The sequence below is a fragment of the Labrus bergylta genome, chromosome 18 (assembly GCF_963930695.1).
Source record: "Labrus bergylta chromosome 18, fLabBer1.1, whole genome shotgun sequence".
In the NCBI taxonomy this organism is placed as follows: Eukaryota; Metazoa; Chordata; class Actinopteri; order Labriformes; family Labridae; genus Labrus; species Labrus bergylta.
The window spans coordinates 26,247,127-26,308,074 of NC_089212.1; the positions used below are offsets into that span (position 1 = coordinate 26,247,127).

Below are 60,948 nucleotides of genomic sequence, written 5' to 3' on the forward strand. Positions count from 1 at the left end.
GTTATCATCATGTCTGCAGGTGATCTGGACCTCAGTGTTCTCCTTCACTATCTGTGGAGGAGACTGCTCAAATGAGACAGCACACACCTGACATGTGGAGGAAACAGATTTAGAAACGGTTATAATTCAAAATAAAAAATGGTTTAGGATTGTTTAAAATCACATCACTAATGATCACGGCTAAAATGTTGCATCTTACGATGAAAACTGATGAGGTGAAAACTTAATGTCACTGACTGATGTAGGGTCAGACACTGTGTGTGTGTGTGTGTGTGTGTGTGTGTGTGTGTGTGTGTGTGTGTGTGTGTGTGTGTGTGTGTGTGTGTATACAATGAGCTGTGCCTCCACCTGTTGGTTGAATCCTTTTTTTCAGGACCCTGCTGTATTTCATTTAGCTTTATATTTATACTTTTGTTTTTTGTTTCCATGGTGTAATTTGCAAGCATTGAAATGATTAAACCTTCTTAAAATGGTAAGCTGTAGAGAGGGTATCTGCATGCCATCAGTTACAGCTAGTCAGTGGCAGAAAGCACTTACTGGTGTCAGGAATAAGAAGGGAGTGAGCAGTTAGCAGTTTTAATTCTGCTGAAAGTGTCGTCTTTTCAGTCATGACAACTTATGTGTGCAATTAAGGCAGTGCATGCAGTTATTTCACTGTTACCAGTTTATACAATATTCTTGTATGTGTATTTAGAGGTGAAGACACCCTCAAAAACACAGGTGGTGACAAAGCTAATGGAAAGTTGGTTGTTGTTTTGCATTGAGAAAAAATCTTTCCACTAATTTGGCTGGAATGGAAAGCTCAAGGAACGTGTTTAACACCAGGCATGCCTTTAAATCTCATTTAAAACTGTTACAATCTTAAAGGTTTTTAAGTGGACCCAAAAGCAAGACCGGAAAACAGGGTGGTGGGTAAGGGATATTTATTGAAGTGAGGCTGGTAAAGGCTGGTGAGGCTTGAATGAGAGGCTGGGTGGTGAGGCGCTGGAGCTCGATGGTTGGAGGTACTGGGGAAAAAAGAAGACAAGGGATAATTAATGACAGGTATCCAAAGCACAAAAAAGTCTACTGATACTGAGAAGCCGATCTACCACGATGTAGGCAGAAATAATCAGGCAGCTTGGGAGAGTTGAACCAGGGTATAAATGCTGCAGCCGGTGATTACAGATGACGAACAGGTGAGTGATTGCAGAGAGCTCCAGCAGCCAATAAGCCACACCCAGCCTCTGAAAGAAAAAAAACACAAGCACCAAACAAGGAAAAATACACAGAAATGTCCAATCACCACAAAAACAAAGGGTTATATTTCTGTAATTTTCTTGACTGAAATGTGTGAGAATTTTAGAGATGATGACAAATCCTGAAAGTGTAACAAACGCAGAAGTACTGCTGCTGATACGAAACCTCCTCCTGTTATATCAGATCTGGATTAGAAAAAAAGGCCGACATTGGTTAGTATGTCGTGGTACAGCTGTAAGGGGCTGTGGAGTGCAGCGCTGAGATGAAATAAAAACAGTATCAGCAGGTTTTTGTATTGAGGAGCAAAGTTATGAAGCACTGCGGTGCACACAGAAATACACCGCACTACTGCTCAGCTCCACTGCTTCTATTGTTAATGTGCAGTTCTGGCGTTCCAGTGCGCTCCCTTCAATCTTCACATGAACTCCATCTTCAGGATAGCCGTCTTTAACATTCAAGTATCCGAGGAACTGCATCTGTCTGTTCTTTAACTGTTTGTACCAGAGCATTCGGTTGTAGTCCTTGATTTCATGTTTACAGTTGATTTGGGGTTTTTCTCCCGGTTTGCTGAACATGTGCGTCGGCGTCTGCTCGACTATTTGGCTGAGGGACGAACCTGTGGGAAAAGCAACAGCGCACAGTCATGCTCAGTAAAAGGCTGCAGCTGTATGGATGAACAGAAATGAAGAACAACAAATGTGTAAACAGACTTTTCATTAGATTACCTGAGAAGAGAAAAACACTGAAGGTGAAACAGAAGAAAGTAATCATGATGCTGCTCTTCAGTTCACTCTGGTTATTGCTTCTCTGTTTTAGTCACAGAAAACCTCAGACTGTAATGTTGACTATCTCCGCCTCCTCTAAAGAACACTCCCCGTCATTATGAAAGGAAGCCACAGACCTTCTCTCATTCTCATTACTTCTTACAGCTCGTCCTAACAGCATGCCACACCGGCCAGCACGCTCTTTACTCCTGGAGCGTGCTTAGAGCCTGAAAGCAACGCAGCGCGCCGTTTTAGCTCTGACGTCTGCCCCACGATATCCAACACTATCCAACGCTCGCATGCTGTCTGTTAGTCAGCTTTTTTAAAAAGCAATACAGTACAGATTAACTGTTCAAACTTTGTACATAGTGTGCACCAAACGCTAGGCTACTGGCGCCCCATCCTAAATTAAATAGTTTGCTTGTTGTCACCTAGTCTTAAAAAATGCGTTTACCAATATGAAAGTAGCTGAAATGCAGCTGATGTTTTTGAGTTTTGATTAAAGTTTCAAGCTCTGAGAGGAAAATTAAATTAAAAAAGAATCAGGTGGTCATATTTGAGGTCCAGTTTGATTCTTCTTCTCTGTCCTGTGTTAAAGGTCACATATCCTCCTCCTCCTTTTCTTCAGTTTAAATAAGTCTCAGAGCTCCTCAAAACATGTGTGTGAAGTTTCTTGTTCTGAATCCACTCTGATCCTGTATTTGATCATGCCTAGTGCTGGGTGATATGGCCTAAATTTGATATCATGATATTTTTTTGCCTAATGTCGATATTCGATATGACTCGATATTTATCGCATTAAAGTTTATAAATGTAGCCTATAAAACTGAAACTCCACTGTCTAAAAATATATATATATATTTCAGTGATATATATATCACTGGCCCGACCATTGTAACCACTGGCCCAGGAACATTACTTTTGATTCGAAAAATAACAGTCACCAATTTACTCTTGAACCATTCTGATGCAAAAGTCAATTACAACTTTTATCAAATAAATTGAGCTCTAATTATAAAGATATTGTGTATTTTTCTTATATTTATGTGCTCATGTTTATTCACCATGCTGCTAACTGTAAGGGTCTACTTAATCTGATATTAATATGAGGCTGTGATAGATCTGGAGTCTCTCCTTCTTTCTTCTCTGTGAGAAACTCGTCATCCTTAGATCTTTACTTTAGGAGCTCTCTTAAGGGCTAAGATGCTTTGTGAATAACTTTACCAGGATCTAGTCTTTAACTTTAATGTGTTCCAGCTCCTCCAGCTGTCTGTCACTGTGGCTCAAACTTTTCTCCCTTCTGTTTTCGTCATGACCTGCTGTCACTCTCAACTTTTCTGGTGATTTTTTAAATTTGAAGATGTAAGATAGGCTTTTGTCGGGATCTGATGGTTTTAAAACCGTTTTACCAAACGTGTGTTTTAGTAAAGAAAACCTGCGCTAAAATCTGTGTGTGAGTGTAAAACTCCAGTGTAGTGAGTGCGCCTGCGGGAGTGACAGCAGTGAAGCCGCCAGCTGAACGTCCAATCAGCTGGACTCTGTCAATCATTCATCCGGGCCAGAGGGCCATTTATCATGTCGAGCCCTGCGTTATGTGCCCTTTTTTGGAAGTGTTGGGGTTGTATCAAGTCAACTTTGGTTATATTCTTTAATAATTATATTTAATTATTAATAATATAAATAACAATATCATCAGTATTGGGGCACCACCCTGAAACCAGGGAAATATAACCAAAATATCACTCAAATCAGTCTAAAATTAGTTACTTAATTACTAATATCATTAATAATTAATAACTATATTTAATAAATTGTGCGTGTGTGTGTGTGTGTGTGTGTGTAGATGAGAGAGAGAGAGAGAGAAAACAAGATGGTGGAGAGAGACAATGCACCATGTGGCTTCTTCACATGGTGACAAAATGGTGGACAACAAAGGAAGCCGTGTGGCTACCTTTTGAAATAGTTTGAGCTCTCTGAGATGAGTTCAGTAACTGTTACTTAAACACCAGAAAGCCAGTGGCCGGACTTTGATTCAACGGCGGGTACACTGGTCTTTCTGATTGTGAAAGCCGTTGACTGAAGGTAAACTAGCATAGCATTACACACATAGGTGAACACAGCAGTTCATTACAATAAAACAAATGCAGCAGCTTACAACAGATAACAAGCAGAATGTGACGTCTCGTCAACAATGATGCATAATCATCAGTGGTTATAAAAGAAACATAACTATTTCTGAAACTATTTCTGCCCAGACCAAAGCTCTTACTTGGGGTAACTCCTGGTGATCGTTGCAAAGTTGGTTAGATAGTGACTCTGTTGAATGTTAAATCAACAGATTCAGGCAGGGTTCCTTCATGGCAGATGGAGGAGGAGGGTAACGGGATTCAGATCTTCGACCAGAGTACTGCTCTAGGGTCTTCAGGTTGCAGGAGCCGAGTTCCTATTTAAGCCAAGAGGAGGAAAGGGTTTGTCTCGAATGCTGGAGTCCATCTTGTTGGAGAGGGTATCCTCTGGTGTCGGCAGACAACACTTGAAGAGGAGGAAGCAATGCCTGGTGATTACTTTTAAAGACTGGAGCTGCCTGTGGGTTTACCTCAGGCCTCCTCCAATGAGGATAGAGAATTCAGACGCCCCCCACCCCCCAACGTTTCACACCTATTTGTTAGTTTCTGTTGGGGGGTTGCTGGGCTAAGACCCCTTTGTTTAGTTGCCTCCAAAATAACTCTAGTCAGGCTCGAGACTGTGATACAGGCCTGAGTCCTTTGTCCCACACACATGGCTGAGGCCCAACAGAAGTAATTCGGCCTCGCTCGCATCTTTCTCTTTCTCCTCCGTGTTGGTCGCTTACAAGAGCTAGGCTACTCAGCGGCAGGAGTGGAATATCCGCCGCCCTTTCGTCTCCGCGCAACAAGTGCTTCCGCGAAAATCTCGCAGTGCAACGGAATATCGCGAGAAAATTTAAAACCTTTAAAAAATAAAATCGATGTTCCCTTTTCCATATCAAGGATTAATTAAATATCGATTGAATCGAGCCTCACGATATATCGTCCAGAACTAATCATGTCTATAAACCCCTCTATTTCAGCCCTGCTCAGAACAGGCGGTTTCTGTGTCTGCACCTTTAAATATGTAAATGAGCTGTGTGACCACGCCCCCTCTCTCGAAGGGCTTGGGTGTCTCTGTCTTTCTCGCTCCATGTCCTATTGTTTACAGTGAGAAGGCAGACTCAGAGGGCAGAACAAACACCTAGCTGTGGGAGTGTCACCCACCTGGGGGAGGGCCTACTGCCCTTTGTGATGTCATGAAGGGAAAATCTCCAAACGGCCTGTTTGAGCACACATTTTCTGAAAAGTGGAGCAGGCAAAAGACGGAGAGGATGGACTTGCTGAGATGTAGAAATGTGAAAGAGGAGGTTTTTGTACTGCTGAGCAGTGACATGCAGCACTGTGTAAACTAGCTGCACAGAAATAGACAGCACTGCTGTTCTGATTGACTCGCTCGATTATTAACGCGCAGTTCTTTCCTTTACTCGCGTCCCCTTCCATCTTCACTTTAACGTCTGTCTCTGGATTTGAGCTAGTTAACAACATATATCCCAGGAGCTGCATCTGTTTGTTTGACTTCTTGTACCAGAGGATTTGATTATAGCTTTGAATCTGGTGTGAACATTGTATTCTGGCTGGTTCTCCTGGTTTGCTGTAAATGTCTCTTGGAGTCTGGTGGACTTGGTCACTTGAAGAGGAAACTGTGGAAAAATAAAACCATTAAAGAATTAGTCCTCATGAACAGGAGTGTGACAGATTATCAAGAAAACTGCCATGTCTTTAAATCTATCTGCACACAGACTTTTCATTAGATTACCTGAAACCAGAAACATGTTCAAATGAACGATCAGGTAGAAGATGATCATGCTGCCTTTTCTGTTTGGTAATAATGTTTCTTATATGATACTCTCAGTGACTTTTTCCAGCCTCCTCTTGTCATAAAACCTCCTTTTTAGCAAACTGAACAGGTAGTCATAAGGTGGGCGGAGCCGTAGTTTATCCTCCTCCTCTTAGCATCACGTCAACCACAGACACACAACACCAGCTCAGTAAAAAGGCTGAAAATAAACCACATTATCAGAAAGGAAATCCAGGTGTTCAGTAGAGATGAAGAGGAGGTTTTTGTACTGCTGAGCAGTGACATGCAGCACTGTGGAAACTAGCTGCACAGAAATAGACCGCACTGCTGCTCTGATTGACTCGCTCGATTATTAATGTGCAGTTCTCTCCTTTATTAGCACCACCTTCCATCTTCACTTTAACGTCTGTCTCTGGATTTGAGGTGGTTGAATACATATATCCCAGGAGCTGCATCTGTTTGTTTGACTGCTTGTACCAGAGGATCTGGTTATAGTTATCGATCTTGTGTTTACAGTTGATTTTGGCATCTTTGCCTGGTTTGATGAAAATGTCCCGTGGAGTCTGGTCGACTTTGTCACTGTTCGAGGAGCCTGTGGAAAGACATCGACCAAAATCAAGACACAGTTTATAAGAATGAGTTCAAACTCAAACATCAAGTTAGAACTGAAGGAGCAGCACTTTACAATACAGCACAATATAAATCTATAAAGTGATGTAGACTGAACCTTCAAAGACGTTACCTGAAACCAGAAACATGTTCAAATGAACGATCAGGTAGAAGATGATCATGCTGCCTTTTCTGTTTGGTAATAATGTTTCTTATATGATACTCTCAGTGACTTTTTCCAGCCTCCTCTTGTCATAAAACCTCCTTTTTAGCAAACTGAACAGGTAGTCATAAGGTGGGCGGAGCCGTAGTTTATCCTCCTCCTCTTAGCATCACGTCAACCACAGACACACAACACCAGCTCAGTAAAAAGGCTGAAAATAAACCACATTATCAGAAAGGAAATCCAGGTGTTCAGTAGAGATGAAGAGGAGGTTTTTGTACTGCTGAGCAGTGACATGCAGCATTGTGGAAACTAGCTGCACAGAAATAGACCGCACTGCTGCTCTGATTGACTCGCTTGATTATTAATGTGCAGTTCTCTCCTTTATTAGCACCACCTTCCATCTTCACTTTAACGTCTGTCTCTGGATTTGAGGTGGTTGAATACATATATCCCAGGAGCTGCATCTGTTTGTTTGACTGCTTGTACCAGAGGATCACGTTATAGCTTTCAATCTGGTGTGAACATTGTATTCTGGCTGGTTCTCCTGGTTTGCTGTAAATGTCTCTTGGAGTCTGGTGGACTTGGTCACTTGAAGAGGAAACTGTGGAAAGATCAAACCATTAAAGAATTAGTCCTCATGAACAGGAGTGTGACAGATTATCAAGAAAACTGCCATGTCTTTAAATCTATCTGCACACAGACTTTTCATTAGATTACCTGAAACCAGTATAATGTTCAAGGTTATGCAGCAAACAATGATCATCATTCTGAATGTTCAGTCACTCCTGGTTCTGCCACGGCGCTCTTCAGTTTAGTTCATACCGTAGAAGGCAAGCCTTCGTATCAGCAAACTGAGGGGGGTGGGGTCATCACCTCCTGTTCTCAACATTGAACCCATTCACTGCTGCACACCATCTGAGGAGTACAAGAACACACCTACCTCCAGAACAGACTCACTCAAATCTAAGGCCCCCACGATTACCCCCACTCCCCTCACCTCCCCCTCCCCCCTGTCCCCCGCTGACCTGCACTCACACTGCTCCAGGACTAACCGGGCCTAAGTATGGTTACCTCTTGAACAAGCGTCGTAATACAACACATGCATGGCTTTATGTGATCATGAAGTGTGCTTAGTTTACAAGACTAGGCGGACTCGAGAAAAAAATGGAGAACAACACAGAGAACACAACAGCTACTTTACTGACTTTGAGGCTTGTTTTGAGTCAACTAAATTACAAAATAAAAGAGACCTGGGTGGAGTTCGCGTCCGCACATCCGAGTACAGTGCAGAGAACATGACAGCTACTTTACTACTACTATTACTATTACTACAAGGACGGCTGTGGCTCAGTGGGACGGCTGTGGCTCAGTTGGTAGAGTCATCTTCTTTCAACAGAAAGGTTGAGGGTTTGATCCCCAGCTTGTGTGTGGTGATTTTGTGGGAAAATAGTCTGAAATATACCTGGGTGCAGGGTCCGAAAATCACTTTTTGACTCACCGGCCAAGGTGGCAGGCAGATGATAAAATACACCGGCCAAAATAAAAAATGGTGTTTTTGTGTCCCATACACATACATTACAGTACATTTAATTAAAAAGGCATTATTTTTAATCAATAACAGATTTAAGTTATTTTATCAGATCAGGAAATTGAGAAATTGAAAAAAATATATTTGCTGGCCTTTATTTGATTTATTTTTTTATTATTTGTAGGCAGTAGTTCCCAGACCCTCCATGCAGAACTCTACTAGATTTTAGCACTTCACTTTCTCTTAAGTTCTTACTGAAACAGCTGAATGATTATTGGTTACACGTCTGTCAATCATCTTTAACAAAATGTGGACGTGTGTATTAAAGTCATGCTGCCCAGGTTAAATGATCACTCCTGTAAAACATTGCGGAGAAACAGTGCACCCTTATGGGTGTGAATAAAATCTGCCTCATGTCAGGCCAGCTGTCTGATTGAGTCATCCACAAAGTGGTTTATTGTTTGTCGTTCTGGTGGTGTCTCCTGTGGTGTTGGTTTTTGTTAAAGATGGAGAGTTTGTGCAGCACTGTGCTTCACTGGCAGCACAGAAATACACGGCGCTCTCTGATCCACTCAGCTTCAGGAGAATCAGACTTGACTGATTTTCACCATCACCACTCACATTATACAAGCCTTTGAATTGATCTTCTACAGTTGCAGAAGAGTAACGTACATATCCAAGCAGAGCCATGTCATGTTTCCCTTTAGACTGTTTATACCACTGGATCATTTCAAAGTTATTGTTTGAGTGGTTGCAGGTCAACTGGACTTTTTCTCCAGGGTGTATGACCAGCGCTGCAGGCTTCTGATCAACATGGCTCTTTGAGAGTTCTGAAAGAGACATTTAAAAAGAAGCAGCTTTAGCATTAAAAATAAACCTCAGTGAAAATATTATAGTCCAGTTTTCACAAGTTTGCTCTTATATTACCTGTTAAACAGAACGTCAGAGCTAATATGAGGAGTCTGAACATGATCCTGACACTGATGAAAACTTCAGAAGAAAGATGTCAGTGAACTGGCTGCATGTAAAGGAGGAGCAGCACGGGGAGGAGGAGGGGGAGGGGTCGACACAATGAGCCACCACGTGTCTTTAAAAGGGGATTTGTTCTTGTTTTGTTGTCACAGTTTTGATTCCTTTATTAAAAAATATCTAAAACAGGACTAGAAAACGGCCGTGCCTCCCTGAAGTAATCTTTGTGTCAACATGTTGCCTCCTCAGAGTTGATGGTCTAACAGTAACATTATAATGAGAATGGGTGCGTTTACATGGAAGGTCGTGGGTTTGATCCCCAGCTTCTGTAGCCACATGTCCGATGTGTCCTAGGGCAAGACACACAAAGTTGCTCCCACTGCTTCGTCGTTGGTGTGTGAATGTGTTTGGATGTGATTGGTTACATCTGATGGTTTAACAGCCTCTGCTATGAACTTGAATATCCAGGTTTTGATCAGGTTTTTTTAAGTATACTGTTTTTTGTGTTTGTGCATGTAAACATCAGATCCTGATTTCAGGAACTGTGGATAAGCCCTTAACCGGATTTTAAGAAAGCCGGTTTTCCACCTGGAGAACTCAGAAAGAAACACACTGTGTCATCGTCTAACCCCGGTTTCTGACAGCTACCTACTACCTGCGCAGGCGCGGCCTCAGCCAAGTGACATATCAGCAAAACAAACATGGCGGTGGCAATGAGAGCGTCTCACTTCTGGAGAAGTGAGAGACTTCATTTTTGTCTTTCAGTAATAAAAGAATGAAATATGAATCAAAACGCTGAGTTTAAATTCTGTGGTGAGCAGGCTACAGGACGCAGTTGCTCCCTTGTCCTACGCGGTGGCAGAGACAGGCTGACACCGAGGTGACGAGGACATGTTTCATCTTTCCCAAATCAAGTTCAAAGAATCATTACAGTATCAGAAAGATCGACTGAAAACACGAGCCCGCAGACAGGGGAGCTAAAAAAAACACTATGTATTTATTGGCCTTTGAGAATTGCGCAGCAGTTTTTGGTTTGTTGGGGGGGGGGGGGGGGGGGGGGGTAATGGAACTGATAACTTTTACTATTTTTAAATACCGTGGGATACCTTATAACTGTATTACCACCCGAGCCGACATGTTTCCTGCCACAGCCTACGTGAGAGGAGTGAGATGCAGGTGTATCCCTCTTCTTATCTGTGAGTTCATTAGCTGATGATCACTGAGGGTTTTTGTAGAGAGGAGGAGGAGGTCGAGTTACTGTGTGTACTAGCTGCACAGTAATACATGCCGCTGTCTTCTGCCTGTCTGAGTTTCACTACATGAAGTTGTGATTTCTTCGAGCCATCTCCAGACACATTGAAACGTTCTCGGAATTTATCTTCAACGACTGCATTTGTGTACTGAATATATCCAATGAGGTTAAGGCTGGAGTTGCCTGTGGGCTGCTGGTACCACAGTATGACATTAAATGAACTTATAGTATGGCTGCAGCTGATAGTTGTTGAACCATCAGGACTTCCAAATATCGATGGAGGCTCTTGTTTGACGTCTTTGGCCTGTGACTGACCTGGATTCAGAGAGAAAAACTTTATAAGACAGAAGTGATGACACAGAATAATAATTATCAAACAGATTGAATATAAACCTACAGGAGATGCAGAGAAGCCACAGAATGATCCGGATCATTGTTCCTCCTCTCTGTGTCTGGTTTCAGCGACAGACTGAACTGACCTGAGAGGGGAGGAGTCGGGGGGGGGGGGTAGCAGAGAGAATCACTCCCATGATTCCCCACCAACTTCATCTGTCTGTTATGGTTTTGATTAAGAGCCCCCTGGTGGTAGAATTGACATACTGTGCGTTTAAAACACTAAAACATACTAATGTCACTTTGCCTGATATTTATTAAATATTTGTTTTAAATGTGTTAAAAAGAGATTTTTATCTTTTTAAGTTTATTTTCAGGATGCGGTGATCTACTGTGAGATCTGAAATCACAGTTAATATAGAATACATGTGTCAATTTAAATAGATCATCATTACACCACTAGTGAGCAGTCACATGTGTGAGGCTATACAAAGTTATTTAACCACTGAACATTCACCACCACCAACACATTCACAATAAAATGTTACGTAACCCGAGGCTTTCCTCGGTCAGCTTCGAGCACTCTGCCGCTACGATAAGGACTACAGCCGCCGTACACGGGTGGGCGACATAACTGCTCGGCTACCCAGCGCCTCGGAAACTTTGATTTTAAAGGGCTGCTTAGGCAAACTCAAGAAGATTTAATTTAAAACAAATTGAAACATGATTGGAAACTTAATATGAAATGACTTGAGCTCTGAATTGGATTCTTCACATTTCAAGGACATAAATTCATAATATGATCGATACCCTGTCATTGCACATTTTCTGGGACACTGATGGCTGTGAAAGAACTATTGTGCACCCAGAGCTCCCCCTATAGATAATCAAACACTGATGTCTTTAATACATGTATTCATCAGTGGGGTATTTGTACAGCTGTCAGAGTCACCTGCTTCACTGTGTTGACTCACAGCACAAAAATACACTCCACTGTCTGCAGGCAGCAGCTTCTCCACAGTCAAAGATCCAGTCGAGAAGTTGTCCTTCTTTGCAGGAAACTTGTCCTCACTGAAGTCAGACCAGTACTGAGGAGGGGCAGATGGTCTCGTAAAAACGATTTGTTGCATTGTCTCTCCTGGCAGCTGTCTGTACCAGTACATCTGGAAATAAGTAGCACCTTTAGTGTGCTCACAGGTCATTGTGGCAGACTGACCCTCGTCCCCCCACAGCACAGCGGCCTGTTTCACATCACTCCCGTCGATTACACCTGTGGAGGGGGAAAACAACATGTCAAAATGAAGGTCCTCTGTGTGATCAACAGTAAGTCCTCAGCCTCATAACGTAGAGTACCTGTGATGCAGAGCAGAGCTGCAGAGAGCTTGATCAGAACAGCTGTGATCATTGTTGTGTTCAGAGCTGAATGATCTGAGAGAGAAGAGTCTCTGACAGTCTGTGAGGTGGGAGGTGTGAGCCTAGAGACCAAAGATGGCAGCACCTACAATCAGCTGTCACTCATGGGAGTGTCACTCCATTAGGTGAACAGGTCCAAAGTTATTACTCATTATGAAAGAAAACCCTGATTCTGATGACATTCAATTCAGGAGCCTGCAATCAATCTGAATCCTTTTTCACACTCCTGCTGAATATTTCCAGAAAATAGAGAGTCCGCCCCTGAAATCCTCTGGGTTTCCTGTTCACATACATGCACTTCACAGCAAGAGATTCTCCCTGTCTGGGGCGCTGGTGGGGCAGTGGTTTGTGTGCATGTCCCATGTATGAAAGCTGTAGTCTTCCAAGCGGGCGGCCCAGTTTCAAATCCGACCTGTGGCTCCTTTCCTGCATGTTGTTCCCCTCTCTCTCTCTCCCCCATTTCTGACTCTGTCCACTATCCTATCTCTCAAATAAAGGCCCAAAAATAAAGAAGCATCAGAGAATGATGATATGACGACATTTGTATCTTTATATCAATGCTGCGTTTAATTGGACGTATTCATAGTGTAATGGTAATTTTCCAATTTTTTCCTTTGCTCCAATTATTGCCATTAATACACAGGTAGGGGTGAAGTCTTACGCAGATGTAAACAATGATTTTCCAGCCGTTGAGTTGAGTTTATTGAAGTGACTTGATGGAGATATGAGAACAAAAAACATACCATTTCCAGTGAAGCGTAGCCAGTAGAATGAATGAATTGTAGTTGGTCTGAGTGCTGGTCTGAAACATGAATGCCGGTCTGTTGAGAACTGTCTTTGCTCCCCGTACTTGTGCCTTCCCTTTCCTGTCACCTGTGCTACTATATATACACACCCCTGTGCATTCAGTGTCCCTAGTGGAAAATAATATATTCAGATAAATCTAATTATAAAACATGCCAATGATAAACACAAAATGGCTCCGACACATAGTATCAGAAAACAGTGTGACTGGTTGTTTGACCTGAACGTCAGAGATCACATGTTATATCCTGAATAATATCCGATGCTTTCAAATATGGACGTGACCAGACTTCACACGGACATTTTAGTAGGGGGCTTGCAGGATGAATTCTGGGTAATATCAGGATGAAGTTGGCTGTCGGCGTTCACACATGCAGGTCACTCAGAACATTTCAGGAATGTTTGTGCACGTGTTGAAACACCTTTATCGACACATCATCATGAACAAAATTTACAGTTTCATTTATTTCAACTCACAAAAAAATCCAAAAACAGGAATCAGATAATTTCATAACGAGACTCTCTGACATTAAAATGGAAAAAAAAACAGACTCTGTTGTGTTCATTATGAAGCGCTGCATTTTATATCTTTGATTTAAAAACTTGTGTTAGCAACAAGGTCATGTTTTTTTAGGTGCATTGAGTTACTGACAGAACTCAACTGTGCAGAAAGCATGGAAACACCCCTTTGCATAACATTTATTTTTACACATCCACACCAACATCCCGGGTTCCTCTTCAGCCCAATAACTCAGGAAAGTCTGGAGAACCTTTAGATTTGTTTCATAAAGAACAATCATTTTAAAAGTAGCTTGAAGATTAAAGGTTTGCTAACTTCATACACAGACATGAACACTGAGCAGATTTCCCAGAATCCTCTTGTGAGGCGTCGGCTCTGCTCTCAGTTCTTCTGCTTCGCCCCCTGGAACAAACAGAAAGAACACCACGTCTTTATTATTCAACTCACAGATCCCAAAGCGGTCAGAGGAGAGGATTTAAACTGGAGCTCACCTGAAACTTGAGCAGCAGAAAAGCTACAAACGCTCCGTAGAAACAGCTCTTCACGATGAACACGCTGTACGTCAGTTTGTCGCTCTGCGTGACCTTCAGATATGAAGCATGAAGCATGAATTGTTTGACAAATTGACCCTCGTACCTTGGGGTACTTTTCCCATTTTCAAACCCAATAAGGGTCAGCGGCTGGCCGTCGTTTCTCTGCTGATACCAGAGCATCAGCGGACGTTATCATCATGTCTGCAGGTGATCTGGACCTCAGTGTTCTCCTTCACTATCTGTGGAGGAGACTGCTCAAATGAGACAGCACACACCTGACATGTGGAGGAAACAGATTTAGAAACGGTTATAATTCAAAATAAAAATAGTTTAGGATTGTTTAAAATCAAATAAATGTGTGTGTGTGTGTGTCTGTGTGTGTGTGTGTGTATACAATGAGCTGTGCCTCCACCTGTTGGTTGAATCCTTTTTTTCAGGACCCTGCTGTATTTCATTTAGCTTTATATTTATACTTTTGTTTTTTGTTTCCATGGTGTAATTTGCAAGCATTGAAATGATTAAACCTTCTTAAAATGGTAAGCTGTAGAGAGGGTATCTGCATGCCATCAGTTACAGCTGGTCAGTGGCAGAAAGCACTTACTGGTGTCAGGAATAAGAAGGGAGTGAGCAGTTAGCAGTTTTAATTCTGCTGAAAGTGTCGTCTTTTCAGTCATGACAACTTATGTGTGCAATTAAGGCAGTGCATGTGTTACACCCCTGTACAGCGTACTGTAAGGGGAGAAATAAAGAAGAAAGAAACAAACACGTTGTTGCTGGCTTTCAGTCAATGGTGTAATGAATAATATGCAATAACACATCATATTATCATTGTACAATATTATACACTTGCAGAGTGATATTTCTTTAAACTGTACCATGTAACTGTAATTGTTCAACTGACCGATACAACTTAAATAACACACTCTCAGTAGACGCACTACACGTGTCTCTATTGCGCTCTGTCTGTGTGATTCAAGCTAGCATGCACGCATCACGGCAAACACATTCATGCTTAAACTGCTTCATAAACATACTGAAATTACTTTGTATATTTGTAAAACATATCACTAACTTGTTCCCGGAAACTTACAACACATTTATACTTGGTTTTATTCACTTTTAACCAGTATTCTTACCTGTAAGGGGAGAAATAAAGAAGAAACAAACAAACACGTTGTTGCTGGCTTTCATTCAATGGTGTAATGAATGACGCTCAGACAACACGCTCCCCCTGCTGGCGTAAAACCGGAAGTGTAAAACAATAACAAAAGCTTAAGACCAAACCAATCAATTACCGATATGCTTTTAAACTTAACCTTAGCAGCATGAATAAACATTAAATTATAACTAGCTTTTTAGCATTTTTAAAGGATATACAACGTAGACACTAGTTTTAACATGTATTATTAATTTAACTTAGTGCACAATCTTATATCCATTACACATGCAGTTATTTCACTGTTACCAGTTTATACAATATTCTTGTATGTGTATTTAGAGGTGAAGAGACCCTAAAAAACACAGGTGGTGACAAAGCTAATGGAAAGCTGGTTGTTGTTTTGCTTTGGTCTGCATTGAGAAAAAATCTTTCCACTAATTTGGCTGGAATGGAAAGCTCAAGGAACGTGTTTAACACCAGGCATGCCTTTAAATCTCATTTAAAACTGTTATGATCTTAAAGGTTTTTAAGTGGACCCAAAAGCAAGACCGGAAAACAGGGTGGTGGGTAAGGGGTATTTATTGAAGTGAGGCTGATGAAGGCTGGTGAGGCTTGAATGAGAGGCTGGGTGGTGAGGCGCTGGAGCTCGATGGTTGGAGGCACTGGGGAAAAAAGAAGACAAGGGATAATTAGTGACAGGTATCCAAAGCACAAAAAAGTCTACTGATACTGAGAAGCCGATCTGTCATGGTGTAGGCGGAAAAAATCAGACAGCTTGGGAGAATTGAACCAGGGTATAAATGCTGCAGCCGGTGATTACAGATGACGAACAGGTGAGTGATTGCAGAGAGCTCCAGCAGCCAATAAGCCACACCCAGCCTCTGAAAGAAAAAAAACACAAGCACCAAACAAGGAAAAATACACAGAAATGTCCAATCACCACAAAAACAAAGGGTTATATTTCTGTAATTTTCTTGACTGAAATGTGTGAGAATTTTAGAGATGATGACAAATCCTGAAAGTGTAACAAACGCAGAAGTACTGCTGCTGATACGAAACCTCCTCCTGTTATATCAGATCTGGATTAGAAAAAAAGGCCGACATTGGTTAGTATGTCGTGGTACAGCTGTAAGGGGCTGTGGAGTGCAGCGCTGAGATGAAATAAAAACAGTATCAGCAGGTTTTTGTATTGAGGAGCAAAGTTATGAAGCACTGTGGAGACTAGCAGCACAGAAATACACCGCACTACTGCTCAGCTCCACTGCTTCTATTGTTAACGTGCAGTTCTGGCGTTCCAGTGCGCTCCCTTCAATCTTCACATGAACTCCATCTTCAGGATAGCCGTCTTTAACATTCATGTATCCGAGGAACTGCATCTGTCTGTTCTTTAACTGTTTGTACCAGAGCATTCGGTTGTAGTCCTTGATTTCATGTTTACAGTTGATTTGGGGTTTTTCTCCCGGTTTGCTGAACATGTGCGTCGGCGTCTGCTCGACTATTTGGCTGAGGGACGAACCTGTGGGAAAAGCAACAGTGCACAGTCATGCTCAGTAAAAGGCTGCAGCTGTATGGATGAACAGAAATGAAGAACAACAAATGTGTAAACAGACTTTTCATTAGATTACCTGAGAAGAGAAAAACACTGAAGGTGAAACAGAAGAAAGTAATCATGATGCTGCTCTTCAGTTCACTCTGGTTATTGCTTCTCTGTTTTAGTCACAGAAAACCTCAGACTGTAATGTTGACTATCTCCGCCTCCTCTAAAGAACACGCCCCGTCATTATGAAAGGAAGCCACAGACCTTCTCTCATTCTCATTACTTCTTACAGCTCGTCCTAACAGCATGCCACACCGGCCAGCATGCTCTTTACTCCTGGAGCGTCCTTACAGCCTGAAAGCAACGCAGCGCGCCGTTTTAGCTCTGATGTCTGCCCCGCGATATCCAACACTATCCAACGCTTGCATGCTGTCTGTTAGTCAGCTTTTTTAAAAAGCAATACAGTACAGATTAACTGTTCAAACTTTGTACTCAAGTTTCTTATTCTCCTTTTTTAAACCCTCAATTCATTTCTTTTTTTAAAGGATTTTTTGGGGGCTTTTTATGCCTCTATTTTAGAGATAGGACAGTGGACAGAGAAAAAGCGTGGGGAAAGGAGCCACAGGTTGGATTCGAACCCGCACCGCCTGCTCTCAAGGGCTTAAGCCTCTGTACATAGTGTGCACCAAACGCTAGGCTACCAGCGCCCCATCCTAAATTAAATAGTTTGCTTGATGTCACCTAGTCTTAAAAAATGCATTTACCAATATGAAAGTAGCTGAAATGCAGCTGATGTTTTTGAGTTTTGATTAAAGTTTCAAGCTCTGAGAGGAAAATTAAACTGAAAAGAATCAGGTGGTCATATTTGAGGTCCAGTTTGATTCTTCTTCTCTGTCCTGTGTTAAAGGTCCCATATCCTCCTCTTCCTTTTCTTCAGTTTAAATAAGTCTCAGAGCTCCTCAAAACATGTGTGTGAAGTTTCTTGTTCTGAATCCACTCTGATCCTGTATTTGATCATGCCTAGTGCTGGGCGATATGGCCTAAATTTGATATCATGATATTTTTTTGCCTAATGTCGATATTCGATATGACTCGATATTTATCGTATTAAAGTTTATAAATGTAGTCTATAAAACTGAAACTCCACTGTCTAAAAATATATATATATATTTCAGTGATATATATATCACTGGCCCGACCATTGTAACCACTGGCCCAGGAACATTACTTTTGATTCGAAAAATAACAGTCACCAATTTACTCTTGAACCATTCTGATGCAAAAGTCAATTACAACTTTTATTAAATAAATTGAGCTCTAATTATAAAAATATTGTGTATTTTTCTTATACACAATATTTTTCTTGAATATTTATGTGCTCATGTTTATTCACCATGCTGCTAACTGTAAGAGTCTACTTAATGTGATATTAATATGAGGCTGTGATAGATCTGGAATCTCTCCTTCTTTCTTCTCTGTAAGAAACTCGTCATCCTTAGATCTTTACTTTAGGAGCTCTCTTAAGGGCTAAGATGCTTTGTGAATAACTTCACCAGGATCTTGTCTTTAACTTTAATGTGTTCCAGCTCCTCCAGCTGTCTGTCACTGTGGCTCAAACTTTTCTCCCTTCTGTTTTCGTCATGCCCTGCTGTCACTCTCAACTTTTCTGGTGATTTTTTAAATTTGAATTCTGATGTAAGATAGGCTTTTGTCGGGATCTGATGGTTTTAAAACCGTTTTACCAAACGTGTGTTTTAGTAGAGAAAACCTGCGCTAAAATCTGTGTGTGAGTGTACAACTCCAGTGTAGTGAGTGCGCCTGCGGGAGTGACAGCAGTGAAGCCGCCAGCTGAACGTGCAATCAGCTGGACTCTGTCAATCATTCATCCGGGCCAGAGGGCCATTTATAATGTCGAGCCCTGCGTTATGTGCCCTTTTTTGGAAGTGTTGGGGTTGTATCAAGTCAACTTTGGTTATATTCTTTAATAATTATATTTAATTATTAATAATATAAATAAAATATAATTAAACTATGTTTAATCAGTATTGGGGCACCACCCTGAAACCAGGGAAATATAACCAAACTCAGTCTCAAATTAGTTACTTAATTACTAATATTATTAATAATTAATAACTATATTTAATAAATTGAAGGCGTGAAATCCGTACACAAAGCCCTCACACCCAGCTTATATCACAATGCAAATACACCAGTAACCACAAACAACTGCTCTCTTAAATTATAACAGAATTTATTTAAACAAAGCAACATCAATCCAAAATCAATGAACTTAATCAAACAAATAACTATCATAAACTAATCTAAGCAACAAACATTATCAAGCAAGTCTTGTGAATGAGGTGTGTGTGTGTGTGTGTGTGTGTGTGTGTGTATGTGTGTGTGTGTGTGTGTGTGTGTGTGTGTGTGTGTGTGTGTGTGTGTGTGTGTGTGTGTGTGTGTGTAGATGAGAGAGAGAGAGATAGAAAACAAGATGGTGGAGAGAGACAATGCACCATGTGACTTCTTCATGGTGACAAAATGGTGGACAACAAAGGAAGCCGTGTGGCTGCCTTTTGAAATAGTTTGAGCTCTCTGAGCTGAGTTCAGTAACTGTTACTCAAAAACCAGAAAGCCAGTGGCCGGACTTTGATTCAACGGCGGGTACACTGGTCTTTCTGATTGTGAAAGTCGTTGACTGAAGGTAAACTAGCATAGCATTAAACACATAAGCGAACTCAGCAGTTCATTACAATAAAACAAATGCAGCAGCTTACAACAGATAACAAACAGAATGTGACGTCTCGTCAACAATGATGTATAATTATCAGTGGTTATAAAAGAAACATAACTATTTCTGAAACTATTTCTGCCCAGACCAAAGCTCTTACTTGGGGTAACTCCTGGTAATCGTTGCAAAGTTGGTTAGATCGTCACTCTGTTGAATGTTAAATCAACAGATTCAGGCAGGGTTCCTTCGTGGCAGATGTAGGAGGAGGGTAGCGGGATTCAGATCTTCGACCAGAGCGCTGCTCTATAGTGTCTTCTGATTGCAGGAGCTGAGTTCCTATGTAAGCAGAGGAGGAAAGGGTTTGTCTCGAATGCTGGAGTCCATCTTGTTGGAGAGGGTATCCTCTGGTGTCGGCAGACAACACTTGAAGAGGAGGAAGCAATGCTAGTTTACCTACAAACCAAGATGGCAGCGCGAGCGCATCGCGAGGCCCAGCGTCTCTCTCAGATTTGCAATTTTGCAGTAATTTTATTGTTAATTTTGGGTCTGTTCGTACGGAACAGCCTCGCCTTAACATCCTACACCCGACAGGAACTTTTGGATATTGGAATACACCTCCCTGACGATCTAATCAACAATCTTCGACTCATACCCGAGATCGCCAAAACACCCGAGGCTACGCACTCTACCCGGCCGGGCGGAAGTGCTCGCAGGCGGCGTCGAGACCGTAAACAAAGGCGGGGGAAGCGCGGAGGTATAAGAGCTAAGCTAAAGCTAACACCGCACCGTCTCCCGTTACCCAGCATTTTCCTCGCTAATGTGCGGTCTTTGGTGAACAAAATGGACGAGTTACGACTTCGCATCATCCACAGTAAGAGACTTATGGACTGTAATGTCATGATCTTCACGGAAACATGGCTAAACAACGGAGTACCGGACGATGCTATCAAGCTAGCCGGTCGCCACACACTCCGAGCAGACAGAACAGCAGAGGACTCCGGTAAGACCAGAGGAGGAGGGCTGTGCATCTATATTAACAAAGCTTGGTGTACAGACTCTGTCATTATTGGGAGACACTGCTCAGCTAACCTTGAGTTTCTCATGGTTAAATGTAGACCTTTCTATCAGCCAAGGGAGCTCAGCTCCACTATTGTAACTGCAGCCTACATCCCCCCTGATGCCGATGCAAAAGCTGCTATGAAGGAACTTTACACCGCTATCAGTAAACAACAGACTGCTCACCCGGAGGCTGCATTTATAGTTGCAGGTGATTTTAATCACTCAAACTTAAAGACAGTGCTCCCTAAATTTCACCAGCATGTTTCCTGCAATACAAGAGGAAACAAAACTCTGGACCATGTTTACACAAACATCACAAGAGCCTACACCACGACCCCCCTCCCCCACCTGGGACAGTCAGACCACCTTTCTTTGTTCCTCATCCCCAAGTACTCCCCACTCATCCAACGTGTGAAGCCATCAGTGACAACTATTAAAGTGTGGCCAGCGGGGACAGACTCTGTACTTCAGGACAAGTTCCATCACACAGACTGGAGTATGTTTGCTTCTCAGGCTACCTCGGGCTCTCACACAGACATTGACACCTACACTTCTTCTGTGCTGGATTATATCAATACCACCATCGACAGTGTTACAACATGGAAGCAGATCACCACGTACCCAAATCAGAAGCCATGGATGAACAAGGAGGTGCGTCTCCTGCTGAAGGCCCGCAACACCGCCTTCAGATCAGATGACGCAATGGCCTACAGCGTATCCAGGGCAAACCTGAGGAGGGGCATCATCAAGGCCAAGCACTGCTACAAGCTGTGCGCCCAGACGCATGTGGCAGGGCATCCAGGCCATCAGTGACTATAAACCCAGAAACTCCACCCCGATAACCACAGATGTCTCCTTCCTGAACGAGCTAAATCACTTTTATGCTCGTTTCGATAGAGACAACAGGGAGACGCAGACCACGACCAGACCTCCTGCAGACAACCAGCCCCTCTCACTCACCTCCACAGACGTCCACGCTGCACTGAGCCGGATCAACGCTCGAAAGGCTGCTGGTCCAGACGGCACCCCCGGGCGCGTGCTTAGAGCATGTGCGGAGCAGCTCACTGGGGTTTTTACGGACATCTTCAACCTGTCCCTCGCCCAAGCAGCTGTGCCAGCATGCTTCAAAGCCACCTCCATTGTCCCAGTGCCAAAACACTCCAGCCCGACAGGCCTGAATGACGACCGCCCTGTAGCACTCACACCCATCATAATGAAGTGCTTTGAGTGACTGGTCCTAGCACACCTGAAAAACTGCCTCCCACCCACACTGGACCCATACCAGTTTGCCTACCGCAGCAATAGGAGTACAGAGGATGCAGTTTCCACTGCGCTGCACTCTGTGCTCACACATCTGGACAATAACAACACATACGCACGAATGCTGTTTGTTGATTTTAGCTCAGCATTCAACTCTGTCATCCCCTCCAAGTTAAACACGAAACTCGGAGACCTGGGCTTCAACGCCTCCCTCCGTCACTGGATAATGGACTTTCTGACCAACAGACCCCAGTATGTTAGGTCAGGACATACCTGCTCCACCACCATCACACTCAACACAGGCGTACCACAGGGCTGTGTGCTGAGCCCATTCCTCTACTCCCTCTTCACCCACGACTGCAGACCTGTACATGGATCCAACACCATCATTGCGGACGATACGGCGGTGATTGGCCTCATCAGCAACAACGATGACACAGCCTACAGGGAGGAGGTACAGCATCTGGCCGCCTGGTGTGCTGACAACAACCTGCTTTTCAACACCAGCAAGACGAAGGAGCTCATCGTGGACTTCAGGAGAGAAAGAGGAAGCACGCACAACCCCATTCACATCAACGGGATGGCTGTTGAACGTGTCTCCAGCTTCAAGTTCCTGGGGACCCACATCACAGAGGACCTCTCCTGGTCCACTAACACCTCCAGTCTGGTTAAGAAGGCTCATCAACGCCTCTTTTTCCTGAGGACACTGAAGAGACACCACCTGTCTTCAGCTGTACTGATGAACTTCTACCGCTGTGTGATCGAGAGCATCCTGACCAGCAGTGTCTCAGTCTGGTACGGAAACTGCTCTGTCACAGACCGTAAGGCGCTACAGCGGGTGGTAAAAACCGCCCAGCGCATCACAAGGTGTCCACTTCCTGCCATTGAGGATGTCCAAAGAAAACGCTGTCTGCGGCGAGCTCACGGCATCCTTAAAGACTCCTCCCACCCTGCCCACAGACTGTTTACCCTCCTGCCCTCCGGTAGGCGCTTCAGAAGCCTCCGGACCACAACCAGCAGACTGAGGAACAGCTTTTTCCCCAGAGCTGTCTCTCTACTGAACTCTACCCCCCGAACTCTGAACTCTGTCTCTCTCTCTCTCTCTCCCTCTCTCTCTCCGCCCCCTGCTGACCCCCCCCTTTCCCCTGCATATCACCTCACACCCATCATCCCCCCACCACTCCTCCTGGTCACACACACACATCTCTCATCCACCTGTATTATTGTATTATAGTTTGTTCATATCACCTCAATAAGTTATCGACCTGTACAATATGTCCATATTCTTTATATTATCTGTAAACTAGTATAGCATGCTCACTGCACCTTAATCTGTATATTATAATCCTAAAAATACACTTATATTTATAGCATTTATTTATATTTATAGCATCCCATTAATCCAGCCATCCATATATCCCTAATAATTCACTTTTTTTAGTCTACATCTGTAAATTTTGTAATTACTGTACATAGCACAGACTCTTGCACTTTCTGCTTATTTGCACTTCTGGTGAGATGCCAAACCTCATTTCGTTACTCTATACTTGTATATGTGTAATGACAATAAAGTTGAATCTCATCTCATCTCATCTCAATGCCTGGTGATTACTTTTAAAGACTGGAGCTGCCTGTTGGTTTACCTCAGGCCTCCTCCAATGAGGATAGAGAATTCAGACCCCCCCCCCCCCCCCCCACACACTTTTCACACCTATTTGTTAGTTTCTGTTGGGGGGTTGCTGGGCTAAGACCCCTTTGTTTAGTTGCCTCCAAAATAACTCTAGTCAGGCTCGAGACTGTGATACAGGCCTGAGTCCTTTGTCCCACACACATGGCTGAGGCCCAACAGAAGTAATTCGGCCTCGCTCACATCTTTCTCTTTCTCCTCCGTGTTGGTCGCTTACAAGAGCGAGGCTACTCAGCGGCAGGAGTGGAGTATCCGCCGCCCTTTCGTCTCCGCGAAACGAGTGCTTCCGCGGAAATCTCGCAGTGCAACAAAATCTCGTGGAGCAACAGAATATCGCGAGAAAACTTAAAAACTTTAAAAAATAAAATCGATGTTCCCTTTTCCATATCAAGGATTAATTAAATATCGATCGAATCGAACATCACGATATATTGTCCAGCACTAATCATCTCTATAAACCCCTCTATTTCAGCCCTGCTCAGAACAGGCTGTTTCTGTGTCTGTACCTTTAAATATGTAAATGAGCTGTGTGACCACGCCCCCTCTCTCGAAGGGCTTGGGTGTCTCTGTCTTTCTCGCTCCATGTCCTATTGTTTACAGTGAGAAGGCAGACTCAGAGGGCAGAACGAACACCTAGCTGTGGGAGTGTCACCCACCTGGGGGAGGGCCTACTGCCCTTTGTGATGTCATGAAGGGAAAATCTCCAAACGGCCTGTTTGAGCACACATTTTCTGAAAAGTGGAGCAGGCAAAAGATAGAGATGATGGACTTTTCAAATCCATATAGAAATCTATTTACTATTTTATTTTATTAAATAAATATATATATTACTCGAGCCAATAAGAATCAAGCAGCCACTCTGAGGGACCCTTGATTGGGTCATCAGCTACACTATCACTCACTATAAGGAATGGAATCCAATTAGTGTGATGAGACGATTTAGAAGTACTAATGTAACTTCCTGTTTATAACAGGATGTGGGAGGATGAGTGTAGTTTGTCTGGCTGCTCATGACAAACCTTCCCTTCTTATAATATCTGATCTTTGTGAATGGGTCGACTGAGGGGGGTTAACGGCTGATTCCAGGTGTGAGTGGGGGCTGTGAGCTGTAATGCTGAGATGTAGAAATGTGAAAGAGGAGGTTTTTGTACTGCTGAGCAGTGACATGCAGCACTGTGGAAACTAGCTGCACAGAAATAGACCGCACTGCTGCTCTGATTGACTCGCTCGATTATTAACGTGCAGTTCTCTCCTTTACTCGCGTCCCCTTCCATCTTCACTTTAACGTCTTTCTCTGTATTTGAGGTGGTTGAATACATATATCCCAGGAGCTGCATCTGTTTGTTTGACTGCTTGTACCAGAGGATCCGGTCATAGTTATCGATCTTGTGTTTACAGTTGATTTTGGCATCTTTGCCCGGTTTGATGAAAATGTCCCGTGGAGTCTGGTCGACTTTGTCACTGTTCGAGGAGCCTGTGGAAAGACATCGACCAAAATCAAGACACAGTTTATAAGAATGAGTTCAAACTCAAACATAAAGTTAGAACTGAAGGAGCAGCACTTTACAATACAGCACAATATAAATCAATAAAGTGATGTTGACTGAACCTTCAAAGACGTTACCTGAAACCAGAAACATGTTCAAATGAAAGATCAGGTAGAAGATGATCATGCTGCCTTTTCTGTTTGGTAATAATGTTTCTTTTATGATACTCTCAGTGACTTTTTCCAGCCTCCTCTTGTCATAAAACCTCCTTTCAGCAAACTGAACAGGTAGTCACAAGGTGGGCGGAGCCGTAGTTTATCCTCCTCCTCTTAGCATCATGTCAACCACAGACACACAATACCAGCTCAGTAAAAAGGCTGAAAATAAACCACATTATCAGAAAGGAAATCCAGGTGTTCAGTAGAGATGAAGAGGAGGTTTTTGTACTGCTGAGCAGTGACATGCAGCACTGTGGAAACTAGCTGCACAGAAATAGACCGCACTGCTGCTCTGATTGACTCGCTCGATTATTAACGTGCAGTTCTTTCCTTTACTCGCGTCCCCTTCCATCTTCACTTTAATGTCTGTCTCTGGATATGAGTTGGTTGTTAACATATATCCCAGGAGCTGCATCTGTTTGTTTAACTTCTTGTACCAGAGGATTTGATCATAGCTTTGAATCTGGTGTGAACATTGTATTCTGGCTGGTTCTCCTGGTTTGCTGTAAATGTCTCTTGGAGTCTGGTGGACTTGGTCACTTGAAGAGGAAACTGTGGAAAGATCAAACCATTAAAGAATTAGTCCTCATGAACAGGAGTGTGACAGATTATCAAGAAAACTGCCATGTCTTTAAATCTATCTGCACACAGACTTTTCATTAGATTACCTGAAACCAGTATAATGTTCAAGGTTATGCAGCAAACAATGATCATCATTCTGAAGGTTCAGTCACTCCTGGTTCTGCCACGGCGCTCTTCAGTTTAGTTCATACCGTAGAAGGCAAGCCTTCGTATCAGCAAACTGAGGGGGGTGGGGTCATCACCTCCTGTTCTCAACATTGAACCCATTCACTGCTGCACACCATCTGAGGAGTACAAGAACACACCTACCTCCGGAACAGACTCACTCAAATCTAAGGCCCCCACGATTACCCCCACTCCCCTCACCTCCCCCCTTTCCCCCGCTGACCTGCACTCACACTGCTCCAGGACTAACCGGGTCTAAGCATGGTTACCTCTTGAACAAGCGTCGTAATACAACACATGCATGGCTTTATGTGATCATGAAGTGTGCTTAGTTTACAAGACTAGGCGGACTCGAGAAAAAAATGGAGAACAACACAGAGAACACAACAGCTACTTTACTGACTTTGAGGCTTGTTTTGAGTCATCTTAGTCAGATACTGCGAGAACTAAATTACAAAATAAAAGAGACCTGGGTGGAGTTCGCGTCCGCACATCCGAGTACAGTGCAGAGAACATGACAGCTACTTTACTACTACTATTACTATTACTACAAGGACGGCTGTGGCTCAGTGGGACGGCTGTGGCTCAGTTGGTAGAGTCATCTTCTTTCAACAGAAAGGTTGAGGGTTTGATCCCCAGCTTGTGTGTGGTGATTTTGTGGGAAAATAGTCTGAAATATACCTGGGTGCAGGGTCCGAAAATCACTTTTTGACTCACCGGCCAAGGTGGCAGGCAGATGATAAAATACACCGGCCAATATAAAAAATGGTGTTTTTGTGTCCCATACACATACATTACAGTACATTTAATTAAGAAGGCATTATTTTTAATCAATAACAGATTTAAGGTATTTTATCAGATCAGGAAATTGAGAAATTGAAAAAAAAATATTTGCTGGCCTTTATTTGATTTATTTTTTTATTATTTGTAGGCAGTAGTTCCCAGACCCTCCATGCAGAACTCTACTAGATTTTAGCACTTCACTTTCTCTTAAGTTCTTACTGAAACAGCTGAATGATTATTGGTTACACGTCTGTCAATCATCTTTAACAAAATGTTGACGTGTGTATTAAAGTCATGCTGCCCAGGTTAAATGATCACTCCTGTAAAACATTGCGGAGAAACAGTGCACCCTTATGGGTGTGAATAAAATCTGCCTCATGTCAGGCCAGCTGTCTGATTGAGTCATCCACAAAGTGGTTTATTGTTTGTCGTTCTGGTGGTGTCTCCTGTGGTGTTGGTTTTTGTTAAAGACGGAGAGTTTGTGCAGCACTGTGCTTCACTGGCAGCACAGAAATACACGGCGCTCTCTGATCCACTCAGCTTCAGGAGAATCAGACTTGACTGATTTTTACCATCACCACTCACATTATACAAGCCTTTGAATTGATCTTCTACAGTTGCAGAAGAGTAACGTACATATCCAAGCAGAGCCATGTCATGTTTCCCTTTAGACTGTTTATACCACTGGATCATTTCAAAGTTACTGTTTGAGTGGTTGCAGGTCAACTGGACTTTTTCTCCAGGGTGTATGACCAGCGCTGCAGGCTTCTGATCAACATGGCTCTTTGAGAGTTCTGAAAGAGACATTTAAAAAGAAGCAGCTTTAGCATTAAAAATAAACCTCAGTGAAAATATTATAGTCCAGTTTTCACAAGTTTGCTCTTATATTACCTGTTAAACAGAACGTCAGAGCTAATATGAGGAGTCTGAACATGATCCTGACACTGATGAAAACTTCAGAAGAAAGATGTCAGTGAACTGGCTGCATGTAAAGGAGGAGCAGCACGGGGAGGAGGAGGGGGAGGGGTCGACACAATGAGCCACCACGTGTCTTTAAAAGGGGATTTGTTCTTGTTTTGTTGTCACAGTTTTGATTCCTTTATTAAAAAATATCTAAAACAGGACTAGAAAACGGCCGTGCCTCCCTGAAGTAATCTTTGTGTCAACATGTTGCCTCCTCAGAGTTGATGGTCTAACAGTAACATTATAATGAGAATGGGTGCGTTTACATGGAAGGTCGTGGGTTTGATCCCTAGCTTCTGTAGCCACATGTCCGATGTGTCCTAGGGCAAGACACACAAAGTTGCTCCCACTGCTTCGTCGTTGGTGTGTGAATGTGTTTGGATGTGATTGGTTACATCTGATGGTCAGCAGCCTCTGCTATGAACTTGAATATCCAGGTTTTGATCAGATTTTTTTAAGTATACTGTTTTTTGTGTTTGTGCATGTAAACATCAGATCCTGATTTCAGGAACTGTGGATAAGCCCTTAACCGGATTTTAAGAAAGCCGGTTTTCCACCTGGAGAACTCAGAAAGAAACACACTGTGTCATCGTCTAACCCCGGTTTCTGACAGCTACCTACTACCTGCGCAGGCGCGGCCTCAGCCAAGTGACATATCAGCAAAACAAACATGGCGGTGGCAATGAGAGCGTCTCACTTCTGGAGAAGTGAGAGACTTCATTTTTGTCTTTCAGTAATAAAAGAATGAAATATGAATCAAAACGCTGAGTTTAAATTCTGTGGTGAGCAGGCTACAGGACGCAGTTGCGCCCTTGTCCTACGCGGTGGCAGAGACAGGCTGACACCGAGGTGACGAGGACATGTTTCATCTTTCCCAAATCAAGTTCAAAGAATCATTACAGTATCAGAAAGATCGACTGAAAACACGAGCCCGCAGACAGGGGAGCTAAAAAAAACACTATTTATTTATTGGCCTTTGAGAATTGCGCAGCAGTTTTTGGTTTGTTGGGGGGGGGGGGGGGGGGGGGGGGCTAATGGAACTGATAACTTTTACTATTTTTAAATACCGTGGGATACCTTATAACTGTATTACCACCCGAGCCGACATGTTTCCTGCCACAGCCTACGTGAGAGGAGTGAGATGCAGGTGTATCCCTCTTCTTATCTGTGAGTTCATTAGCTGATGATCACTGAGGGTTTTTGTAGAGAGGAGGAGGAGGTCGAGTTACTGTGTGTACTAGCTGCACAGTAATACATGCCGCTGTCTTCTGCCTGTCTGAGTTTCACTACATGAAGTTGTGATTTCTTCGAGCCATCTCCAGACACATTGAAACGTTCTTGGAATTTATCTTCAACGACTGCATTTGTGTACTGAATATATCCAATGAGGTTAAGGCTGGAGTTGCCTGTGGGCTGCTGGTACCACAGTATGACATTAAATGAACTTATAGTATGGCTGCAGCTGATAGTTGTTGAACCATCAGGACTTCCAAATATCGATGGAGGCTCTTGTTTGACGTCTTTGGCCTGTGACTGACCTGGATTCAGAGAGAAAAACTTTATAAGACAGAAGTGATGACACAGAATAATAATTATCAAACAGATTGAATATAAACCTACAGGAGATGCAGAGAAGCCACAGAATGATCCGGATCATTGTTCCTCCTCTCTGTGTCTGGTTTCAGCGACAGACTGAACTGACCTGAGAGGGGAGGAGTCGGGGGGGGGGGGGGTAGCAGAGGGAATCACTCCCATGATTCCCCACCAACTTCATCTGTCTGTTATTGTTTTGATTAAGAGCCCCCTGGTGGTAGAATTGACATACTGTGCGTTTAAAACACTAAAACATACTAATGTCACTTTGCCTGATATTTATTAAATATTTGTTTTAAATGTGTTAAAAAGAGATTTTTATCTTTTTAAGTTTATTTTCAGGATGCGGTGATCTACTGTGAGATCTGAAATCACAGTTAATATAGAATACATGTGTCAATTTAAATAGATCATCGTTACACCACTAGTGAGCAGTCACATGTGTGAGGCTATACAAAGTTATTTAACCACTGAACATTCACCACCACCAACACATTCACAATAAAATGTTACCTAACCCGAGGCTTTCCTCGGTCAGCTTCGAGCACTCGGCCGCTACGATAAGGACTACAGCCGCCGTACACGGGTGGGCGACATAACTGCTCGGCTACCCAGCGCCTCGGAAACTTTGATTTTAAAGGGCTGCTTAGGCAAACTCAAGAAGATTTAATTTAAAACAAATTGAAACATGATTGGAAACTTAATATGAAATGACTTGAGCTCTGAATTGGATTCTTCACATTTCAAGGACATAATTTCATAATATGATCGATACTCTGTCATTGCACATTTTCTGGGACACTGATGGCTGTGAAAGAACTATTGTGCACCCAGAGCTCCCCCTATAGATAATCAAACACTGATGTCTTTAATACATGTATTCATCAGTGGGGTATTTGTACAGCTGTCAGAGTCACCTGCTTCACTGTGTTGACTCACAGCACAAAAATACACTCCACTGTCTGCAGGCAGCAGCTTCTCCACAGTCAAAGATCCAGTCGAGAAGTTGTCCTTCTTTGCAGGAAACTTGTCCTCACTGAAGTCAGACCAGTACTGAGGAGGGACAGATGGTCTCGTCAAAACGATTTGTTGCATTGTCTCTCCTGGCAGCTGTCTGTACCAGTACATCTGGAAATAAGTAGCACCTTTAGTGTGCTCACAGGTCATTGTGGCAGACTGACCCTCGTCCCCCCACAGCACAGCGGCCTGTTTCACATCACTCCCGTCGATTACACCTGTGGAGGGGGAAAACAACATATCAAAATGAAGGTCCTCTGTGTGATCAACAGTAAGTCCTCAGCCTCATAACGTAGAGTACCTGTGATGCAGAGCAGAGCTGCAGAGAGCTTGATCAGAACAGCTGTGATCATTGTTGTGTTCAGAGCTGAATGATCTGAGAGAGAAGAGTCTCTGACAGTCTGTGAGGTGGGAGGTGTGAGCCTAGAGACCAAAGATGGCAGCACCTACAATCAGCTGTCACTCATGGGAGTGTCACTCCATTAGGTGAACAGGTCCAAAGTTACTACTCATTATGAAAAAAAACCCTGATTCTGATGACATTCAATTCAGGAGCCTGCGATCAATCTGAAGCCTTTTTCACACTCCTGCTGAATATTTCCAGAAAATAGAGAGTCCGCCCCTGAAATCCTCTGGGTTTCCTGTTCACATACATGCACTTCACAGCAAGAGATTCTCCCTGTCTGACGAGGGGTAACGTGAGGAGGCAGGACATGACGTTTGAAAGACGCAAAAATGGTGTACGAAGCGTCAGAGCCTGATGATATGACGACGTTTGTATCTTTATATCAATGCTGCGTTTAATTGGACGTATTCATAGTGTAATGGTAATTTTCCAATTTTTTCCTTTGCTCCAATTATTGCCATTAATACACAGGTAGGGGTGAAGTCTTACGCAGATGCAAACAATGATTTTCCAGCCGTTATTAAAGTTGAGTTTATTGAAGTGACTTGATGGAGATATGAGAACAAAAAACATACCATTTCCAGTGAAGCGTAGCCAGTAGAATGAATGAATTGTAGTTGGTCTGAGTGCTGGTCTGAAACATGAATGCCGGTCGGTTGAGAACTGTCTTTGCTCCCCGTACCTGTGCCTTCCCTTTCCTGTCACCTGTGCTACTATATATATACACCCCTGTGCATTCAGTGTCCCTAGTGGAAAATAATATATTCAGATAAATCTAATTATAAAACATGCCAATGATAAACACAAAATGGCTCCTACACATAGTATCAGAAAACAGTGTGACTGGTTGTTTGACCTGAACGTCAGAGATCACATGTTATATCCTGAATAATATCCGATGCTTTCATATATGGACGTGACCAGACTTCACACGGACATTTTAGTAGGGGGCTTGCAGGATGAAGTTGGCTGTCGGCGTTCACACATGCAGGTCACTCAGAACATTTCAGGAATGTTTGTGCACGTGTTGAAACACCTTTATCGACACATCATCATGAACAAAATTTACAGTTTCATTTATTTCAACTCACAAAAAAATCCAAAAACAGGAATCAGATAATTTCATAACGAGACTCTCTGACATTAAAATGGAAAAAAAAACAGACTCTGTTGTGTTCATTATGAAGCGCTGCATTTTATATCTTTGATTTAAAAACTTGTGTTAGCAACAAGGTCATGTTTTTTTAGGTGCATTGAGTTACTGACAGAACTCAACTGTGCAGAAAGCATGGAAACACCCCTTTGCATAACATTTATTTTATCCACACCAACGTCCCGGGTTCCTCTTCAGCCCAATAACTCAGGAAAGTCTGGAGAACCTTTAGATTTGTTTCATATGTCAACTTTGACTCGAGGATATAATAATGATTAATAATTTGGTGACCTGTGATCTCTCAGAAAATGGTTTGGACATAACAGAAATCAGAAGCTTATTGAGATACGTTTCACACAAAAGGTCTTAGTATAAAATGATTAAATGACGTCAATCTTAACCAGGAAGTTTCACTTTGTTGTGACGTCATTGTTCGTTTCTCAGTTCACCTGCTGTCAGTACTTGTCCTCAGACGAGGTACAAACTGAGTGAGAGGTTGATAAAACCTCAAAGATGGTGGTTCAGATCTTTGTGTGGGCTGCAGGTGTCGATGAGCCTGAACGTGTTGTGAGTCTGCAGACAGAGAAAGGGGAGTTCTTGTACTGACTGCACACAAATCTGCAGCACTGTGTCGACTAGCAGCACAGAAATAAACGCCACTGTCAGTTAAGGAAAGGTTAGAAACAGAGAGGCTCGACTTTTCCCGTCCATCTCCGTCAAAGTTGATCTTTCCTTTCACGTCCGGCTCCAGATTCACATGCTGAACATTGAGAAATCCCAGAAGCTTCAGCACTCTGTGTGCGTCTTGTTTGTACCAGAGAATACGATCATAATTTGTTATATTGTGGGAACATTTGATTTCTCCGGTCACTGATTCGTTGATCCTCTTAAAGATGGAAGGAGGTGTTTGGTTGACATCGTTGGAATGAGAGACACCTGTGGAGTTAAAACACATTTTAGATACTGAAGACGTTTACTGTGCAGCTTTTTACTTCCTTTACTTTGTTTGCATGCTTCCTCACCTTTAACACTCGGATGATGACTGAAGCAAATAATGAACAGTATTAACATCATGTTGTTTCCTCCTCAAGTCTGTTTAGTCTGTGTGAGAGCATCAGAGCACCTCACTGTGACGGAGAGGAACGGGGGGCGTTGTCAGAAACCTTCACAGCTAACTGTCTCAGCAGGAGTCACACTGTTGATGTTTCCTCAGCAGAAGGCGTTCCAGTGTTTGGCTTGTTAAAGTATGTCTCCCTCTGCTGGTGTTAAAACGAAACTGCGGTTGCTTTCAGTGAGCAAAGGATGTGTGACGCTGAATCAGAGTGGGGCTGAACGATGTTGGATCAAAAGTTATATTGCAATATATTTAATTTCTGCTGTCAGTGTTTCCTCCATGTTGATAACTTTTGCCTCTTCTTCCTGCAGGTTCAGTCTTTCCTGAATCGTCTCCGTCCGGCCTGTTGGCATGCTCGTCAGCACGCTCAGCTGACAGCCTCGATTAGCCACTTCAGATCATCTCCATTTTCAATAAATACCTGCCTGCCCTACTACCTGTCTGTGTCTGGGTCCCTTAACACACATGTTACATCATTCAGTCCCGTTAATCTACATCACTCAACACGTGCTTCAGATGAGTCTTCAGGATATTAATGCTCCACATGTATCAGCCACAGTCCAGCTCATTACTGTGGATGTACTACAATGATAGACTGTATATTTAAACGGACAAAGCCTGAGTGAGGTCACCCATCTGTTCCTGCAGGGGGCGCTGGAGTCCCATCGATGGCGGTCTCCATGCTGGAAATGCTGTCTCAGTCTAAAAGTGTATGAACACCTTGTCAAGCAGCAAGTTAAATAAAACGTTATAACTGGAACCTGTGACTCCTGCTTTATTTAACCAGTCACACCAGTGGTGGTTGGATTTTTCCGGAACCCAAGTTTTGAGAGAAGCCTCAGTCAGCTGATCTTTCTTTTAAAACCGACCTTTTATATTTGTTAAGCACCAGTTGTTTTAAGCAAAAATTTTAATCTGGAAAGTGAACTACACATTCTTATTTCCATGGCATAAGTATTCCACAAATTAACTTTTACCGAAATACACCTGTTCTTTGTGTTTGTCCTTTATTTTTTGTGCCTTTGTTAGAGAGACAGGACAGTGGATAGAGACGGAAATCAGAGAGAGAGAGAGAGGATCCACATGCGGGAAGGGAGCCACAGGTTGGATTTGAACCTTGGCCGCCCACTTGGAGGACTACAGCCTCCACACATTGGACACCAGCGCCCCACACACACACTATTGTTTTCTGATATGATGGTTTTAGAAGCGTCAGGAGACGTTTAGAATGACGTCATATAGCGGTCCACTTCCTTGTTTGAGCGGTTGTGTTGACATCTCTCGCAGACCGTTTTCAAGCACACATGAATCCTACCTGAGACCACCTCTTCAAGCAGACTCGGGCACACTACCCGATACAGTCCAAGTACAGATAAATAAGAGTGTGTTGTTGTTTGAATCAGAGGAACCAGTCAGATGAATCAGGACAAACTGTATCAGCTGTGATGTTACCTACCGTGTAAAGAACCCTCACTGAGGCGGAGGGATACACATTGTGAAAAGTCCCACCTATATCTCATGGATCTTGTCCAATCAGGATGCTTTGTGGGAACTAACAGTTGTCTGATCACATTCTTCTTCTCTTATCTGACATTAAAACTGTTTCTGATTTCAGGAAAATCTCGACCGCAGTAAGAATTCCCTCGAGGACTTGCGTCATGAAAGAGCTCTGATTTCAAAGGCAGGTGTCTCGTTGACGTCCTGAGGAGTTCTGCTGTGTATTCAATGAGCTGCTGCTGCTGCTGCTGCTGCTGTTTCTGATGCTAATAATTCTGTGTGTCACGCAGGCCTGTACGGATTTACTGCTGCACAACGAAGCCAAGCAAAGAGGTGTGGGCGTGTCCATCCAGGTGCTCTGAAGAACCCTCTGGAAACAGTCTGAAATGAAAACACTGAATCAAAGAACTGAATCATTCACACTCACCTTCATAAACACATCAGAGTTTTTCATTCTCCTATTCTCATTTAATACAAATGTGGAGCTGCAGTTCCTCAAATCTCCACTAGAGGCTGGGTCCAAAAGTGAGTCAGTCCCTGCTCATCCCATCACAAAAGTTGAATGAATACATTACTGTGCAGCACCTGTGAAACATGGAGGGAGTTCCTCTTTCATACTCTGGGCTCACACTGCCCTCTAGAGGCAGAAATGAGAAACTACAGAGTCAGAGAAGTTCAGAAAGGTTCTCCTGCTGACTCAAACAGTGAAACACATAAAAAACATTAAAACATTTTATTTAAAACTGAAAGTACTTCAGCCGGTGTGAACGCTGCACTCTGTCTCTAACGATCCTCCAGAGAGATTATTTACATGTGTGTGTCTGTATATCATTTAGGATTTAGATTTAAAAAACACAGATATGAATGTGATTTTAAAGAAGCATGACTAAATGTTTGGTTATCACTTCTATCTGAACCACTTCTCGCTCCCGCTTCCATCACTGAAGCTTCAGTGTCCACCACATGACAACCTGTGTGAGCATCGATTCTAGAGAGGAGGGGGGAACAGCTCTTTATCATGTTTAGAATCTGAACTGCAGTACCGGTTTTAAACACTAGGTGTCAGAGTTACAGACTGCTCCTTTGAAGAAGATCAAATGCAAAAATCCCAGAATGAAAAAGAACTTGAATATCGGACTCAGTGTTTCTTAATCTGCTGGTTAATGTAGATGAAGCTTAAAGATCTCTTTATGATCCATAATTCATTTTAAAAAAAGAGTTTGCAGGAGGAGATATAATTATGTAGCTCACAGATGTTAGACCGCACACACACACACACACACACACACACACACGCTTTCCTCTTTATGTGACACCAGCAAGCACAAACATGTTTTTTTTAAAGAGACTGAAGGTAGAAAGTAGAAACTAAAGAGTCTCTTTACTGATCAAATATCTACAGAAACTTAAAATTAATTTAAGCATTCACAGAGAGGATAGATAAAGATATGACGTTAAGTTTTGTGTTATTTATCCATATTTTCTTTATTGATGTAAATATTTAGACCCTCATCACATCAGATGGTGAACAGCTGTGAGGGAGCTTTAGGACTCTTTTCATGGTGTAGCTTCAGTTGACACAGAAATGGAAGTTTAGCAGCTGCTAGGTCAGAGACGTGTGTGTGTGTGTGTGTGTGTGTGTGTGTGTGTGTGTGTGTGTGTGTGTGATAGAGGGACCAGCTCCCATCTCTTTTTTTCAGGGTTTTAAACGATATATTTGTCACTACCCACGAGTCCTTTACGTTGGGATGGATGTTAATAAATGCCTCCACTAGAGGGCGTGATCTCTCTTTTTGGCCTTAGTGCTCTATCGTGCACTTGAGAGGCTGAGCACGTTCACGACTTTGGTGGTCATGATTTTTTTTTAGAAGTTTCTGCTTGGAAGTTAGGCTTCATAAATCCTCTGTATGGCCTGGAAGAGCATCACAACAAAGATGAACACAGACAGAGTTAATGTAAAGATATGTGCTTCTGTACGGATCACTTTGTGCTCCTGTCTTTAAAATAATCTACAAATGAAGTTGTATTTTATTATTGAATGCAGGACTTTCTCTTTTAGTGAGGTTGGTTTTTAACCTGACTGTCCGCTGTGTTTCAGGTTTACCCAGCATTCAGACGGGACGTTGATAATCGGCCCTCTGAGGTCCGATGACTCGGGCGTCTTCACCTGCACGGCATCCAGCCAGCAGCAGCTGGAGCAGAGACAGCTGCAGCTCAAAGTGCAAGGTCAGTTTGAATCCTTCAAATACACTCAAAACATGCAGTGGATGAAACGCTGTTTAGTCAGCGTTGAAGTCCAGGACTCAGAAGAAGGAGAGCTCACCTGTACGAGCGTTAATGTGTCGTCTTGTTCAGCAGCAGTTTGTGTGTCGTCATGGTGATGTGAAGATTTCAGTCCTATCACTGTGGATTTGACAAAAAGAATCATAAAATGTCAAATATAAGTTCTGATGTATAACAGGCTGGTTACAGGGATCTTTAAGTTTATCAGACGCCTGCAGCAGAAACACTCGGGGCGTCTCCTCGTTACTGAGCGGTGCACATTTAAACTCGAAGCACAGCGCTGTAACTTTAATAATAATTTAAAACTCCAGTCACGCTGACGGGATCGTTCAGAGTCTGACGTTAATAAATGAAAAGTTTCCCACACGGTCAGTGGAGGTTCAGACGGTCAAACAGCTCTTCTTTATCAACCCTGAACTCCATCAGAGCTGAGATCAACTTTTTATTTATGATGATCATAGACTTCCAGAGTACAGAGAGGTTAAAGGCTTTATATGTGATGTTTTGATCCAGCAGATGTCGCCCTTGAGCACCAGCATGAAACCAAAACAGCTCGCGCTGCATTGTTGTGTTAGCATGCTAATGCTAGTGATCTTTATTATGCTGGTATCTTCACACTGCATGTAAATTTACCTGAAATGAGCGTGATCTAGAAACACAGTTAAGCAGTGAGTACAGTATGTTATTCTTCTTTTCTCTAGTCCCTCAATTAAACAACTTTTATACACAAGGGGAGGAGTCAGCCGGCTGTCCTGGCGATGTAAACAAAGTGAAGATAGGACTCTGAAAACTCTGAAAACATCACAGACAGTGGGACTCGGGTGTTACACCCATTGTAGACAGTCATGACTCACAGAGTTATTTTCAGAGGAGATACTTGATTTCTACATTTAAGTATGAAAAATCACATATAAAGACTTTAAGGTCAGAAGCTTTGACTTCTTTAAATCTTTAAATGAATGAGCTGAAGGAGAACTGACGGTTAACACTCAGACTCCATCTGAAGGACTCGGACTCTTCTTTGGTAACTTGAGATTTGAGATTTGACTAACACTTAAAGTTTAATGGCTCGACTACAACACTGCTATCAGGACTGTTTCTGTTCACTGCAGATATCTGTTTATACTGTCATGTCTCCCTCTCACCAGCAGAGGTCAGTATTCCTGTTGTTTCAGGATGATTCTCTCTGCAGGACATCGAGGAGCAGTGTGAGTGTTTAAAGTGTGTTTCTCTCTGTTTTGATCCTCCAGCCGACCTGAAGATCACCACCGCTCCAAATAGCATCCAGGTGTCTGAAGGCAGCACAGCTCTGCTGCCCTGCGTGGTGTCAGGAGACAACGTCAACATCGGCTGGTCCAGGTAAAAGATCACGACCCCTTCAAGCATGGATCCTGTTAGACCAGGAGGTGGGTCGGTGCTTTTGGTAACAGAATAATCTGAAAGAAGGAACTTGAGCTTTAACTGTTAGAAGAGTGATCAGTGTTTCCCACAGGATGGCGCTGTAGCTGGGCGGTGGTGTTGGGGGGGATGACACACAACGACCATCCTAAAGTACGGGTGTGATTCATGGATTGAGGCAGCTAATGGCGCCAAAAAAGAGTGCATCATTTGCTCCAGCGCTGATCACGTTCAGGCTCAATCACGTCCTGCTCCCTGCTCTTGTTTTGCCTCTTAATGTCACCGTTAGCTGTGCAGCGCAGTACGGCGTGCGTTTAGTGAATCAGACCCCGAGAGAAAAATATTAAAACAAAGACATAAGCAGCTTCTGTTTTCACACGAGATGCCGTTACAGAGCTCATGGAACATCACAGTTTTACTCTCTCCTGTCTTTCCTGCAGAAACGGCGTCCCGGTGCGTCCGGACGGTCGTAAAATCCTGACGTCGTCTGACGGCAGCCTGATCCTGAACAACGTGAAGCCTTCAGACGAGGGGACGTACACGTGTAACGCTTACACCGGCATCTACTCTGTGAGCGCCACAGCCGAAGTCAGAGTCACTAAAGACACACAAGGTGAGAAAAACACGGCGAGCTTCTTTTAGCGAACGCTTACACCAAAATCCCCGGGGAAGGATTTTAAAATCCCCTTCTCCATGTTCCTCTAACTCTAACATGTGTCTCTAGTCCGTCTACAAACCCCCCTATGATGAGAAAAGTCCATCCTCTCTGTCTTCTGCCTGCTCCACTTTTCAGAAAATGTGTGCTCAAACAGGCCGTTTGGAGATTTTCCCTTCATGACATCACAAAGGGCAGTAGCCCCTCCCCCAGGTGGGTGACGGTCCCACAGCTAGGTGTTTGTTCTGCCCTCTGAGTCTGCCTTCTCACTGTAAACAATAGGACATGGAGCGAGAAAGACCGAGTACACCCAAGCCCTTCCAGAGAGGGGGCGTGGTCAGACACAGCTCATTTACATATTTAAAGGTACAGACACAGAAACAGCCTGTTCTGAGCAGGGCTGAAATAGAGAACGACCAAAGCACAGCACTCCACTCCAGGGTCCGGCTTCTCAGTGGATTTTATTTAAACTGATTTTATGCAAAAACAAAGAAAGTCAATAATCGTCTTTCTTTTCTGTCTCAGGCGGTGATGTTCCTCCAGAGTGCGTCGACCAGCCCGAGCTCGCCAACTGTGAGCTGATCGTTTACACCTGGCTCTGCTCCAACTCGTACTACTCCAGTTTCTGCTGCGCCAGCTGCACCCGGCACTCACAGAGGAACAAAAGGTTCGGCCAACTCGGATAAAGCTGACGACGTTGTTGTTGTTGTTGTTTTTAAAGACTCTGGAGGTGAAGCCGTTTGGAGGACTGCATTCTTAAAAAAAACAAAAACACTTTGAACTCTGAACTACTGCGATCGCCAAAAAGACTGGAGACCCCGGACATCTGACCCGTTTGTGCAGAATCAGGATTCATAAAGGAATGACAAAGGGACCGATGACTGTAGATGAATCTGTGAAGCAGGAGTCTGTTTGTACACTGAATATAAAAACATAGAACCTGACCTGCTGTCAACACCAGCTGACTGTGATGAAACCTCCGAGACGTCCTGACGTCTTTATTTATTGACTCATTAGTTTATCACTGTTGTCCTTAAACTGAGCTTTTTATCTGTCCCGTGTGGGTGTCATTACCCAAAGAGACCACACGAGGGGGTCAGTGTGCCAGCTCTGTGTGTTTGTTATTTCTGATGTTCTTCATCTGATGTTTGTTTGTAAATGTATTCATGGTCGGGGTGGACTGTGGAACCTAATTCCCCTGTAAGTCTAAATATTCATTCTGGAGTTAATTAAACATTTTATAGTCCTGACATAGTGGATGAAGGATTCCCGGCCCGAGTTAGAATCTGACCTGTAGCTCCTTCCTGCATTCCTGTATCATTTAAACTACTGAGCTAACGGCTCGTCTTAAAGCTGCCTGTCCCAAAGAAAAGAAGAGTCATTTCATAGACTGAAGTCAGGAAAGCCCGGGCCCACACACACACACACACACACACACACACACACACACACACACACACACACACACACACACACACACACCTCATGTCAGAATGAGAACATGAGCTGCAGATCTTTGCACCAGATCAGAGAGAATTCAAACTCACGACAGACTGTGACCTTCTTCTGTAGCTTCAGTTGACATGGAAATGGAAGTTTTGCAGCTGTGTGTGTGTGTGTGTGTGTGTGTGTGTGTGTGTGTGTGTGTGTAGCTGCAGGTGTGTGTGGTGAGCACACAGAGAGATGTGCTCTCTGCTCTGTGACCACATCCTCTCCTCTCTGCTCGTCTGCAGCTTTCACGTCTCTGACACAGCACACACTTCCTGTTGTTGTGTGCTACGCTCACACACACACACACACACACACACACATACACACACACACACACACATACACACACACACACACACACACACATACACACACACACACACACACACACACACACACACACACACACACACACACACACACACACACACACACACACACACACACACACACACACACATACACACACACACACACACACACACATACACACACACACACACACACACACACACACACACGTGTACTTCTTACTGAACCAGTTTGAACCAATGGAAATACTTTTTTTTTTAACTCTTCATCAGAATGCAAACTGTCATAAGATTCTTATTTTGTTTGGTCAAAGTTTAAAAATAGAAAAACATCTGAATACTGTGCACCAGATGTTGGAATAAAGACGAGGATGTAAGGTCCAGGTCCAGGTCCAGGTCTAGGCTAAGGTTCAGGTTCAGGTGACTTTATCTGTACTCGTAGATAGATTTGTTAACAGCAAGCAAACTTGACATCCATCATGACACACAGATTAACAAATTGATGTAACAAGGAACAAGACACAAGAGGAGGAGAAATATTTAAAACCAAAACAGAAATTGAAAAGTGCTCGATGTTCCACCTATCAGGACATAAAGGAGAGAGAAATCTCAACTAATGGGGTCGAGAAAAAAACACAAATGAATTAATAATCTCATTAAGAACACATCAAAACATTAAAGACATGAAAAAGACACCGAGGCAGGGACGCCAAGCTCTCCCTCACTGCAGGTCACTGCAGGTCACATGACTCAGTTAGCTTAATGGAAAATGATACAAATAAATCAGCTCCTGAAGTTTCCTGAGCTGACGTGTTTCAGCATCATGTGGGAGAGAAATAACAGATTTCTGAGAAAAGAGGGAGATAAAGCGAGCAGCTAAAAATACCTCCCACTGTGGAAACAAAGATGCTCGGCGTGGGAGGAGGTGTGAGAGCGAGGACAAGAAGACTGAGAAAGTACGACTTATCTGTCCACTTGTTCTGGTTTAGAGCCTGCTGAGTTATAGATCATGTTTGATTAATGTTGATTTTTAGGCCGAGAGGTAGAGTCAGTATCTTTAAAAGTGTCTTTAGTTTGTTACTTCTGGTCAACAGTAGAGCGGCCTGGGAGACGTAGGAGGACATGTCTCTGATCATTTGTGTCTCTGTGTGTGAAGAGGCTGTGAGGAGAGACAGTTTCTCTGTTTGAATAACTTCTGTTAGATGGAAGAATTTGAGTCTGTAGGAGTTTTTCTGTGCGTGTGTCCGACCTGAATAAACTTTAATTTCTGCATCCTGTTTGTGGATCAACTTTAACACTGCAGAGATCCAGAAGAGCAACAGCTCGAGAGAGACGGGAAATGTTGGAGCCAGCTGGGTATAAATCACATAAAACCGTCATTCTCTTTATTTGTTTTGTTTTGAATCTCAATTTTCTAGTTTATCTTTCATAAAAAACACTTGTTAAAAAACAAAAATGTTCTCTCCATTTTAAACTTCTTATTTTTATTGCTCCAAGGCCACCGTACATCCCCCTCTCTGAGAAAAACTCAATCAACTTTTATAAATTATCAAAGTTTCAAGAAAATCTCATAAAGTCACTCACGTGATGTACGATGTGTCCTTGGGCAAGCGATTGACCCCATGTTGCTCCCACTGCTTTATCATCAGCGTGTGAATGTGTATGAATGGATGAGTTAATACTGATGGACTCTTTACTCAGCGGCCTCTACCATCAGTGTGTGAATGTGTATGAATGGATGAGTTAATACTGATGGACTCTCAGCGGCCTCTACCATCAGTGTGTGAATGGATGAGTTAATACTGATGGACTCTTTACTCAGCAGCCTCTACCATCAGTGTGTGAATGTGTAGGTGTGACCTGCAGTGTAAAAGAGCTTTGAGGAGTCCGAAGACGAAAAAAGAAATAAAGAAGCTCGATTATAAACCTTTGTATTTAAATAATGAATCTTAATCTTGATTTTTTTAAACATTTCATCGAGACAAAAAAGAAGCAAGCAGTCAAAGAATTGAAGTAAAGTCTGATAAGTCTTTATTAAAGATGACACATTTGAATATAATTCTCGTACAGAGCAGAAAGAAAAGACGTGAAGTTTTCAGTGACAGAAGGACAGAAAGAAAGAAAGAATAAAACACGACACATCTTTGTAACTCTGAAGTGTGATAAGATGGATCATGTGTGCAGCTCTGGTCTGATCGTAGCTCGTTCTTCACGTCTGTTTTTAAAGGTATCGTTGTGATTTTCTTTGATGACGTTCAGAGTGAAGCGTCTGTGAAGGACGATCTTTAAAAAAAAAGAAAGATATTTTTTGGGTCTTTTTGCTTTTATGAGAAAGAACAGCTGAAGAGAGAGGAGGTCAGAGGTCGGATTCAAACCCACGGCCGCTCGCTGCGACGAGGACACAACCTCCGTACATGGGGCGTGCAACATGACCGCTAGGCTATATGGCGCCCCGAAGAACAATCATTTTAAAAGTAGCTTGAAGATTAAAGGTTTGCTAACTTCATACACAGACATGAACACTGAGCAGATTTCCCAGAATCCTCTTGTGAGGCGTCGGCTCTGCTCTCAGTTCTTCTGCTTCGCCCCCTGGAACAAACAGAAAGAACACCACGTCTTTATTATTCAACTCACAGATCCCAAAGCGGTCAGAGGAGAGGATTTAAACTGGAGCTCACCTGAAACTTGAGCAGCAGAAAAGCTACAAACGCTCCGTAGAAACAGCTCTTCACGATGAACACGCTGTACGTCAGTTTGGCGCTCTGCGTGACCTTCAGATATTTGTCTGAAAGAGTTCAAACATGGAGATGAGATTTAAAGAAGGAAACATTCAGTTTATATGAGTTCTATGATCATCACAGTGTAGTAAGACGTTTACCTCTGGTGATGGTTTTTCTTTCAGCTGTCAGGAGAAAAGAGACGAGAATCAGACGAGGAAACATGTCGCTGTGTTTGTTTTTCTAACAGATGAAGAATCAGATTATTACCTTCTATTCCTTTAACTGAAGCAGAGTAAGGGACCGTTTTGTCCCCGTCAAAGAAGTGGACGGTGCAGGTGAATTCATTGTCAGGATTGTTCCACTCTTCAGCAGAGACCCTCAGCCTGCTGCTCATCATGTAGGTCTTTCCTTCTTCCAGCACGGCCTCGCTGTCCGTCGCCACACCTGAGCTGACCTCGCCCTCTTTGTCGGTCCAGGAGAAGCTGACATGATCCGGGTAGAATCCACTGGCCACACAAACGATGGTCTTACTCTGGTGTCCACACTCCTTTGGAGAAGCTGGGAGAACTCTGACTGTCGGTGGAGTGACCTTAAGTCCTTCTTCTGCAAAACACAGAGGACAGAAATCAGCGAGTTAAAGCTGCAGACGGATCCACAACAAACCTCAAGAGTCACACCTCACTCCAGTGCAGAGGTGTCTCTTACTTAAGTAGACATTTTGGGTATCTATACTTTACTGGAGTAATTCTTTTTCAGCAGACTTTTTACTTCTACTCCTTACATTTTCAAAATAGCCTTGTTACTCCTATTTCATTTCAGCTTGTTTTCACTCCGGCTTGTCATCCTTCAAAAACCTATCCAGATCAATCGCGCCGTCCTGATAGAGTGAATTTGATTGTGGTTGGATGAGAAGTATAAACATATACCATTCCTACACGCTATGGTGCGGCCTAAGCTTTTGTCCTTAATGGCATTTTTTCCCCCTTACATTACTTTAACTTTTATACTTTAAGTAGTTTTGAAACCAGTACTTTTACACTTTGAGTAAAAAGCTTGAGTTGATACTTTAACTTCTACAGAAGTCTTTTTAAACCCTAGTATCTATACTTCTACCTGAGTAATCAATGTCAATACTTTTGACACCTCTGCTCCAGTGTGCGTCTGAAGTCTTCAGAGCCGAGTGAGGACGTGAACATCAGGGTGCAGAAAGACACAGAATCACTCTGAATCAAACATGATGCTCACAGTGAGCAGATCTCACACTCAGAGGGATTTATATATCAACATATTTTTACATGAATATTCAGTTTGTGGCTCTCACCCAGGACTTTTAGTTTGGTTCTGTCTCCAAAAGAAGCAGGAGAAGAGTCTGAACACAGCAGGAAAACTGACTCTGATCCACTAACAGCTGATTTCATGTCTCTTTACACAACAGGAACCAAACTCATGGACTGGTTTCTGTAGTTTAAAAACATTTCTTCTCTCACTTTTTTGGAGTGAGGAATAAAATACTGAGAGTTTAACCTTCTCTTTATCGTCTGTGCAGACGCTCACGAGGGCGAGGCAGAGGAGAGTAAAATAAAGTTGAAGTTCTTTTTGAAAAGAAAAAGATGATTCTTGTTGTTTAGCATTTGGAGAATAAGTTTTAACTTTCAGGAGAACAACTATGATTCTTTATTGTGTAACATTTCAGCTTCATTTCTGACGCTTTGACGCCACACTTCATATCAAGACTTTATTCTCTAACCGTGTGGTTGAAAACGTTTTCCTCCTCTCCCTCTTTTCTTATTCCTCAAGTCAAAATATCTCATCTCCTCTGCCTCTGATTGGAGAAACCTTCCTGATATCATTTAGTTTCTTCTTCCTGGAACGTATTAAAGAAAATATTTATTTTCAACCTTTCATTTGTGACATTTTGACTTCAGACTCAAGAATTGATCCTCCATCTTCCTCCTCTCGCACGCTTGACCACAACAATCCTTCTGAACATCTCCAGCAGGTCAGAGGTCAGAGGTCAGAGTTAAAGGCTGATCCTGATCTCATTATTTAAAAAAAAACTTAAATCAGAAGTTTACGCTACAGGCACCCTGGAGATTCTCTTTAAACACATGCTCTGAATGTGTCTCTCTGCAGCGGTATCATCAACTAATGTGAGATCATAGAAGATGAGATTAAAAATGTACTGATCCAACAAACAGAAAGATTCAACGTTTAGAGAAACATGCTGCATGAATGATCTGACAGTTCCAGAGCAGATTACAGGATGATTGTTGTAAATGTAGTTTTGTTAATTTACAGGAAAATACCGAGCAGAAAGTATAAAGTTCTACATTTGACAGTATGTAAATCTACATGTTCATTTTCTTTGGTAGCTTTTCTGCAAACTATCTCAGCAGGACGTGAGCGCTCCAGGAGATCAAGAAACAAAACATTATAAGACATCTTTAAACCACCCTGACTAAAACATCGTTCTCTTAGAGTTTCAATAAAACATCACGAGGTGTGTGTGATTATTTTTGTCATTTTCTTACCTAAAACGCTGAGTTTAGTTCCAGCTCCAAAGTAAGCAGCATCGAGGTTGTTCACACTGAAACAGAGCTGCAGAGAAACTGCTCGACCTCTGAGCTGCACAAACTTCTTAATTTAAGATCCTTTTAAGAGAATGAGATCAGAACCGACCTTTGACCCTGACCTGGACCAGTTACAGACTTTAGTTTGATGATATATTCTGTTGTTTTTAAGTCGTCTTACCTAAAACGCTGAGTTTAGTTCCAGCTCCAAAGTAAGCAGGTTGGTTGTTGTTCACACTGAAACAGAGCTGCAGAAAAACCTGCTCGACCTCTGAGCTGCACGCCGTCTCTGACATTAAACTTCTGATTTAAGGTTCATCTCAGACTATTAGATCCAGATCCGACCTTTGACCCTGACCTGGACCAGTTACAGACTTTAGTTTGATGATATATTCTGTAGTTTTTGTGATGCTCTTACCTAAAACGCTGAGTTTAGTTCCAGCTCCAAAGTAAGCAGGATCGTAGTTCACACTGAAACAGAGCTGCAGAAAAACCTCCTCGACCTCTGAGCTGCACGCCGTCTCTGACATTAAACTTCTGATTTAAGATCCTTTAGGAGCATGAGATCAGATCCGACCTTTGACCCTGACCTGGAGGAGTTACAGACTTGATGATATATTCTGTCCTGTTTCTAGTCGTCTTACCTAAAACACTGAGTCTGGTTCCCGCTCCAAAGTGAGCCTCTGCCTGGTAGCTCACAGCGTTTCACAGAGCTGATAAGAACTCTGTGAGAGAGGAATAATCCGGGCTCACAGCCAAATGTTTGATTTATGCTCTCAACGTTTACAGCAGAACAAAACGCCATGCTGCTTTTTTGACATGAACACACAGTGAGCAGAAAGTCCTTCACATGTTTGAAAAAGAGAGGACTCTGTTCATGGTCACACACGAGCTCTAACAGTACACTTATTAAAGCATCTTAATGAGGACACCTGGAGAGAACCAGTGAGTTCTGCTCTGTTTGAGGCTTTTCTTACCTAAAACAGAGAGTTTAGTTCCAGCTCCAAAGTAAGCCTCGCTGTAGGAGCACAGAGACTTTCCACCCTCACAAAAACTCTCTCTGCTGCTTCTTTTTTATCTGCTCTACTTAAAATGATCCCAACTGTTTCCCTCTTCACATATAAAGACCTCACAGCCTGCAGCTAGTCAACCTCTACGTCCCTTATCTCCATCTTTGAAACATCTATTCATGTCTTTGTTATTTTGTGAATATTTCATCAACTTATGAGTCACATGTTTGTCTTTAAGAGTCGTTTGAGACGCTGCCTCTACTCTGCTTCTTCACATTTAGTTACCTTTAAAAAATCTTTCCACTACAACAGTCTTCTCTTTTTGCATCCTAACGTCTATCTCAGGAGAAGAGTTCAACAAAACGTCCTTTTACTCACCGAGAACAGTCAGTTTAGTTCCTGCACCGAAGTACGCCTCTGACTGACTGACACAGCGTTCAAGGTGAATGTCAAAAAGCTGCGAGCTGACACTGAACGAGTTTGTTCTGCAGACTTTCATCACAGACTGTTCATGTTAAGAATGAGTTCCTTACCTAAAACAGTGACCCGTGTCCCTCCACCAAAGTGAGCCTCTGAAGAACCAGAGTCACAGTGAAGTCGTCTGTGACTCAAAACAAACCAGACGCTGCTCCCTCCTCTCGTCTAGTTCAAATCTCACAAATGTTTCAATGCAAAGGAAGCAGCTCTCAAAGATCCTCTTCAAAAAACCAAAACACGGCTCTACTTTTACTCGGTTTAACTTCTTTTATGAGCTGAATTCAACAGTCTTACTCACCGAGAACAGTCAGTTTAGTTCCTGCACCGAAGTACGCTTCGTAATTAGCACAGCGCTGAAGCTTCATGTCAAAAAGCTCTGAGCTGAACTGATAATAACCCAAACATATCAGGATCCTGAGAACGTCTCATCACGTTTATCTTTGTACATTTATAAAGATCTGACTCACCTAAAACAGTCAGTTTAGTCCCCGGGCCGAAGTACGCCTCGTTGTTGACACAGTGCTGAATCTTAACGTCAAAAAGCTCCGAGCTGACACTGACCTTTGACCTGGTGTCTCTCTGTAAGTTTGATCTGCAGACTGTGTTTGCAGAAAGCTTCTCTTACCTAAAACATTTGTAACATCTGAATCATCCCAGACTCACCTAAAACAGTCAGTTTAGTCCCCGGGCCGAAGTACGCCTCGTTAGCGTTGTCACAGTGCAGAAACACTGAGCATCAAACTCTTCTTTCTTTCTCTGCCACACTAATCTGTAAGAAGCTTTGTCTCATATTTCCATCTATACTGAGTCTCTGCAGCAACATGAAATCCATCATAAGAGAGTGAAACACTGAAATATTTACCTAAAACTGAGAGTTTGGTTCCTGGGCCAAAGTAAGCAGGTTCAGTGTAGCTCACAGTGTCTCTGTTCAGCTCAATAATTCAGACTCTTCACTACAACATGTTTTGTCTTTGACTTGAAAACAACTTGTTCACTAGTTGAAGTCTGTTTAAGTGAACGTCAGTGATTAAAGCTCCAACTTACCCAGAACTGTGAGTCGTGTTCCCTCTCCAAAGTGAGCTTCAGTTCCAGTGTCACACTGAAAGTCTCCTCCAACAAAAAGTCACAAAAGGTCCCAGAATGTGCACGATGTCGCTCAGAGTGATGATCCAGAGGATGAAGGAGGTTTAAACATGCAGGATGAGCTTCAGAGAGTTCACATGAGTGTTGTTGTTTCTGAAGAGCAGAGAAAGAAAGATCCAGACTGTGAACATGTGAACTTAAAGATGTTAGAAACACCTTTTCCTGCAGGTTTCCTCTATATGAATGCACGCTGTGCTGCTAAAGCCTCCTGTCCTCTTGTCCACCTCCAGATTTCATGTGTTTCTGCTCTCCTGCAGCACGCAGCAGTCTGCTCACTGTGTGTTCATGGGAGGAGGTTTTTGTACGGCGGCTCCATAGGAATGTATCACCGTGGCTCCCTGTCCCCACGGTGAGAAAGCATCATACAAAAACCTCCAGCGTGTTAGTTTCTGTGCTCCTCCGTATCTCAGCCTCCATCTCGGTGAGCCTGGGAGAGCAGCTGTGCAGCTCTGCTGAGAGACGACGAGCTGGCTGCTGCTATTTCTGTGACAGCTAAGAAAAGAAGCTGAGGGAAGGAAGAGAGGAAACTGATGTTTGTTAGATTATCAGTGCTCAGAGGGAGGGACGCCTCTGCTGGTCACACCTCTTCACACAAACTGTCAGGAGACACTTTTACAGAGGATCACTCCCTGACAGATGTGACTGATGAGTGGTTTGTCCTCCACGTCCTCTCTGTCTGACTCTACCTTGATGTGTTGAAGCACAGGATGCACAGGGGTCAGCAGAGAGGAAGTGAATTCTGCAGGTTTGGTCCAAGAGCAGCTTGGGGGTGTCACAATTGCTAAATAAAAACAATCCACTCACTTCTGCATGTGGTTGTCCCAATACCAGATTTTGAAGGTAACAGAGGAGTTGAGATGGGACAGACACCTGGCTCTGATTCCCAATAAGGATCACAGACCGGCTGCCTGGTTTGTGCTGGTACCACAGCATCCTGGAGAATAAGTTGGCATCATATGTGCATGTTGTCGTCAGCTCATCAGTCCCTTCAGTAAGAACCCGAGAGGGGAAACACCCTCCACTTTACCTGTGAAGAAAGTCAGTTAATGTCATTGTTGAGATAAAGTTTGAATTCAATATTTGCATCAATTCATCACAGAGACAGCAGTTAGAGAAAAGTCACATCAACTTTGAATGGTAAGACTGAGCAGCAAAAGTCCAAATGTGTATTAAAGCTGCCACATCCTGGAAACTCAACTTAAACTAAGACCTGTGCAACAGCCATGACTAAATGTAAATTCATAGGGGGCGCCAGAAGCTTAGTGATCAGTGTACGTGCCCTATCGAGGGGCTGTGGTCCTCCAAGTGGGTGGCCTATAGGTTCGAATCCGACCTGTGGCTCATTTCCTGCATGTCATTCACTCTCTCTCCCTGATTTCTGACTATGTGCACTGTCCTATTTAGAAAATATTTGCATAAAAAGTACCAAAATTTTTTATATATATATATATGCATATTTGCATATAAATATATATTTGCAGATCAAATGACTTTTACAGTCTGTACTCAGATTTAGGAGGAGCATTGTCATGTTGTTCATGTCTGACAAACAGATGACACATCAAACATAGACTTTCTTATTATCTCCATCACACCACCACGCCTCCTCTTCAGCTCCTCTGATAATCGCTGATCTTGATGATAATAAAAAATCTGCTTGCCTCTGCTTTCTTTGCAGCACTTTTATTCAAAAACCATAAAAGTTTGGCATTATACTCATTTGAAAAATATTTTAAACACTGTGTAAGAAGAAAGAAATGCTTTCAAACATCATGACTCCATGCCTTTCATATATCAAACTCTTTAATGTTATGAGTAGAAAAACCATAAAAGGTCTTAATGTTTTTTTTCTTCATATCAGTTGAATTGAAAATAATTAAAATGTTTTTTAAGTCATTTAATTAAATTATTTTTGCCTCTTTGTGTTATACTTCTTTAACATTTGTGATGATGTTTTCACTTTCAGTTTGTGTGTGTTTAACTTTAACCTCTTACTGCGGTGATTGGATGAATATCTGCTGCTGAGTCTCTGTGGACTGTGATTGGTCGGCATTGAGTAGAGCGGGCTTTTTACAAGGATGCCCCGCCCACACGGTACACTGACCGGTAGGAGTTCGGAGGTCGAGCCCTGTCAAACGGTTGCTGGGGAGAAAGAAATGTAAAACAGCTTAAAGCTTCTGTGTGCGTCGAAGATACAACAAATGTTGGAGGTGGTTAGTAAACAAGTAATGTTCTTTTAATTTAAGACATTTTTAGCGGGTATTTTAGCATAATAACGCTTAACTGTCGCATTTGGCTAAAAGTCACCAGTTAACGTAACCGCACTCAAACTGTTAGCAAAGAATGCTAATCCTCTTGAGTTTAGTTTTATTTTCCGACTTTTTCCTATTTGATACTTTTTCAAATTGTTCAGTCTTCCAGATTTTGTACCTTCATCCCTCCAAGGTAATAAATTGCCTTCTTTTAATCGTGTTGTGTCCTGGGCTAAGCTATATTTGGCTAAGATATTGGTTGCTAACTGCTAACAGTTATGCGGCTAAGGTTGGACTAGCTAACAGTGAACAATTGTTACTTACTCCTTTATTTTTTTTATAGTTTTAATTAGCTAGTTGGTTAATTGCTTGAATATTTTCTTTTGACATTGGTGGACATTTTGTATGAGGGACAAAAAATGACTAAAGTATAAATAAATGAATATATGTTGGGAGAAATTCATACAATAATGTATAAATAAATAAATAATTAAATAAATGCATCAACAAATATAATAATAATAATATATAAATAAATATATTTATGTATTTCTGTGTCCATGTTGTACAAGGAAAAGTAAATATGTAAATTAAGTGGGCCGTCCTAACATTACTGAAGTAGGATTGGTCAATTTTGAAAAACAGATAGAAGCAAATTTACTTTTCCTCTTACGACCTGGACACAGAAATAACTAGACGTGTAAATGTAAAAATACGGAAATAAATTAATAACTCAATTAATGTGGAAATGTATGCATTGATACATAATTAACTGTAGAAATACGCTAATAAATGAATAAATACATGTAAAAATATATAAATAGCCTTTTTCATTAACAAAGTGTATTTATTATTTATTCATTGATGTATTGTTTTCAGCATTTATATATTTATTGATATATTTATGGATGCATTTATTTAATTATTTATTATTTATACATTATTGTATGCATTTCTCCCAACATTTATTTATTTATTATTGAATTTATTGATCTATACTTTAGTCATTTTTTGTCCCTCATAGTTTTACAGCAACTGAATAGTCTGACACAACTGCTGTGGTAGAGCTAACTGTTTAGGACGGTTAGCTGCATTGTTTTGAAAGTTAACAGTCACTTCAACGGTTGATCCAAACCGTTACATTAATGGTCACTTCAACAGTTAAACAACAGTGAAACATAAACTCTCCCAGTTGATTTTTTAGCTCCAAACAGTCTTCCAGGGACAAATTTTTTGTTGGAGTAAAGTTTGTGTATCTAGTTCAGAAAATATAGCACAAAATGTTCTTCTCCAACTTTTAAATTACCAGATCTCCATAGTGCACCTTTAAATTGGATGCTGTCCTTTTGTATCTATAGTGAACAGTATCCGGTTATGTAAACTACTTTTTGGTTAAAGTCTTTCTATGTGATTTTTCACACTTAAATATAATATAAATCAAGTCTATCCTCTGAAAATAACTCTGTGAGTCATGACTGTCTACAATGGGTGTAACACCCGAGTCCCACTGTCTGTGATGTTTTCAGAGTTTTCAGAGTCCTATCTTCACTTTGTTTACATCGCCGGGACGGCCGGCTGACTCCTCCCCTCGTGTATAAAAGTTGTTTAATTGAGGGACTAGAGAAAAGAAGAATAACATACTGTACTCACTGCTTAACTGTGTTTCTAGATCACGCTCATTTCAGGTAAATTTACATGCAGTGTGAAGATACCAGCATAATAAAGATCGCTAGCATTAGCATGCTAACACAACAATGCAGCGTGAGTTGTTTTGGTTTCATGCTGGTGCTCAAGGGCGACATCTGCTGGATCAAAAAATCGCATATAAAGCCTTTAATATGTGTTTTTTTTAATCCGTGCATGTGTAGTTATGTTTTTGTATGAATAATTTATAACATTACTGAACTAAAAACTACGGAGCCCCTGAAGTACCAAAAAGTAAAAAATGGCATGATATAATGTTGTGTGCACAAAATATATACTTGATTGAACTTGGGCCTCTGATAAGGACAATCCTTGTTTGCAGCCCTGGTACAAAAGTAACTTTACGTAACTATCATTACAAAATTCAGAGCCACACAATGACACGAGATGTATTTAATTAAAGCTTGTTGTTAAGCTGTAATGTAGATGTGTGTGTGCTGATTCTACCAGCTGTCACAGAGCAAACAAACAAAGGAGGGTTTTAGTGAGGGGCTGATATTAAACCACATCACTGTGTTACTGGCAGCACAGAAATACACAGCTGAGTCTGATGGAGTCACACTGGGAATAATCAGAGCTGCTGTTGTCAAATCTTTTCTTGTAATCTCAAACCGATCCTTGAACTTCTTCTCATAGTCGGGTTCACCGATAAGGTAGCTGTCACCGATTAAATTCATCAGGCCGCTTTGTGTTTGCTGGTACCAGAGCATCACGTAGAGGTTGGCATCATTATGGCTGCATCCAATTTCTATCCTGGCTGTGTTGATGACTATTCTGGGATGAGACTGCTGAAACGTCACACCTGTCCCTCGATCTGTGGGAGAAACACATCAGTTTAGTAGCAGTTGACGTCACGATAGCCTCCCTGAAATCATACAAATGAAATTCCTGTTCAGGAGTTAATGACATTACATGAAATCATCAAGATGAGCAGAACTCTGACTGCAGCTGGAGACATTTCTAAATGTGTGCAGTCACAGGAGAAAAACAGCTTCCTTCATAACGAGCTTGTATTAATAGAGGCACCACCTCCAGTGCAAACACTCACATCTCTGGAACAGGAAAGAGACACAGTTTTTAGTGAGGGATGGGCATCAAACCACATCACGGTGTTACAGCACAGAAATACAAGCAGAGTGTGACAGGTTTTTGTGTATAATCAGAGCTCCTCTCGTTGTGTCCTCTCCCCTCAGCATGAATTGTTTGACAAATTGACCCTCGTACCTTGGGGTACTTTTCCCATTTTCAAACCCAATAAGGGTCAGCGGCTGGCCGTCGTTTCTCTGCTGATACCAGAGCATCAGCGGACGTTATCATCATGTCTGCAGGTGATCTGGACCTCAGTGTTCTCCTTCACTATCTGTGGAGGAGACTGCTCAAATGAGACAGCACACACCTGACATGTGGAGGAAACAGATTTAGAAACGGTTATAATTCAAAATAAAAAATAGTTTAGGATTGTTTAAAATCACATCACTAATGATCACGGCTAAAATGTTGCATCTTACCATGAAAACTGATGAGGTGAAAACTTAATGTCACTGACTGATGTAGGGTCAGACACTGTGTGTGTGTGTGTGTGTGTGTGTGTGTGTGTGTGTGTGTGTGTGTGTGTGTGTGTGTGTGTGTGTGTGTGTGTATACAATGAGCTGTGCCTCCACCTGTTGGTTGAATCCTTTTTTTCAGGACCCTGCTGTATTTCATTTAGCTTTATATTTATACTTTTGTTTTTTGTTTCCATGGTGTAATTTGCAAGCATTGAAATGATTAAACCTTCTTAAAATGGTAAGCTGTAGAGAGGGTATCTGCATGCCATCAGTTACAGCTGGTCAGTGGCAGACAGCACTTACTGGTGTCAGGAATAAGAAGGGAGTGAGCAGTTAGCAGTTTTAATTCTGCTGAACGTGTCGTCTTTTCAGTCATGACAACTTATGTGTGCAATTAAGGCAGTGCATGCAGTTATTTCACTGTTACCAGTTTATACAATATTCTTGTATGTGTATTTAGAGGTGAAGAGACCCTCAAAAACACAGGTGGTGACAAAGCTAATGGAAAGTTGGTTGTTGTTTTGCATTGAGAAAAAATCTTTCCACTAATTTGGCTGGAATGGAAAGCTCAAGGAACGTGTTTAACACCAGGCATGCCTTTAAATCTCATTTAAAACTGGTACGATCTTAAAGGTTTTTAAGTGGACCCAAAAGCAAGACCGGAAAACAGGGTGGTGGGTAAGGGGTATTTATTGAAGTGAGGCTGGTGAAGGCTGGTGAGGCTTGAATGAGAGGCTGGGTGGTGAGGCGCTGGAGCTCGATGGTTGGAGGTACTGGGGAAAAAAGAAGACAAGGGATAATTAGTGACAGGTATCCAAAGCACAAAAAAGTTTACTGATACTGAGAAGCCGATCTACCACGGTGTAGGCGGAAATAATCAGGCAGCTTGGGAGAGTTGAACCAGGGTATAAATGCTGCAGCCGGTGATTACAGATGACGAACAGGTGAGTGATTGCAGAGAGCTCCAGCAGCCAATAAGCCACACCCAGCCTCTGAAAGAAAAAAAAACACAAGCACCAAACAAGGAAAAATACACAGAAATGTCCAATCACCACAAAAACAAAGGGTTATATTTCTGTAATTTTCTTGACTGAAATGTGTGAGAATTTTAGAGATGATGACAAATCCTGAAAGTGTAACAAACGCAGAAGTACTGCTGCTGATACGAAACCTCCTCCTGTTATATCAGATCTGGATTAGAAAAAAAGGCCGACATTGGTTAGTATGTCGTGGTACAGCTGTAAGGGGCTGTGGAGTGCAGCGCTGAGATGAAATAAAAACAGTATCAGCAGGTTTTTGTATTGAGGAGCAAAGTTATGAAGCACTGTGGAGACTAGCAGCACAGAAATACACCGCACTACTGCTCAGCTCCACTGCTTCTATTGTTAATGTGCAGTTCTGGCGTTCCAGTGCGCTCCCTTCAATCTTCACATGAACTCCATCTTCAGGATAGCCGTCTTTAACATTCATGTATCCGAGGAACTGCATCTGTCTGTTCTTTAACTGTTTGTACCAGAGCATTCGGTTGTAGTCCTTGATTTCATGTTTACAGTTGATTTGGGGTTTTTCTCCCGGTTTGCTGAACATGTGCGTCGGCGTCTGCTCCACTATTTGGCTGAGGGACGAACCTGTGGGAAAAGCAACAGCGCACAGTCATGCTCAGTAAAAGGCTGCAGCTGTATGGGTGAACAGAAATGAAGAACAACAAATGTGTAAACAGACTTTTCATTAGATTACCTGAGAAGAGAAAAACACTGAAGGTGAAACAGAAGAAAGTAATCATGATGCTGCTCTTCAGTTCACTCTGGTTATTGCTTCTCTGTTTTAGTCACAGAAAACCTCAAACTGTAATGTTGACTATCTCCGCCTCCTCTAAAGAACACGCCCCGTCATTATGAAAGGAAGCCACAGACCTTCTCTCATTCTCATTACTTCTTACAGCTCGTCCTAACAGCATGCCACACCGGCCAGCACGCTCTTTACTCCTGGAGCATCCTTAGAGCCTGAAAGCAACGCAGCGCGTCGTTTTAGCTCTGACGTCTGCCCCGCGATATCCAACACTATCCAACGCTCGCATGCTGTCTGTTAGTCAGCTTTTTAAAAAAGCAATACAGTACAGATTAACTGTTCAAACTTTGTACATAGTGTGCACCAAACGCTAGGCTACTGGCGCCCCATCCTAAATTAAATAGTTTGCTTGTTGTCACCTAGTCTTAAAAAATGCGTTTACCAATATGAAAGGTTCTTGTTCTAAATCCACTCTGATCCTGTATTTGATCATGCCTAGTGCTGGGTGATATGGCCTACATTTGATATCATGATATTTTTTTGCCTAATGTCGATATTCGATATGACTCGATATTTATTGTATTAAAGTTTATAAATGTAGCCTATAAAACTGAAACTCCACTGTCTAAAAATATATATATATATTTCAGGGATATATATATCACTGGCCCGACCATTGTAACCACTGGCCCAGGAACATTACTTTTGATTCGAAAAATAACAGTCACCAATTTACTCTTGAACCATTCTGATGCAAAAGTCAATTACAACTTTTATCAAATAAATTGAGCTCTAATTATAAAGATATTGTGTATTTTTCTTATATTTATGTGCTCATGTTTATTCACCATGCTGCTAACTGTAAGGGTCTACTTAATCTGATATTAATATGAGGCTGTGATAGATCTGGAATCTCTCCTTCTTTCTTCTCTGTGAGAAACTCTTCATCCTTAGATCTTTACTTTAGGAGCTCTCTTAAGGGCTAAGATGCTTTGTGAATAACTTTACCAGGATCTTATCTTTAACTTTAACGTGTTCCTGCTCCTCCAGCTGTCTGTCACTGTGGCTCAAACTTTTCTCCCTTCTGTTTTCGTCATGACCTGCTGTCACTCTCAACTTTTCTGGTGATTTTTTTAATTTGAATTCTGATGTAAGATAGGCTTTTGTCGGGATCTGATGGTTTTAAAACCGTTTTACCAAACGTGTGTTTTAGTAGAGAAAACCTGCGCTAAAATCTGTGTGTGAGTGTACAACTCCAGTGTAGTGAGTGCGCCCGCGGGAGTGACAGCAGTGAAGCCACCAGCTGAACGTCCAATCAGCTGGACTCTGTCAATCATTCATCCGGGCCAGAGGGCCATTTATAATGTCGAGCCCTGCGTTATGTGCCCTTTTTTGGAAGTGTTGGGGTTGTATCAAGTCAACTTTGGTTATATTCTTTAATAATTATATTTAATTATTAATAATATAAATAACAATATCATCAGTATTGGGGCACCACCCTGAAACCAGGGAAATATAACCAAAATATCACTCAAATCAGTCTAAAATTAGTTACTTCATTACTAAAATTATTAATAATTAATAACTATATTTAATAAATTGTGTGTGTGTGTGTGTGTGTGTGTGTGTGTGTAGATGAGATAGAGAGAGAGAGAAAACAAGATGGTGGAGAGAGACAATGCACCATGTGACTTCTTCATGGTGACAAAATGGTGGACAACAAAGGAAGCCGTGTGGCTACCTTTTGAAATAGTTTGAGCTCTCTGAGCTGAGTTCAATAACTGTTACTTAAACACCAGAAAGCCAGTGGCCGGACTTTGATTCAACGGCGGGTACACTGGTCTTTCTGATTGTGAAAGCCGCTGACTGAAGGTAAACTAGCATAGCATTACACACATAGATGAACACAGCAGTTCATTACAATAAAAAAAATGCAGCAGCTTACAACAGATAACAAACAGAATGTGACGTCTCGTCAACAATGATGCATAATTATCAGTGGTTATAAAAGAAACATAACTATTTCTGAAACTATTTCTGCCCAGACCAAAGCTCTTACTTGGGGTAACTCCTGGTGATCGTTGCAAAGTTGGTTAGATCGTCACTCTGTTGAATGTTAAATCAACAGATTCAGGCAGGGTTCCTTCGTGGCAGATGTAGGAGGAGGGTAGCGGGATTCAGATCTTCGACCAGAGTACTGCTCTAGGGTCTTCAGGTTGCAGGAGCCGAGTTCCTATTTAAGCCAAGAGGAGGAAAGGGTTTGTCTCGAATGCTGGAGTCCATCTTGTTGGAGAGGGTATCCTCTGGTGTCGGCAGACACCAGGAGGAAGCAATGCCTGGTGATTACTTTTAAAGACTGGAGCTGCCTGTGGGTTTACCTCAGGCCTCCTCCAATGAGGATAGAGAATTCAGACGCCCCCCACCCCCCAACGTTTCACACCTATTTGTTAGTTTCTGTTGGGGGGTTGCTGGGCTTAGACCCCTTTGTTTAGTTGCCTCCAAAAAACTCTAGTCAGGCTCGAGACTGTGATACAGGCCTGAGTCCTTTGTCCCACACACATGGCTGAGGCCCAACAGAAGTAATTCGGCCTCGCTCGCATCTTTCTCTTTCTCCTCCGTGTTGGTCGCTTACAAGAGCTAGGCTACTCAGCGGCAGGAGTGGAGTATCCGCCGCCCTCTCGTCTCCGCGCAACAAGTGCTTCCGCGAAAATCTCGCAGTGCAACGGAATATCGCGAGAAAATGTAAAACCTTTAAAAAATAAAATCGATGTTCCCTTTTCCATATCAAGGATTAATTAAATATCGATTGAATCGAGCCTCACGATATATCGTCCAGAACTAATCATGTCTATAAACCCCTCTATTTCAGCCCTGCTCAGAACAGGCGGTTTCTGTGTCTGCACCTTTAAATATGTAAATGAGCTGTGTGACCACGCCCCCTCTCTCGAAGGGCTTGGGTGTCTCTGTCTTTCTCGCTCCATGTCCTATTGTTTACAGTGAGAAGGCAGACTCAGAGGGCAGAACAAACACCTAGCTGTGGGAGTGTCACCCACCTGGGGGAGGGCCTACTGCCCTTTGTGATGTCATGAAGGGAAAATCTCCAAACGGCCTGTTTGAGCACACATTTTCTGAAAAGTGGAGCAGGCAAAAGACGGAGAGGATGGACTTTTCAAATCCATATAGAAATCTATTTACTATTTTATTTTATTGAATAAATATATATATTACTCGAGCCAATAAGAATCAAGCAGCCACTCTGAGGGACCCTTGATTGGGTCATCAGCTACACTATCACTCACTATAAGGAATGGAATCCTATTAGTGTGATGAGACGATTTAGAAATACTGAATGTAACTTCCTGTTTATAACAGGATGTGGGAGGATGAGTGTAGTTTGTCTGGCTGTTCATGAAAAACCTTCCCTTCTTATAATATCTGATCTTTGTGAATGGGTCGACCGAGGGGGGTTAACGGCTGATTCCAGGTGTGAGTGGGGGCTGTGAGCTGTAATGCTGAGATGTAGAAAGAGGAGGTTTTTGTACTGCTGAGCAGTGACATGCAGCACTGTGTAAACTAGCTGCACAGAAATAGACCGCGCTGCTGCTCTGATTGACTCGCTCGATTATTAACGTGCAGTTCTTTCCTTTACTCGCGTCCCCTTCTATCTTCACTTTAACGTCTTTCTCTGTATTTGAGTTGGTTAACGACATATATCCCAGGAGCTGCATCTGTTTGTTTGACTTCTTGTACCAGAGGATTTTATCATAGCTTTGAATCTGGTGTGAACATTGTATTCTGGCTGGTTCTCCTGGTTTGCTGTAAATGTCTCTTGGAGTCTGGTGGACTTGGTCACTTGAAGAGGAAACTGTGGAAAGATCAAACCATTAAAGAATTAGTCCTCATGAACAGGAGTGTGACAGATTATAATTAAAACTGCCATGTCTTTAAATCTATCTGCACACAGACTTTTCATTAGATTACCTGAAACCAGTATAATGTTCAAATGAACGATCAGGTAGAAGATGATCATGCTGCCTTTTCTGTTTGGTAATAATGTTTCTTATATGATACTCTCAGTGACTTTTTCCAGCCTCCTCTTGTCATAAAACCTCCTTTCAGAAAACTGAACAGGTAGTCATAAGGTGGGCGGAGCCGTAGTTTATCCTCCTCCTCTTAGCATCATGTCAACCACAGACACACAACACCAGCTCAGTAAAAAGGCTGAAAATAAACCACATTATCAGAAAGGAAATCCAGGTGTTCAGTAGAGATGAAGAGGAGGTTTTTGTACTGCTGAGCAGTGACATGCAGCACTGTGGAAACTAGCTGCACAGAAATAGACCGCACTGCTGCTCTGATTGACTCGCTCGATTATTAACGTGCAGTTCTTTCCTTTACTCGCGTCCCCTTCTATCTTCACTTTAACGTCTTTCTATGTATTTGAGCTGGTTGAATACATATATCCCGGGGAGCTGCATCTGTTTTTTTGACTGCTTGTACCAGAGGATCACGTTATAGCCTTGAATCTGGTGTGAACATTGTATTCTGGCTGGTTCTCCTGGTTTGCTGTAAATGTCTCTTGGAGTCTGGTGGACTTGGTCACTTGAAGAGGAAACTGTAGAAAAATAAAACCATTAAAGAATTAGTCCTCATGAACAGGAGTGTGACAGATTATCAAGAAAACTACCATGTCTTTAAATCTATCTGCACACAGACTTTTCATTAGATTACCTGAAACCAGAAACATGTTCAAATGAACGATCAGGTAGAAGATGATCATGCTGCCTTTTCTGTTTGGTAATAATGTTTCTTATATGATACTCTCAGTGACTTTTTCCAGCCTCCTCTTGTCATAAAACCTCCTTTTTAGCAAACTGAACAGGTAGTCATAAGGTGGGCGGAGCCGTAGTTTATCCTCCTCCTCTTAGCATCACGTCAACCACAGACACACAACACCAGCTCAGTAAAAAGGCTGAAAATAAACCACATTATCAGAAAGGAAATCCAGGTGTTCAGTAGAGATGAAGAGGAGGTTTTTGTACTGCTGAGCAGTGACATGCAGCACTGTGGAAACTAGCAGCACAGAAATAGACCGCACTGCTGCTCTGATTGACTCGCTCGATTATTAACGTGCAGTTATCTCCTTTATTAGCAC

The 60,948-nt window shown here is 42.4% G+C and overlaps 2 protein-coding genes, 3 long non-coding RNA genes and 2 gene segments (V, D, J or C); 1 reads left to right on the forward strand and 6 right to left on the reverse strand.

The window, feature by feature from the left end:
* Window positions 1-1,547: 1,547 nt before the first annotated feature.
* Window positions 1,548-2,010, reverse strand: LOC110003136 (T cell receptor beta variable 16-like). The segment is given in 2 exon segments: window positions 1,548-1,855; window positions 1,965-2,010. Coding segments are annotated over 2 exon segments (354 nt in total).
* Window positions 2,011-5,459: 3,449 nt separating this feature from the next.
* Window positions 5,460-7,625, reverse strand: LOC109978570 (uncharacterized). The gene is made up of 4 exons (XR_010664655.1): window positions 7,402-7,625; window positions 6,652-7,285; window positions 5,868-6,501; window positions 5,460-5,751 (listed from the first exon to the last, which is right to left on the reverse strand). It is a non-coding gene; the product is annotated as an uncharacterized lncRNA (long non-coding RNA).
* A 6,145-nt stretch (window positions 7,626-13,770) lies between these two features.
* Window positions 13,771-60,653, reverse strand: LOC110005538 (uncharacterized). Its single transcript, XM_065966673.1, has 6 exons — window positions 60,525-60,653; window positions 24,641-24,940; window positions 16,445-16,711; window positions 15,745-15,857; window positions 13,995-14,225; window positions 13,771-13,905 (listed from the first exon to the last, which is right to left on the reverse strand). The coding sequence occupies exons 1-6, from the start codon at window positions 60,571-60,573 to the stop codon at window positions 13,885-13,887; spliced, it is 981 nt and encodes a 326-aa protein (XP_065822745.1). The 5' UTR covers window positions 60,574-60,653; the 3' UTR covers window positions 13,771-13,884.
* Window positions 25,432-26,017, reverse strand: LOC136177010 (uncharacterized). The gene is made up of 2 exons (XR_010664657.1): window positions 25,840-26,017; window positions 25,432-25,723 (listed from the first exon to the last, which is right to left on the reverse strand). It is a non-coding gene; the product is annotated as an uncharacterized lncRNA (long non-coding RNA).
* LOC136177009 (papilin-like) lies at window positions 37,577-39,766 on the forward strand. 2 transcript variants are annotated; one of them, XR_010664654.1, is made up of 3 exons: window positions 37,577-38,086; window positions 38,566-38,738; window positions 39,306-39,766. XR_010664654.1 is itself a non-coding variant. In XM_065947663.1 (2 exons), exons 1-2 carry the CDS (start codon window positions 38,525-38,527, stop codon window positions 39,464-39,466), a joined length of 375 nt encoding a protein of 124 aa, XP_065803735.1. In that variant the 5' UTR covers window positions 38,148-38,524; the 3' UTR covers window positions 39,467-39,766. The 2 variants fall into 2 exon arrangements, 1 of the variants encoding a protein (XP_065803735.1); XM_065947663.1 differs by lacking the exon at window positions 37,577-38,086 and having other exon boundaries at window positions 38,148-38,738.
* LOC110005959 (M1-specific T cell receptor beta chain-like) lies at window positions 42,591-47,804 on the reverse strand. The segment is given in 5 exon segments: window positions 42,591-43,171; window positions 43,261-43,367; window positions 43,461-43,484; window positions 43,570-43,905; window positions 47,658-47,804. Coding segments are annotated over 5 exon segments (555 nt in total).
* LOC110005960 (uncharacterized) lies at window positions 52,741-54,348 on the reverse strand. The gene is made up of 3 exons (XR_010664662.1): window positions 54,309-54,348; window positions 53,683-53,854; window positions 52,741-53,272 (listed from the first exon to the last, which is right to left on the reverse strand). It is a non-coding gene; the product is annotated as an uncharacterized lncRNA (long non-coding RNA).
* Window positions 60,654-60,948: the final 295 nt, after the last annotated feature.

Coding starts and splice junctions, on each gene's coding strand:
- LOC136177009 (XM_065947663.1), top strand. CDS start 38,525: ATGGAACATCACAGTTTTACTCTCTCCTGTCTTTCCTGCAGAAACGGC. Junction 38,739..39,305: donor AGTCACTAAAGACACACAAG/GTGAGAAAAACA, acceptor TTTCTGTCTCAG/GCGGTGATGTTCCTCCAGAG.
- LOC110005538 (XM_065966673.1), bottom strand. CDS start 60,573: ATGATCATCTTCTACCTGATCGTTCATTTGAACATGTTTCTGGTTTCA. Junction 16,712..24,640: donor CTGTGCAGCTAGTTTCCACA/GTGCTGCATGTC, acceptor CTTTTCCCACAG/GTTCGTCCCTCAGCCAAATA. Junction 13,906..13,994: donor TTCTGCTGCTCAAGTTTCAG/GTGAGCTCCAGT, acceptor TGTTTGTTCCAG/GGGGCGAAGCAGAAGAACTG.